The sequence below is a fragment of the Hibiscus syriacus genome, unplaced genomic scaffold (assembly GCF_006381635.1).
Source record: "Hibiscus syriacus cultivar Baekdansim isolate YM2019G1 unplaced genomic scaffold, ASM638163v2 tig00113124_pilon, whole genome shotgun sequence".
NCBI lineage: Eukaryota > Viridiplantae > Streptophyta > Magnoliopsida > Malvales > Malvaceae > Hibiscus > Hibiscus syriacus.
Window position 1 is genome coordinate 632,007 of NW_024063444.1, and position 72,089 is coordinate 704,095.

Below are 72,089 nucleotides of genomic sequence, written 5' to 3' on the forward strand. Positions count from 1 at the left end.
GAAACCGTTTCTACTACCCGAGGATGCACGAGGGTAGACCTTTCCACGACGTTGACAAAGACGTTCACCGACACAGCACCATCGTCTCCTGACTCGTGGACGGAGAGTAGGTGCTTCCGGTTCATCCTCAGCTGCACCAGTAGGACCTTCCCAGCAGCCACTGCAGCCATATATGATGCCGCCATCGCCTTTCCATTACCAGATGCCGCCGCCGCCGCCTTCACCTGGTTTTATGACCCCGCCACTGCCACTGTCACAGATGACCCCTCCTGGAGGCTATTATGGGTCTATGTTTGTATATTCGACTTGAGGTTCATATGTTGGATATTTGGCAGGTTCATCCTCATCACCCATGGCCGTAGCATAGACACCTCATGTACAATTTTCACACTCAGCGATGTCTGGGTTTCCCAGTTTTCTCATGCCAGTGGGATAGTCAGTCATACACCTCCAGGGTCCTTATTCTATGGAGGTGCTTCATCGTCATCAGCTCCTCATCAACCTGATGTACTTGCTCAGGACGACGACGATGACGATGCCGACGACGACGATGGTGACGATGACGATGACGATGATGATGACAGCGAGGAGTCAGAACCAGTGATACGAAGAAATCCTCCTCGAGACCGACAGCCACCGCCATGCGGAACACATTCGCGACGCAGGCATCGATAGATTTTTTTTATTATATTTGTATTTACTTTATTTTGTTTAATTGTAATTTTTTATTATTTCTCATTTAATACTTACTTTATTTTGTTAAATTTGTTAGATTGTTTTTTAATATATTTTAGTTAATTTTGTTTATTACCATTTAATATCAGTTATTGTAATTTGGTTATCATTTACCATTTAATTCTTATTGTAAGTTTGTTGTATTTAAATATCAAATTGTTATTAGTTTGATAAAATTTAATAATAGTGTTCATTTTTTTAATCTTCATCAGCGATTATCGAATCACATTAACTTGAAGTAAATGCAAATTAAAATACAAGAATTATTATTTGATAAACAAATACATCATTTCCTCATCAATTGTTACTTGATGACAACAGAAGTGGACATGTTTTTCTAGTGTGTCATGGGTTTCTACAATGGCCACATCTTCTGTCTTGTCTAGATCTTTCTCGAATATCCATATCGCAATGAATTCGATTGGATTTTGGACGACCACGCTCCCTCAATAAACTCAGATTTGGTACAATCGGAAGCCAATCTTGAACCTCATCAGGGTCTTTGTCATTACCTATGGGGGGAAACTCAAATTAGTATACCTTAAAAACTTCATATAGTAGGTATACGGGATCCACAAAATGGTTATAGTCTTGACGTGTATGCGAACAAGATGCTATCGCATGAGAGCATGGATACTTGAGAGCTTGAAAACCCCGCAGTCGCACGCTCTGTCCCTTAGATTTACTCTTAACGACACAGCTTCAATCCCTTGAAGAGGTCAGGGTAACTCTGTGACACGAAACATTTCATGCCTTCTAGAGAAGCTTGTTACAGACATTCCATTTGATGCAGCAATTTTTTTTGTAGATCTGCAACTAATCTAGGGTGATAGACATGATCGCCTTGCATCTAGGTTTGAGCTTGTCCCCCGAGCTTCGCAAAAAGCGCCCCTAAACGAAAATATATAGTTTTTACCAAAGCCGCTACAGGTAAGTGACGTGCACCCTTTAAGGTTGAATTAATTGCCTCAGCCAAGTTGGTCGTCATGTGTCCATATCGATATCCACCATCATATGCGCTCGTCCACATTTCTTTATCGATGAGCTGATGTAATCGTATCATTCATCGTTCTTCGCCCGCAAATCTTGAAGCATTGATTCTAACGTTCGAGGAAGTAGTTTGTAACTAGTTCAAAAAATGTATAACTTACTAACTTGCTTTCTTTACAAAATTAAAATGATAAAAAAATGTATAACTTACTAACTTGCTTTCACTTACCCATGCGCACAATTAATTGACGCTCATCATTCTTCTTGTACCTTTTATGATAGTTCGTAGCAATGTGTCGGAGACAATACCTATGTTGGAAAAAGGGTGGTTGTCACATTGGACCCAAAGACTCCATTGCTACTTTGATCCCAGCTCCGCGATCTGAAATGACACAAATTTTTTCCCTCGTGATAACATGTGCACGTAAATTTCAGAGAAAAAAAGCCCAAGAATCTGTATCTTCTCCTTCGACAAGAGCAAAAGCAACTGGAAGAATGTTGCGATTGTCATCTTGGACAACTGCCAATAATAAAACTTGCTTGTATTTTCCATACAAGAAAGTCCCGTCGATCTGGACCACAAGCTTGCAATATTTGGCAGCATTAACGCACTGTGGGTAACTCCAAAAAACCCGGTAGAATTGGCATCGATCACGAAGAACTTGATCATTATGGTATGCATAGGAGGTTTCGAAGTCCACAATTATCCCAGGATTCAACGTCCGCACCAGCCTAAACCAACCTGGAAGTTCGTTGTAAGATGCATCACATTCGCCATGAAGTTTGACAATGGCATTTTGTTTTGCCAACCAAGCTTTTTTATAGGAGACGGTGTACCCATACTGTGATTGTATAGCTGAAATCAACACTACAACAGCTATATGAGAGCTTGCTTTTACCATGGGCATGAAGGCTTGGCATATCACTTCAGAGTCCAAGTTCGGATGATCTTGGTTGACCCCTCCAGCACAACATGTGTGAGGACCTTTGTATACTGTTAGTTCCCATATGTTGTTTTTCCTCTTCATTTTCGATACGCGAACCATCCAATTGCATCCGTTTTCGCGTCGAGCACAGTAGCATACATATTTTTCGGTGGTCGATCGGTTGACTCTGGACTGAACAGAATTACGGATATTGTAATTTTTGATAACCATCATCGCTTCTTCTTTGCTTGAAAACTCCATGCCTAAAGATAACTCACCATTATTTATTGATGAGTAATATCCATAGTCACCAAGATGAGGCATATCCGCAAATTCTGGCCCGTACATTACACCATAATCAGCTTCATACATGTGTGCAGGAGGGTCAATTTGTGCCACATTTCCTGGAACTTCATCATCATCAGAGTTGAATTGCGGTGATTCTGGGTGAATGAATAGTCCAGTCTCAGCATCATACGCACCAGGCTCACGAAGCGGTTCTTCTGGTGGAGATGATGGTTCCTCCATGCTCTCCACATTTAGGTCGAAGAGCCTACTACTTGCACGCCTTCCCCTTGAACTGGAAGGCATATCGACATTGAGATCGAAAAAGCTCACAGTCGAATGCCTCCCCCTTGAGCTTAAAGCCATCGTGTCAAATGGAAACTGCACATATGATTACGTCGATAGCATCTCCATATGGTCAAAGAAATTTGCAGATGAATGTCTCCCCATTATGACATTAAAATCATTACACATTATTGTAGTCGGGCTGTCAACTTGATCAACTTGTTCAGCCATCCCATAGTGTGAGCTTAAAGATTGACCCCGAACAGCACGCACTTGAACAAAATATGCATACATCTCAATAGCGACGTCTGAAGAATTACTTTGAGCTTCAACCACCATTTGAACATCATCATTGTTCGAAAGTTCGATCGCTGTATAAGTTAATGGAAACAATGATGTTAGAAATCTGTACTGCAATGACGACATTCTTCTGTTACTTCCAACATAAATCTTCCTCGAAATCTTCGTTATTAGCTCCTCAAGAGTTATGTTTCTCTTGAATGATATTTTAACACGCTCATTTGATACGAAAACAACGCCGGTTTCATCTTCTCGAATTTCACCATCATAGTAAACAATAGCTGAAAGTCACGCCATTCTTTGAGTTTAAAAGTGCGGTAATATTATATCTGCAAAAAAATAACTTAAACAAACCTGATTAAATAAATTATATATGAACGAAAATATAACACAATAAATTTTTTACACATCAACGTAAATAATTTAAATAATATAATTTTATATTATTACCTGCACCGCAAAACTATTTCGACGTATGCTCCCGCTTTTCAATTTTACAAACATAAAAATTAATTAAAAATAATTAGTATAATATTTTTTCAACTAATGATAATAAACAATAAGTATAATTAAAAAATTATAACAAAATTATCTTATAACGAAAAATCGCACGAACTTCTAAATCAAATTTGAGAAGATTGCGAGAATTATTACTCGTTGACGGAATTGTTGTATTAATTTATAAGAGATGAGAGATGTGAGGAGATGTGAGCCGAAGGAGTGTATTTATAAGCATATAAGGCGCGGTACCTGCACCGCGCTATATGTAATTATTCAGATAAAAGATATAGCGTGGATCAAGGACCGCGTTAAATATAATTTCGGCGTATAGCGCGGCCCCTGATCCGCGCTATACCCCTACATGGCGTATAGCGCGGATCAGGAGGCGTTATACCCACGTGGCGCCAAATCAGCATATAACGCGGTACAGGGGGCGCGTTTTTCTGCTAAGGGTGTTAAATCGGAAAATATAGTCTGACCGGTGTTAGATCAATAATAATACCGATCACCGATGATATACCGGAAAAATAGCCGTATAAATGTCCAAAACTTACCCTACGACATGACGTAGAATAGCTTAATTAATTATCAACCAAACGCTATATATATATATATATAGAGAGAGAGAGAGAGAGAGAACTCAAATAATTTAAAAATTATTGCTATTGTATTAATTCGTTAATTATCGACAATGGCACAATGCTATGTATAAAAAAGTTAAATTTTTTAAGAAAAAATGAATTTTAAAATATATAAATAGTTAAGTGGTCATTTTATAATCTTTAATAATCGAAGTTTAACAAAATAATGTTTTATAATTATGAGATCAATTTTTAACCGGATCACATATTAGAGAGGAAATCTGATTTTGGTTTGGTTATTAAAGTCTGCTTGTTTTTGTTTCCAGTGTTTCGTCTCGATTAATTTGGACCGACTCGGATCGTACATTTGGTTTTGGTGAATGAATCTTTCAGTAGAAATTTTTTTCAAATATAAAGATTCGGACCTGAGACATTACTTAAGTGATATCAAGCTGTTTACCACTTGAATCAATCTCGTTGATAGAGTTTGCTTGTTTCAGTTTGATTTCAGTCCTAGTTTTTTCAATTTCTTGAAGTTGTTATTTGTGGCACGAGTTGGGTTTGAATTTGTTAAGCCTATTAAGCATTGAAGAGTGCGTTACCTTAGTTGGGCTCTGGGTATTTAAAGCCTTAGACAGTGTATACCTAACTAGTTGGAGTAAGTATTAGTTTTTTTTTTAAAAATCTTAAATTTGACATTAATGTTTATATGGTATGTATGTAATCAATAATTAATTTATATTATAAAAATATACTACCCTTATAATTATTTTATATTATTTCAAAATAAATAAATAAAATGATAAAAATGGAAATATCAAATAACCCTAGAGTTAAGTGTTAGTACTTACAAATTAGGGCAATAAAAACGAGACGAGACAAATAAAAGTTATTCAAGTTTAATTTGGTAAAAGTTTTTGTTAATACTTGAATCGAAGAACTCAACTAGAATTTGAACGTGACTTGAGTTCTTAAAGAGTCAAAGTGAATTACTTGATACTCGACTCGAAAAGCTCGCGAGCAACTCGAAAAATAATACACTAAAATTTAAAAAAAATTTAACCAAATTATTAATAATATTGATATTTATGCTTTATTATTTTTAAAAACATAATATAAGTGTAAGGTTCAGGTTCATGTTCAATTAAGTGTCTATCTTGAAATTAATTTTTTTAATTATTTATCTAATTTATTGATCATCTCTATTCAGCTCATCGATGGGGGATTCTTATTTGTTGAAACCGACGATAATTGTTGAAAAGCCCAAGTTCAATTGCTCAAAATTGCTTTATCTCAGTAATTATGATCGACATCGGTTCAGTTTATATTTTTAGAAAATTCGATTTGTTTACGATAATTTGGTTTGATTTTAAGTTTTCAGACTAAATTAAATTTTCACTTTTTTAAAATTTATTTTGACGAAATGATCCATAAAATTTCAAAATCTTTTTTTATACTTATTTCAGAGTTTTGTTCATCGATTTTTATTTGAGAAATAAATCAGACGTTACAATAACAACAAAATCGTCTTTCACTTGGTATAAAATTTGAATCAAATCATCGCATGTTATGATAATAGGAGATGTTTGTTATGATATCAAAATCGTAACCAACTAATAACTTTGACAAATTCGAGAAAAGCTACTGATAATTTTAGTGTCTTCCAGAGAAGAAACATGAAAATAAAAAAAATCAATCCATAAATCTTAATCGACATTATTCAAAAAACATATTATATAATTGTTAGATTTGTCTAGAAATTAAGTTGACAAGTTGGAAATTTCATATTAGTTGGTGGCCAATTTATTGGAAATTTCATCTTGGTTGGTGGCCAAACTTTGAACATGTGAATTTCATATTTGGTGGCTAACTTGTACACATTGGAAAATTCTTTGGTAAGTGGCCAAACTTTGAACATATTGTTCTTAAAACTCAACTATAAATAGGCCTAAGTATTTCCATTAGAAATCATCCCAAAAACAAGTTCTCTCTTCCTCTTGTATTCTTCATTCTCCTACTTTGGGAATTCTAAAGAATTCAATTTGTTGTAATATTGACGATATAGTGAAGTTATCATCCGGTGTGGTGCCCGAGGAGTAGACGATATTCTCGTCGAACCTCGTAAATTTGGTGTGTTCTCTCCTTTATTGTTTTTATTCGGTTCTTTTTCATTGTGTTTCAATATTCAATAGTTTGACAGGTTTATCCGCTGTGCAACATTTGGTGGTTTTAATCTTGACATTTTATGTCAATTTTAAAACTACATTCGTGTGGGAAATAACCCGTTTTCCCCAACAATTGGCATCAGAGCTTCGGTTGAGGTTATCCTGGTGGTTCCGTTGTTGAAAAGATACAGTTCGTGATATTGAATATTTTTCGTTAGAATTAAAATGCCAAAATATGGATCAGTTGAGACATCAAGCTCTTCATCTGGACCGGTGAGGAGGGTGATGTCAAATGCAAATTTCTCGGTGCAGTTGTTTGATGGATCCGGTCATTTTGGCATGTGGCAAGGCGATGTGTTAGACGCTTTATTCCAACAAGGTCTAGACATCGCCATTGAGGAAGAAAAGCCCGAATATATGGAGGAGAAAGAATGAGGAACAATCAATCGTTTGGCGTGCAGCACGATTCGAACTTGTCTTTCCAGGGAGCAGAAGTATGGCTACAAGAACGAGACTTCTGCAAATAAGATGTGGAAAGTTTTAGAGGAAAAATTCCTGAAGAAAAGCTCTCAGAATCGTCATCACATGAAGAAAAGATTGTTCAGATTTGATTATCAACCAGGCACCAGTATGAATGAACACATCACTGCATTCAATGAGCTAGTGGAAGACTTATTGGGCATGGATAAAACCTTCAAAGATGAAGATTTGGATTTGATGTTGTTGTCATCTCTTCCAGATGAATTTGAGCACCTTGAGACAACGTTACTTCATGGTAAGGATAATGATACCCTTAAAGATATAACTGCTGCTTTGTATAGTTATGAACTCAGGAAGAAAACCAAGAAGGAGAGCAAGTACGAAGCAGCGGAGGCCATGGTGGCAAGAGGTCACTCAAAAAGTCAAAAGCCAAAGTGGAGAGGGAGATCAAAGTCGAAGTCCAGACTGAGAAAAGATGAATGTGTCTTTTTTCATGAGAAAGGCCATTTGAAGAAAGATTGTCCGAAGCTGAAGAAGAAAGGAAAAGCTGCTCCAGATACATGTGTTGCAGAGCATGATTCACATGACTCTGACATATCATTGGTTGCTTCATCAAGAACATTCAATTCCGATGAGTGGATATTAGATTCAGATTGCACCTATCATATGTCCCCTAATCGGGAGTGGTTATCCAATTTAGTGGAACTAAATGCAGGAGTTGTTTATATGGGCAATGACAATGCCTGTAAAACTGTTGGGATAGGTTCAATTCGATTGAAGAATCAAGATGGATAAACCAGAATTCTGACAGATGTCTGATACGTGCCCAGTTTGAAGAAAAATCTCATCTCGTTGGGAGCCTTGGAATCCAAAGGCTCAGTAGTCACTATGAGAGATGGAGTTTTAAAAGTCACATATGGCGCACTTGTGATGATGAAGGGCATTAGGAAAAATAATTTGTATTACTACCAAGGTAGTACAATTATTGGAGCAGTTGCAGCAGCTTCCGGAGGTGATGATTTGGACGTAACCCAGTTGTGGCATATGCAGTTGGGACATTGCTGGAGAGAAATCCTTGCAAATTCTGGCAAAGAAAGGATTGTTGAAAGGTGTAAAGGCTTGCAAATTGAACTTTTGCGAGCATTGTGTTATAGGAAAGCAGAAGAGAGTGAAGTTTGGCACCATTATACATAATACAAAAGGTATTGTAGATTATATTCACTCAGATGTATGGGGTCTTTCAAAGACATCGTCTTTGGGAGGAAACCATTATTTTGTAACTTTTGTAGATGACTTTTCCAGAAGAGTTTGGGTGTATCCGATGAAGTCTAAAGATGAAGTGCTTCAAATTTTCCTGAAATGGAAAAATATGATCGAGAACCAAACTGGTAGAAAGATCAAATGTCTTAGGACGGACAATGGAGGGGAATATAAAAGTGACCGATTCTTTGACGTTTGCCATGAGTATGGTATTGTTCGACACTTCACTGTTAGACATACACCACAACAGAATGGGGTGACAGAGCGTATGAATCGAACACTATTAGAGAAAGTTCGATGTATGTTGTCTAATGCTGGGTTAGGCAAGATATTTTAGGCTGAGGCTGTGACATATGCTGGCCATCTCATCAATCGTCTACCGTCATCAGCGATAGGAGGAAAAACATCATTGGAGGTATGGTCTGGAAAACCTGCTACTGATTATGATTCCTTACATGTATTTGGATCCACTGCTTATTATCATGTGAAGGAATCCAAGCTTGATCCGAGAGCAAAGAAGGCTCTCTTTATGGGAATCACCCATGGAGTGAAGCGATTCCGCCTTTGGTGTTTAGACACCAAGAAGATAATTTGTAGCAGAGATGTTACCTATGATGAATCTGCCCTAGTAAAGAAGGTAACAAGTGAAGCTGTCCAGAGAAGTAGTACTCCGCAGCAGGTGGAGCATACTCCAAAACATGTGGAGTTTTAGCAGACGATGATCCCAGAAGTTGATGCAGCTGATTCTTCAACTCCAATAGAAGAATCAGAAAATGAAGATGTTCAAACCCAAGAAACATTGGAGACACCAGAACCACTTGCAGTTACAAGGCCAATGAGAGAAATTCGTAGACTTGCTCGATTTGTTGATATGGTGGCCTATGCTCTTCCAGTTGTTGATGATGATATCCCTATCACTTACCAAGAAACAATACAAAGCTTGGAAATTGATAAGTGGAAAAGTTCCATGGATGAAGAAATGCAATCTCTCCAAAAGAATAACACTTAGTAACTGGCACAATTACCGAAAGGTAAAAGAGCCATTGGATGCAAGTGGGTATTTGTAAAGAAAGATGGATCTCATAGCAAGAAAGATGTTCGCTACAAGGCACGGTTGGTAGCTAAAGGCTACGCTCAAAAGGAGGGAATCGACTATAATGAAGTATTTTCCCCTGTTGTGAAGCATTTCTCCATTAGAATATTGTTGGCCATGATAGCACAGTTGGATTTGGAGCTAGCTCAACTTGATGTAAAGGCGGTTTTCTTGCACGGTGATTTAGAAGAGGAGATCTATATGACTCAGCCAGAAGGATACAAAGATGGTGGTTGTGAGAAATGGGTTTGTAAGCTGAACAAATCGCTATATGGATTGAAGTAATCTCCGAGGCAGTGGTACAAGCGATTTGATAGCTTTATGAGGAGGCAAAAGTATACAAGAAGCAAATATGATCATTGTGTGTATTTGCAAAAGCTCAAAGATGGATCTTTCATTTATCTTCTCTTGTACATTGATGATATGTTGATCGCTTCGAAGAGTCAAATTGAGATAGACAAATTAAAGGCTCAGTTGAATCAAGAGTTTGAGATGAAAGATCTAGGTGAGGCCAAGAAGATTCTTGGTATGGAGATAAGCAGAGATAGACAGAGAGTGAAGCTTTGTTTAACACAGAAGTAGTATATGTTTTGGCATGAATGAAAATACCAAACATGTAAGTATCCCATTGGCTTCTCATTTGAAACTTAGTTCTCAATTATCTCCTAAAACTAACGAAGAACGAGTGTATATGGCAAAAGTTCCATATGCTAATGCAGTTGGGAGCTTGATGTATGCAATGGTGTGCACACGTCCTGACATTTCACAAGCAGTTAGAGTTGTGAGCAGGTACATGCATGATCTTGGAGAATGACATTGGCAAGCTGTGAAATGAATTCTACGGTATCTCCAACAAACCGTGGATGTTGGTTTATTTTTTGAACAGGATGAAACACTTTGTCAGTGTGTGGTTGGATATGTTGATTCCTATTATGCTGGTGATTTGGATAAGCGTCGATCAACTACTGGTATTTGTTTACTCTTGCTAAAGCCCAATAAGTTGGAAGTCTACATTGCAATCTACGGTGGCCTTGTCTACTACAGAGGCATAATATATGGCAGTTTCAAAGGCTGTAAAGGAAGCAATTTGGCTTAACGGGTTGATGGAAGACTTGGGAGTTGTTCAAAGTCACATTAGTCTTTATTGTGGCAGTCAGAGCTCTATTCACTTAACGAAAAATCAAGTCTACCATTCAAGGACTAAGCATATCGACGTGAGGTATCACTTTGTGCAGGAGATCTTTGAAGAAGGAAAGATTCTACTTCAGAAAATTACGACATCAGAAAATCATGCAGATATGATGACCAAGGTGGTAACAGTAATCAAGTTAAATCATTGCTTGAACTTGATTAACATCCTGAAAGTATGAACACCTTCGGGTGTGTGGCGCTTGTGAGCGCAATTAGAGGCACTACAAATTTTAGGAGTTGAAGAAGTTGAGTAGGCTTGGTAATTTCAAGCCAAGGTGGAGATTTGTTAGATTTGTCTAGAAATTAAGTTGACAAGTTGGAAATTTCATCTTGGTTGATGGCCAACTTATTGGAAATTTTATCTTGGTTGGTGGCCAAACTTTGAACATGTGAATTTCATATTTGGTGGCTAACTTGTACACATTGGAAAATTATTTGGTAGGTGGCAAAACTTTGAACATATTGTTCTTAAAACTCAACTATAAATAGGCCTAAGTATTTCCATTAGAAATCATCTCAAAAAAAAGTTCTCTCTTCCTCTTGTATTCTTCATTCCCACTTTGGGAATTCTAAAGAATTCCATTTGTTGTAATATTGGCGATATAGTGAAGTTATCGTCCGATGTGGTGCCCGAGGAGTAGATGATATTCTCGTCGAACCTCGTAAATTTGGTGTGTTCTATCCTTTATTGTTTTTATTCGGTTCTTTTCCATTGTGTTTCAATATTCAATAGTTTGACAGGTTTATCCGTTGTGCAACCTTTGGTGGTTTTAATCTTGACATTTTAGGTCAATTTTAAAACTACGTTCGTGTGAGAAATAACTCGTTTTCCCCAACAATAATATCTTAACACAAATAAAAATCGAGTGAGATTGCAACAATATATATGTATTTTTTTAGTAAGATAGAATTCACTGATTTTATTAAAATTATAAAATTATCTAAATTATAATGAAAATTTACAATTACAGTCGTAAACTAAATGTATGATAAGTATATTTTTCTATAATTATTAATACAAAAAACTAACCATCGAAAAGCACATAAAAGATCATACAAAGAAAAATGTTAAAAAAATACTAAAACAAGGTAATTATCTCTATTAAATCAATTACAAATGAATATATATGAAATAAAAAAATTAATTCTAATTACTCAATAAAAAGATTAAAAAATTATATCTTAATAATTAAAAAGTTTAACATCTAATCGATATGAAATATTCTTTTTATTGGCCTCTTTAAATACTTAAATAAATGTTTTAAATTTACTTCAATTAAGTGATAAAAGTTAAAGTATCCACATGCTTGGTGTCACGATTCATGTTTACGTATATTTTGCAACACTTACTATGTGATTATATCTTTTTCAACAAATCAATTATTATTCAAAAAACTAAAATATTAAACTTATTAAATAGTTTCAATGATAACAAATATAATTCTTCCTAATTTTTTTAAATTCGAACAATTATACCTATGAAATATATATACATTATTAATATATTAAAAAAATCATCACCTAATATACTCATCACACAACGAGTTACTCAAAATCTAAATTAAGTTATATCTTTACCGTTATTGTAAATTCTATTTTAAAAAAAATAATTTTAAATTATTTTTGAATATTTTTACATTATTTCCCTAAAAGGCCTATCACAACGTCCATATCCCCGTTGTGAGATTTGATGATGTGAAAAATCCAAACCGCACGACAGGACACAGGATTTGGTGGAACAAAGTGTCAATTTTGTAGGTAGAAAGGAAGGGCAATTCAGTCGTTTCATCTCTTTCCATCTCATTGAATTTGAAATGATATTAGTACGGAGTAGACTGTCTGTCTTGAAGGACAAATACAGCAATTTTTAGGCATCGGGTAATGGAATGTTTTTGTCCCGCTCTGCAATTTTATCTTTTAATTAATTCCTTAGGCCTTACTTTGTTTTCTTATTCCAGTCAGCACCCTCTTACATTTCATGTTTTCTTGTTTCTGTCACAAAGTTTATTATTTATAAAATTTTCCATAAAAAAATTAAGTTTCAGTCACAAAGTTTATTTGAAAAACAAAAATATTTAAATAAATCAATTCAATTACCTCAAAATTAATTTTTTATTCAAGTTAGATTTTACTCACCTCCTTTTATATGCATCGACTTTTTTTAAAAATTGTTTAGAGTGAACATGATGAAATAATAATTTAAATATTAAAGTGGGTCGGAAAAAAATAAGTACTAACGAAGGACAATACATATAATTCAAGGGTTAAATCTACAACAAAGACAAATAAATTTGTAAATGTAGATGTGATATAATTTGATGAAATTTTTTAAAATAAAACTCATTAATATAAGGTAAAAAAAATGATAAAAATAAGTTGAAGTTGAAAATTTTATCAAGAGTGTAACTTTGTAGGTAAACAATTTTCAGTTATAATTTAACATATTATAAATTTATATAATTTTTTTAATTTGAACATGATAATATTTTAAGTTGAAAATCATATCAAATTAACCTTAAGAGTTTGTTTATTTGGCTGTAATTGGTTTTCTGGAAAATGAATTACTGAAATTTGAATTTTGAAAAATGAATTATATTTCTGGAAAACGTTTTCCGGAAAATGTTTTTCGTAAAATGAATTATATTTTTCTGAAAAATATTTGGAAAACGTTTACGATGTTTAGAAGATGTTGTTTAAACATTTTTTCCACTAGTTGATGAGTTTTTTCAAAATTATTTATTACAAATATTAAATACAATAAATAATATTATTTATCATAAAGCTTAATATTATTATTTTTAAAATATTAAAATAATTTATTTATTATTAAATATAATTTTATAATTTTATTAATAAAAATATTAATATTGATATATTTTATTGAAATAAAAATATTATAAATTATATTATTTATTTATTAAAGTAATAGTATTATATTATATTTTAAAAATATTAATTAGTATATTTTAAATATATTTATTAAAATATTATTAGATTATTATATTAATATTAAATAATATTATTCATTATTAAATATATAAATAATTTATTATATATTATTAAAATAAAAATATAATAACTTATATTATTATAATATAATTGATTATTTTATTATAATATTAAAAAAATAATATTATATTATTAGAAATATTAATAAATATATTTTAAATATTTTAATAATTAATATTTTGATTAAAATGATATTAAAATATTTTATTAATATTAAATTCATAAAATAAAATTATTTTGAGTATTTATTCTTTGAATTGAAAAATTCAGAAAATGACTTACGGAAAATCAGACCGTAATTCATTTTTCCAGAAAACAAAAAGGAAATTCTGTTGATCATAAAAATGTTTTACATTGACCAATTAGTTTTCCTCCAACTAAACACTGAAAAACATTTTTCGAAAAAAGAATTACTTAAAACAAACACGAAAAAATATTTTCTAAAAAACGAATTACGTGAAATAAACACTAAATTTCGAAGAAAACTAATTCTGTAATTCATTTTACGACAAAACCCTAAATTAAATTATGATATACAAAACTGACCTATAATTGAAAACTATTATTAAGTCGAGGCACGATGTGCAAATTCCAAGAAAACAAAGCACTAAAGAGTAAAGTATCTTTGCGTGCGCGCCAGTTAGAGAAGAAGACAACAGTAAACTCACTGAGTCTGACACAGTTTGAAGAAAGGCGAGAGGAAGGAGACTCTCCAAGCTCAAACAAAATCGGCATTTGTCTAAAAGTCGGTGGCAAGCTAGGGTTCCGAAGGAGAAACTAAAAATGGAGAAAGGAGGGGAAGAGCATGAGTATTCATATTCGTATTACAGGAGACAAGAAAGCATTGCATTGGTAGTCATTATAGTGCTTGCTTCAGTGGCTGTTGCTTCGCTTTTAGTGGCTTTTAGTTACTATTGTTATATTCGTAACAAGGTCCTCTCTAAGCGCTCCAAATCTCAATCTACTAGTAAGTGTTTCTTTTCTCGCTGATCCCATGGCTGCATAATATGTTTTCTATATTTGATTCATCTTGTTCAGTTTCTTATGATATGGTAAGTTGATTTTACGTTTTTGACAATAGTTTTATTTTAAAGTGCTTTTGACAATAGTTATTTTGGGTGTCTGGGTACCTGAGATTATGATAGTCTGAAGTAAGGGAAAAAGGATTTAAATTGCGTTTGGGTCGCATTTTCGGATGCGTCATGTTTATTGCGATTGCGCAATAGAGTGTGCGATTGTGGGTATTGCTATTGTGAAATAACAGTTTCGACTATACGATTACTGCTATATGACAGCCACAATTCTGGTAGCGAACTTATAAAATTTTAGTGGTGAACTTATAAAATTTTAGGGACAAAAACATATTATCAATAGAAAATATCTAAAATATATAAGAATTTGAAATTTTCTAGGATCCTGAATAAGTAACCATCAAAAGAGTTAAAATTGTTGCTTTAATTGTTGCCTTTTATGTAACTTTTGGGCTTTTGTCACTGAAGGACTTGATTCTAAGGACAAAGCTTGCAATGCCGATCTTGAAGTCGCTATGGATGACGGGCTTCACGTCTTTACTTTTAAGCAGTTACATTCAGCTACTGGTGGTTTCAGCAAGTCTAATGTGGTTGGCCATGGTGGATTCGGGTCTGTATACAGGGGAGTGCTTGGTAATGGCAGGAAAGTTGCTGTCAAGTTAATGGATCAGGAAGGAAAGCAGGGGGAAGAAGAATTTGAAATGGAGGTCCACTATGAATATCATTCTTATTTCTCTTTTCCAAGATTCTGATCTGTATTTCAAATGTGCCATGCACATGCTAACCAATCATCGATACATGATTCTGTTTACCTCATTCTTTACATTTCTGCTGGAAAAAAATGTATAATAAGAGTTGACAAAGATGTGATCTCCTTTGCATTAACTTTCCTTTTACTTCTGGTTTAGTTTAGATTAGGGATGTAATTTTTGGGGTGAGTTTATATTTGACTGAATGATCCTACCTGATTGTAGGTGGAGCTTCTGAGACGGCTACGTTCTCCATATTTGCTGGCTTTGATTGGTTATTGCTCAGATAGTAGTCGTAAATTGCTTGTTTACGAGTTTATGGCGAATGGTGGTCTGCAGGAACATCTGTATCCCATTAGTGGTAAGTAAGCAGTAACCTTTGCTTAATAAAATTTTGATGTGCATAAGCTGTAATTGAGCTTTTTTATTCGAACCAAAACTTATCATCTAGAATATTGAACCAGGGATTGATGTAGGAGAACGGTATTCATAGCAACTGATTTACTGGTTTCATGCTGCAGGTTCTAACAATATAAACTTAAAACTGGACTGGGAAACCCGGTTGAGAATAGCTCTGGAAGCTGCTAAGGGATTGGAATATCTACATGAACATGTTAGCCCTCCTGTGATTCACAGAGATCTTAAGAGCAGTAACATCCTTTTGGACAAAAAATTTCATGCCAAAGTTTCTGATTTTGGATTAGCCAAGCTTGGACCAGACAAAGCTGGTGGACATGTTTCAACTCGAGTATTGGGCACCCAGGGATATGTTGCTCCTGAGTATGAAATAACAAACAATTGCTAAGTTAATACTTACACAGTTTTGTTATCAAATTATAACTGCCCCATTTGACGTTGCGTTTGGTTGCCACGATGTGCAGATATGCTTTAACTGGACATCTAACTACGAAATCGGATGTGTATAGTTATGGTGTTGTTCTTTTGGAGTTGCTTACAGGCCGAGTACCGGTTGATTTGAAGAGACCTCCTGGGGAAGCTGTTCTTGTATCATGGGTGAGTTTCATTTCCTTTTTTCTTGATCTAAATCCTGTTCAAACTCGTAATTGTTTCATCTTTTTTCTCTTCTAGTTATGTCTTTTACTAGTAAATCCTTGCATCTGTGTCGGTTGCTATTCTTCAAGTTTTTGTCTCCTGTTCGTGGTGCAGGCTTTACCACAGTTAACAGATAGGGAAAAGGCTGTCGGGATAATGGATCCGGCACTGGAAGGTCAATACTCGATGAAAGAAGTTATTCAGGTTGCAGCCATCAGTGCAATGTGTGTGCAACCAGAAGCTGACTATAGACCATTGATAGCAGATGTTGTGCAGTCACTGGTTCCACTGGTGAAAACTCACCGCTCAGCGGCCAAGGTCGGTATTAGCTGAAGCTTCCATTACTGCAAAGTTTCCTCAATCCATTCCGCCAAGTAGGTTTATCTAGAATAATCAAAACCAAAATGCCAATGCCCTTAGCTGAACTTAGAGTTGTAGCTCAGACAACTGCTCAGGGATGAAAAGGTCTAGATTGCTAGAATATTATTTGCCCATGTGGGTAGATAGCCCCTACCAAAGATGTCTACTATTTGTTTGATCAACAATATTACTAATCAATTGAAGTTAAGAGGTAACAAGAACAATAATTTGCTGGGGTTGGTTAAGTAAATAGGAAACGATCATTGGAATATGAGATTTTCATCTATTCAGAATATGAAAATCACATAACAAATACACCACCAAAAGATAAAATGTGGAAACTATCATTCGTACGCCGATGAACCACTAGTACTTCAAGACCCCAATTTAACACGCAATGCATATAACATGAAAAGTACAAGTCCAATCTTGATATGCATGTATATCTTGATACGTAGAAAATATTTTTAACTCAAAAGTTATAAATGTTTGCATACCATAGCAGATCAAGATTTTAATAGATAAATATATTTTAAGGTAAATTATGTGTTTAGTATCTAAATTATTAATTTTGGTCCGTTTTAGTACATAAACTTTTATTTTTTTTCAAAATCATACCTAAAGTTTAGTTTTTATTTCATTTTAGTACACCAATTCAAAATTTAACATTATTTTTTTTAAAATTAAAAGTTTAATTATTAAAACGGACCAAAATTGATAGTTTATGTACTAAACACGTTAAGTTTTTAATAGTGGGGGTACTAAAATGAAATAATAACTAAACACTAGGTATGATTTTAAAAAAATTGAAAGTTTATGTATTAAAACGGAAAAAAATGATAGTTTAAATATTAAATGCGTAGTTTGCCTTATATTTTACTTTAATAGGATATTCAAACTTTAGAGGTGAATTTGACATTAAAAAAAGATAAATTATACATTTATTATCTAAACTTTCAGTTTTGATACGTTTTAATACTTAAACTTTTAATTTTTTCAAAATCATATATAATATTTAGTTTTTATTTCATTTTAGTGCTCCACTGTTAAAAATTTAATACGTTTAATACCTAAACTATCAATTGTTTTAGTACCTAAACTCTCAATTGTTTTCAAAACTTTACATTAAATTTTGATCAAGGGTATTAAAATGAAATAAAAATTAAATTTTAAGTATGGTTTTGATAAAATTAAAAGTTTAGTTATTAAAACGGATTAAAACTGATAATTTAGGTACTAAACTCGTAATTTACCCTTAAAAAATTACCAACATAAAAAAAAACACAAACCCGATGTGATTGAACCCGAAGCTATGGGTATCCTTCATGATTTTTTTTTTTTTTGAAATAAGGGTATCCTTCATGATTTGACCGTTTGATAACGGAGACGTTGAACATATGTTGAGATCGCTTCACAGTTCTTTCTCTTCTCCAGAGATCTCTCTCCGTCGCATTCTCATCTCAATATTTCGAATTTTCAGCTGCTAAAAAATGGCGGCTGTCGCCGTTCACCAGTTCGTTCAGTGCATCACTTGCCATGCTTGGAGTCCCGATCAATCCAGTACCTTCTAATGCTTTTTTTTTCTTTCTTTCTTTTGAATTTCGAAATTCCGTTCCGTCTCTTCATCTTTATGTTTTGTTTGGTTGCCGTGAACGTGTAGGACATAAAAAGAAAATAAATTCATTTTTTGCGTTTAAGATTGGTGTGATGTTATATTTGTCATGAAAATGTAAAATTGAACTACAAAATGAAATTAATGGTTCGATTTTACTGTTTCTTTACATTTTAGTTTCTCATCCTACATGGATCCCTTTTTTTTCTTTTGAAGCTTATATTAATACATGTTTTAGAACTAAAGATTTGGTCCTTATTATTCTAAATTGCTCTATATTATGTTTTCTGTGAATTATTTTTCTACATATTTAATTTGTGTTTTTCCTGCCTGCAGTGATAGCATTTTGCCCAAATAATAATGAGGTTCACATTTACAAATTGCTGCAAGACAAGTGGGAGAAACTTCATGTTCTTCAGAAGGTACTTTATTCAAAAAATTTCTTATAAACCACTAAGATATGATTTACTCCAATTATATATGCAGTATGTCTGAACTCATCTCTGGAAGTTCTTTGAAATTTCATTTTGTAATTATGTTACGTGGTACTTTTGTGACACCTCTTAAATTTCACATTGAATATGGCTAGAACCTAGGCTGAAACCACTTTTGGGTGAAGAAAAAAAATACTTTTTGAAAAGGAAAAGACAAGATGATATGCCGGTTCTTGTCTGAAATCTGAGTACTTCTTACTAAGTAAATAGAAGTACTGCTGCAGCATGGCAGACTGATTTAGATTTGGATTTCAACTTATGGTATGTTATCAGCCCACGTTTATACCACTTTTGCCTTTAACTGAAAGCGAAATATTCAGTGCATGAAAACCAGGATTAGGAACCCTAAATTGTATTGATATTCAATAATACTTTTGAATTCTTGACATATGCCTATGCTAGAATTGTTGGATATGCCTTGAACAAGTTAGTAGACAAGGAACACTAAGTTAAAATGGAAACACTTTAAACTAAAGCTTTCCTGTTGAGAACCATACTAAACCATGAGAAGCTCAACAGTCTAAAATCTTACAAAGAATCCACTCTCTTCATATTGAAGAAAATAAGCTTGTTCAGTCTTCTTTGTTCATTTGAAAGGAAATTCTATCTACCTTCATGTTTGGTTGCTGAATTTTCTTAGAAAATCAAAATTTATCTAGGTGTTGAAGTGACTACATTCATGAATAATGATTTATTTCTTTGTTAAGTTTTGCTTTTCTATGTTTTCTTTTTATCAGTGTGATGTTTCTTATGTCTTTCCACAGCATGATCAACTTGTTTCTGGGATAGACTGGAGCGGGACGTCAAACAGAATTGTTTCTGTATCTCATGATCGGAATTCGTGAGTAATTATCTTTTTTTAAAACACACACACAAACATGTGCAAATGAAAATTTTGGAGCTTGGACCATCCTCTTTCTCTTTCTGTGTGCCTTGACAAACACATGTAAACAGTGCCTACATGATCGTCGCGATTGTCTTTTTTTTTTTCATTTCTCTATAGCACTGTTATTGTGTTCTTTGTCTTCTGAGATTTGTGATCCCATTTGAAGATTTGTTTGGAACCAAGAAGGACCAGAGTGGGTACCAACTCTTGTCATTCTTAGGCTCAATCGTGCTGCACTTTGTGTTCAGTGGAGCCCCAAAGGTACATAAACATAATTTCGCCTGACATTATTGGGTATTCTTCACTTCTTTGTACTGTGCAATAAATTACCTTAATACACAGATTGGAACTTTCTTGGGTCTATTTATTCGGGTTTTTTTCTTCTTTCCCACAGTTACTAATAACAAAGCATGGCACCGTTGTTCTACAATTTGGCACATGCATATTACTTCAGGATTCACTGTTCTAGCAGCTTATTCACTGATGATTCTGCTTAAGCTTATAAAATAAAATAACATTTTTTTATAGAAAAAATAAAATAACATTTGACTTATGGAAATATAAATTATGTTGTGGACTAGGACTTCAGAATATCAGCTGGATTATTTGATAAGAAAAAAATTCCTTACGAAGTCAACAGCACTTGTTTTTGTGCTCCTATTTTGATAATTCTTATATGTCCATGTTCTTATGACGTTGAGGTCTGTTTTAGGAATACCACTGGCAACTGTAGATCCTTTCCATCTGCGGGTGAATTCCAAACATCGTGACGATCTCTTTTCTGCTCATTTTTTTTATCTACAATTGATGCTATATTCTCGTCTGCTTTGCTGTTTGTAGGTGGGTAAGCAAAGTAATCAGGAAAAAACATAATTCCTCTGTCACAGGTGTTTCTTGGCATCCTAATAATGTGCGTGTTTCCCACTTCACTGCATTTTGGATAAGTTTTTTTTTTTACAATTCTTAGTGTAGTTATATGGTCGCCTTTTTATTTAACTTTATTCTATGATGTGGAAAGTTGTCTTATGATAGGATTCATCCATCTTCATGTATTAGGGGGTATAGTTTGACTGTATTACATTGAGAAAAAAGAATTAAGGGAGTAGAATTTAGAAAAGTTAAAGATGTTTGTGTAGAAAGCAGCTGAGATACGCATTTAGTAAATAATAGTTTAGGAAGAAAAGAAACCTAGTAGGACTCTAGTGTGTAACACACATCTTATTTTAACAGGTTGTGTTTTTCTTGTTCTGAATAAGAAAATTAAGAGAAAACCTCTTTTTCCTTGAAATCTCACAGTTTGACATGAGCACATTAGCTTAATTTTCAATGGTTAAAAAGCCCCATCTCAATTCCCAAAACTATCTCTTTCTAGCAGATTAATAAATCTCGGTTAATTATGTATGTGTACATGTTTTCTTATATATTTATAAGTAGGATACTCTACATCAGACTATAGCTATAAATGGGTGAGCATAAACATATTTTGGGGAAACCTTTTAAGTGAAAAATGGACATGCTAGTTGTCATATTTTGAGAGTTGTGTTTGTCTTCACCTGCAGAACATCATAGCGTCATACCTATTCCATTTGGAAAATTTGCTTTAGATGCTTTTGAATTCATCTCTTATATTCTGTTTCATTAACTGGTATATGATGTATATTTTGGAAGAGAACAGCAAGTCTTATTGTCCATTTTGAAATTCTTTTTGGTACAGATTCTACTTGCTACAACATCCACAGATGGTAAATGCCGAGTATTTTCTACATTTATCAAAGGTGTTGATACAAGGTATGTCAAACACTGTTGTCTGGAGGCTAGCATTATTACTGTTTGGGGCACATTGGCATAATTTTTCCTTTTTAAATTTCCCAGGGAATCAAAAACAGGCTCTTCTTCAGATCCAAAGTTTGGAGAGGTACCATTCATGCCCCCACTTTAGCAGTAAATATTTAATGGTTGCATTTGATATGGAGGAAAAAAGTGGTGTTGCGACTTTTATTTATTAATCGTATATTTCCATGTCCACTGTTGTTGTAAACTCTACCAATAATTTAACCTAATAAAATCTTGAAAGATGAATATGGGTAATAGGCTAGAATTTTTCTTATTTCCATGTTAGTGATGCACCAAATTGAAAAATGTGCAATTAACTGCTGATTGCCGAAAGGGAAAATCATCTTTAATCAGTTGAGCCTCAGTGATTAGGAGGCGCAATTCCATGTGCAATCTATTTGTTTTTTTTTTTCATGTATCGACCTTGAAACTGGATAGCACTTATTGATGAATGATCTGAATTTTACATTTTTTCAGTTTTATAATATACTGGTTTACAGAATGACAAGGTAATTTCCTAGGAAAGCAGCCTTATTTTATGGTTTTCAATTGTCAAAATTCCAATTCCAATTAGAAAGGAAACATTATGCCAGTACAGCCATATAGATTTTTTTTTTTGGTTTTAATTCTGTATGCTCTAGTGGGCCTTCTCTTTACCCAGGGAATGATATTTTTATAAACCTTGTAATAATGGAAAATGTTGCAAAACATTCATCTAGTGACCAAGTGAATCTTGGTAAAGTCTGTATGATGTCAAAATTTTCATTAGTAGCAACAAATATAATCTTAAATTATGCTATACAGCCACACATTGTTGTATCCTAAGGTGCCTCTTGTTTTAAAAATTGTAGTTTTTATAAAGACTATCGGAACACTGATATCCTGAAAAGGCTGAACAAGTTGGAATTGCAATTTGTTTTCATTTGATGGGTTAATTGACATGTTGAAGTTAATTCTTAATAATTTCCATTGCGTCAAAAGTAGTAGAGGCATGGAAGGATAACTTCTATATTTTGTTTAATCAATTGGTCCAAGTGTTTAACATAAAGGAAGAATGCTGAATTGTTTTTCTTTTTATGTATGCGAGTTTCTTGAAATGTGGAATTGAATCATTTAATTACCCAAATTGTTCATGCCTCAGATGGACCCATGAATATTTATATTGACTACTTTATATTTGCTTAATTGACTTGCTAAATTCTTATTTATTCCTTTACTTTAGTTGATCTCAGGGTTCTGCAGTTTCATTAACCTTTTTTCAATGCAAAGAAGAACTAACATTTTCTTTTTCTTCCTCGACACTTACTCAACAGCAAATACTTCAGCTTGATCTGTCATCGTCATGGGCATTTGGGGTGAACTGGTCACCAAGTGGAAATACTTTGGCTTATGTAGGTAAGAAATATTTCTATCTAATTTTCATTTCCAAAGATAAAGTTAGTAGCATGGTATTAACTTAGAGAACCATGTTTCTCCCCTTATCCTCTTAAACAACCAATTTTGCATTTTGACTTGGTTAATTGTTTGTTTAGTTTCTAGTTTAGGGAAATTTTGTTGGGAAGTAATCCAAATTTACATTTAATTTTTGGTTGGTCAATAGAAGCCATTGCATGAAACCTCTAAACTACGTTGGTTGTGCCTAAATTTTAATACTTCATCAATCACCCCCAGCTACCTTTTTAGGGGAACATTTGTTTTGTGTCTTAGAGCTGCTTGTAAAAGTTTCCTTAACCTCTATTTATCTATTTACAGGTCATAATTCTATGATTTACTTTGTTGATGATGTTGGTCCTTCTCCATTGGCCCAGAATGTTGCAGTCCGTTATTTGCCACTTCGTGATGTGGGTCAGCGTTCACTCTAGTTAACTGCTTTTGTTTCCCTCTATTTTGGGCTTAATCATAAACATTATTTCTAATCTTGATTTTAATGTAATATCATAAATTTCCATCAGGTCCTCTTTGTTTCTGAGAAAATGGTCATAGGTGTGGGATTTGATTGCAATCCAATGGTTTTTGCAGCAGATAAATCAGGATTATGGTATATAAGATTCATTGTCATTGTAATTTTCTACTTGCTTCATTATATCAATAAGGTTTTTGGTCTTGTTTTCTAGGAGCTTTATCAGATTCTTAGGTGAAAGGAAAGAATCTTCATCAGGTCCAAAATCTGGTTCTCAGGTATTTGTATCATAAGACTATTAGCCATTCTGATTCTGTAAGTGCGGCTTTTATGGGCTCTTTTTGGGTAGTAAGCTCAGCAGGTTGTCTACTCACTTGAGTGAATCGTGCAATGCTTGATACGGAATAAAAATATCTTTTGACAGACAGCATTTCTTGAAGTCTGCATGAATTAATATCATTTGAACACTATTTACCACTGCATTTACGTCTGTCACAATTTTTATATCCAGCCATGTCTTTTAGTTATTCCTCAATCCCCAATATAGCTGTTTTCATTCTTATTTTTTTCAGAACTGTTGTTTCTTGGCACTGAAAATAAGAAAAGAAGCTCACTGCAAGTACCATTTTGTCATAATGGTGCCTTATCCTCCCAAGAATGTGGGGAAAAGTTTTAAGCCTTGGATTGGAGCCAAATCATTTTAAATTTACCTTTTCATTTCCTTCAGTCATGGAAGGAAGGGAAGGGTGTTACAGAAGTTGTGGAAAATGATGGCGAAAATGGTTGGGTGGTTTTGTAATAGTTAGGGAAAGCATGGAGAGACGTTTGGATTCCATTATTTGAAACATTTTTATAGCTTTATGAGAATGGAGGTGTCAATTGTTTATAGATTTCATTTCTGTCTGAAACTCACTGGTAATTTAACGGTCCTTATGAATAATGTTGGGTTGAACTTTGCATTTTGTCATTTCTTTCCAGATTTCTGAAGCATTTGGCAAGTTATACGGTCAATCAAGGCAAGGATTGAGCAATGATACGGTTGAACCTTCTAAGATTCAAGGAGCTGCTCATGACAACTGCATCAAGTAGTTCTCTGCCCATTTTGTTGTTATTGAATATGATATGGTTTTTCTCTGAAAGAATCCTAGGCTGCTTATTTGACCACTTAGTTCTGAATATAGAGTGGATAATTGTTGCAAAGAAGTTCCTTTCCCCCCCCCCCTAAAGAATAAAGCTTAATGTTGTACATTTTATCTTGTTAAAACTGCAGTTGTATTGAACTCCTAAAACAAAAAGGTCCGAAAACAAAGCGCTTCAGCACGTCAGGTGAGTTTCGCTGCTTTTTCTATTTAGAAACTGCTAACTTTCAGGACTAGAATCAATCTCAGTTGAGGGGTTTTGGACTCGCATTTCTCATTATTCCGCTATTCGAATATTTCAGGAATGGACGGAAAAGTGGTAATTTGGGATCTGGACAACCAGCATGATCTTAGGGAGTATCTGTAAGAAGTGCTTGGTGATTTTTTTCCTTCTTTTTCACTTTTGGTCAGGTAACAGAATGACAATAATAGTGAAGCGTGTGGTATATATATACATATATATATATATGTGTGTGATTCTGTAATCTTGGAGAAAATGAAACTTATAATACATTATTAGGTTTATTTTTATGTTTGATTTAGTGCAGCGGAATATTAGCTGAGAGCTCTAATGCATATTATGTTCGTGCTTTTCTACAATTTTTGTTTGTGGACTGTATTCCAATTACTACAAATCCATGTCCAAGAATCTACACTTTACAGTACCAAAAGAAAAACAAAAACTTAACTTTTTACAACTTTCCATTATTTTAACCTTCTAAATTTCTTTCCATTTCACCAATCCCAAACTCATTTTGGTCTCTCTAAGATCGCAAATTAGTGAATCATATTCTTTAACATTTTAGCAATGGTTCAAAAGTAGACAAGAAGAAGAAAGGCTTTCATAAGCAGTAAAAAAGAACCTTGATTTCATAATTTAATGTACTGGTAATATTTCCAGGCATGAATACAACAACAGAATCTCATAATTATAATTGCATGGCCACGGGCCATTCAAAAATCAATCTTGACCCATGTTTAATACTGCTCACAACCTATACCATATCATAATTGAATGCCATATCATATACTGTATCTCAACCGACAACATATCCAGAACAAGCACTATGAATTGTGTGTTCTTCAGACATAATTTTATCATAATATACGGCTGTCATTTCTTGGTTCCGAACTGGCCTCCGGTGTAAGTCTGTCCAAAGGACCAACTGGAAGGAGCAACGTTGAAAGAAACAACACTGTGACCATTACTGGTTGTGACGATGAAAGAGAGGCTCTGACCATTAAGGTAAGAATTGCTTTGCCAGTTCTGGCCCCAGTTCCTGGACATTTTTTGCCATCTGGTCTTTGAACCTTTAATGGCCACCGAATGTACATCACCTGCACCTCCAACGTTGGTGATCAGCACCAAATTGAAGTAAGAATGTCCATTAATTGTGAACCTTATACCCCCACTTCTCCTACACTTCAACCTGAGAAAAATAAACAAAAGAAATATTTTAAATTGCAAGGGTGTCGGTGGAAACAGGAAAATGGGTTTTCGAAATATATTTTGTTTTCGGGTAAATTATATTTTTCATCACTTAATTATCTTTTCACTCTTATTTTGGTCATATAAATTTAATATTTTTTAGTTTAATGAGTAAACTTTCAAATTATTCATGCTTTGGTCATTCCCTGATGTCATGCATTATTTTAATATTATTTTTATTATGGTATTATATACTTTGTCAACATTTGATGCCAAATATATTTTCAAATAAAATATTTTCAAACGCCAAATCATATCCCAAAATACAAACTCTAGTACATACACATTGGTGGGATGTTAGGGTTTGGAAGTTACTATTTTAGAGTTTAGGGGTTGCAATTTGGAATTTGGGTGATGCGATTTGAGGCTTGAGTAGTGTGATTTAGAGTTTGTAATTAACGGTCTAAATAATGTGATTTAGGATATGGATGCAATTTAGAGTTTAGGGATTAAAATTTAAGATTTTTAGATGTTATTTAGGGTTGAGGTTTGAAAATTAGGGTTTAAAGTTTAGGTATATGGTTTGAGATTTGATTTGGGATTTGGTTTTTTTTTATATTTTAATTCTGTGGTAGAGATAATAATAGAATATGACACATCATTAAACAAATTAATAAAATAAGTCAGAGTGATTAAAATAGAAGTAGTTTGAAAGTCTAGTTATTAAATTGAAAAGTTTTAATTTTTAGTGACTAAAATAGGAGTAAGAAGATAGTTGAGTGATGAGTAGGTGTAGTTTACCCTTTTTTATGTAACTTACAGGGACAATACCAGCTCTACATTGGGCAATGTGTTCGAAAATAGGTTGCAAGAGGTCGAAGTGGTGATTATGAGGGTCACACTAGCCTCCCGGAGGGCAGAAGTTAGTGGTGGTGACGACAATGGAGCCGAGCAGGCACCATTGAGGGTCAGTCACACACTTGAGCTCATAGCATGCACCATAACTCAACCCATTGTCGAACAAGGCAGTGCTCAAGGCTGTCGTGTTAATACCATAACCTTGGCTAATTAGGTTCCCGTATCCACAAGCTCTCCACCTACAGCAGATACTAAGAATCAATAAGAAGAAATGTATATGTATATCAGGGCCGACTCTGGGATTTTTTTTTGGCCCGGGGCGAAATAAAAGAAATGAGCCCCTATTTATGTTCTTTATTTATTTGCCCGGGATGAAATAAAAGAAATGGACCCCTATTTATTTCTTTATTTAGCGACAAGTAAGTGTTGTTTGTCTGAATCAATTGTTTAACGGAGCATTGTTACTGCAAAATCTTGTAGTTCTAAATTAATAGGCACTATGGAAAATATTATGGGCCCTGGGCAGGCACCCGACCCTAATGTGTATGTGTATGCGCATACACATACGCATACGCATATGCATATATATACGCATACGCATACTATTGTATATGTATATGTATATGTATATGTATATGTATATGTATGTTACGGAATACGTCTATCAGATAGAGCAAAATCGCAATTGATAATTTGAAAAAATAAAAATGAAGATAAATAAGACATAAATTTTACGTGAAAAACCTCTAAATAATATAGGGTAAAAACCACAAGCAACGATAGAAGAATTTCACTATGAGAAAATATGAATTATAACTTCTCTCGATCTACTAAGGAGAAAACAATGACAATTCTCTCTTAATAAAAATGAGAAAACAACTCCCAAGAAAACTCTCTAAATTCTCTAGTATTGGGAGAAAGTTAGAATGATTTGGGATGGTTTTAAACCTAAATGGGTTATGGTATTTATAGTTGAAGCTTAAGGACTAATCTTATAAATACCCTAAAATATAGGGACTAAATGTGCATTTTTACCATCCATGAATTTCAACAATTTCTGTCAATTTTCAACAATGCTTTTGGTGGCCAAGTTGGGCACCGAATTCACTAGATGTAATTGTTGACTTTCAACAATCTCCCACTTGAAGATTTGATTGGAACAATCATATCTTCATACCATTCTTTCTACCTCGTACCATCATGTTGCTTACGTCTCTGACAGGACACAAGAGGATCGACACCAAATAAATTTATCGGCATTGATCGCATTCGTCATGAAATCTACTATGTTGTTTTTGGTATGGATCTTTTGCATATCTACCGTCCCTTCTTCCACCTTTTCATGAATGAAATGGTACTGAACTCGTATGTGCTTTGTCCTTGAATGAAATGATGGATTCCTTGCTAGATGCAAGGCGCTTTGAATGGCACAAAACAGAGAGATATACTCTTGATTGTGCCCAAGCTCTTCCAATATCTTTAACCAAATTGATTCTTTACTGGCTTGTGTAGCTGTTACATATTCTCTCTGTTGTGGATGTACCCACAACTGACTGCAATTTTGAAACCCAACTTACAGCTCCACCAGTAACTTTGAACACATATCCTGTAGTAGATTTGATTTTATCCAAATCCCCTACACAGTCAGAATCGAGATACCCATTGATAAGTAAGTTTGATCATTCGTAACATAATGCAATATTTGAGGTCCCCTTGATGTATCTCAAGATCCTCTTTACTGTATTCCAATGCTCTTTGTCTGGATTCGCCATGTACCGACTAACCACTCCCACTGCTTGTGCAATGTGTGGTCTTGTGCATATCATATCGAACATTAAACTTCCCACTGCCGATGCATACGATACTCGAGACATCTCCATCATATCTTGTTCACTGCTATGACTCATACTGGAGGATAATTTGAAGTTAATAGGAAGATGGGTTGAAATTGGTTTACAATCTTGCATGTTGAATCGTGACAAGATCTTCTTTAAGTAATTCTTTTGTGAAAACCAAATCTTCATATTACTTCTATCTCGGTGAATTTGCATCCCTAGAATCTTGTTTACTGATCCCAAGTCCTTCATTTCAAATTCCCTAGCCAATTGTGCCTTCAATTCTTCAATATGATCTTTGTTGGGTCCTACAACCAACATGTCATCCACATACAACAACAATATAACAAAATCGTTATCACCAAACCTCTTGAAATAAGCACAAGGGTATGCATTAAGTCTGTTGTATCCAAGACACATAATAAAGGAATCAAATCTCTTATACCAACACCTCAACGTCTACTTTAGACCGTACATAAATTTTTTCAACCTGCAAACCAAGTTCTTCTTTTCTTTTTCTTCAAAACCTTCAGGCTGGAGCATATAAATCTCTTCTTCAAGATTTCCATGAAGAAAAGCTTTTTTTAACATCTAGCTGCTCTAGATGTAAATTCAATGTAGCACACATTGCCAAGACTACTCAAACTGTTGTTAGTCGAACCACAGGAAAAAAGATTTCATTGAAATCAATACCTTCTTTTTGAGCATATCCTTTGACCACCAGTCTTGCACGATACCTCTCCACTTGATCGTCACCATTTCACTTGATTTTATAGACCCATGTGTTACCAATTGGCTTCATTCCTTGTAGTAGTGGCACAAGGTCCCATGTATTATTTTTATGAAGGGCTTCAGTTTCTTCTTGCATTGCCATCATCCACAGTGAAACATCTGAGCTGTTTATTACCTCCTGGTATGTTGATGGCTCATCGTTCTCTATTTAAAGGCAGTATACAATATTTTCTTCTATAACATAATTCGAGTGCCAATTGGGACATCTTCACACACGATCTGATTGACGAGTTGTTGGAGCTTCAGAACACTCTGGTTCTTGTTCATCATGTGCTGGTTTTGCTTCAGAAGAATCTCCTTGTTCAACCTCCTTTCCATATGTATCTGTGTAGTCTCTGACTTTTCAGCGTTATTATCTTTTTCTTTTCTTTGTAGTTTATCTTTTACAAAGATAACATCCCTGCTGATGATCACTTTACAGGCAGTGGGATCCCACAAGCGATACCCCTTTACTCCATCAGCATACCCCAAGAATTTGCATTTCCTGGATTTTTTTTGATCATATATCTCCTTAGCTGTCTTTTACTCCTCAATGCTTGACAATACTTCATCTCCTCAGGATGGCCATCATCTTCAATTTCTACAATGAGAAATTTCTCCCATTGAACTTTTCAATATCAAATTTCGTTGCCATAGCTTCTAATACGGATAGCTCCCACTATTTCACTATCGTGAATAGTTCTCTAGAACCTTCAAAGAATAGGTAATACATTCTTACTTTCTTATGTTAGAGGATTCACCTTTTGGTGGCAACCACAAAGACAATAAGTAGATATTACACACTCAAATCTAGCTCTGATGCCAATTGTTGCGGAATACAGCTATCAGATAGAGCAAAATCGCAACTGATCATTTGAGAAAATAATAATAAAGATAAAGAAGACACAAATTTTATGTGGAAAACTCCTAAATAATATAGGGTAAAAACCACGGGCAACAGTAGAAGAATTTCACTATGAGAAAATAGGAATTACAACTTCTCTCGATCTAACAAGGAGAAAACAATAACATTTCTCTCTTGATAAAAAGGAGAAAACAACTCTCAAGAAAACTCTCTAAATTCTCTAGTATTGGGAGAAAACTAGAATGATTTGGGATGATTTTGAAGCTAAATGAGTTAGAGTATTTATAGTTGAAGCTAAATGAGTTAGAGTATTTATAGTTGAAGCTTAAGGACTACTCTTGTACATATCCTAAAGTACAGGAACTAAATGTGCATTTTTATCATCCATGAATTTCAACAATTTCTGCCAATTTTCAACAATGCTTTCGGTGGCCAAGTTGGGCACCGAATTCACTAGCTGTAATTGTTGACTTTCAACAATGTATATGTATATGTATATGATGATTTTGGATTGTGAGAAGTACCCATTGTGCCAGAAGCATCACCACCTCCATAGAAAGTGGCATGAGCGTTGATCCATGGTCCAAGGGTTCCATGAAAAAAGTTGAGTGAGAGTAATACAGCTACAAGAAAGTATCCCCAATGCCCCATCGTCCTGAATACGAAAAACATACTACATGAACAAATATATATATATATATATTTAACTTAAAGTTTATCACTAATGGAGCAGTGGAAGAGGAACCTTGAGAAAAAGTTTTTGTGGAACAGAAGAGGGTGTTTGAACTCATAAATAGAGTGCAACAGTAATGTCTTTAATGTAAAATTTTCAGTTTTGCAGAACTTACTCAATTTAACTTGCGGTCGTTGTTTAGTGTCAACTTCACAAGTGACTGAACACAACTTGAGGACATTGGGACCAAGCAACAGCGATAGTGGTTTTGCAAGGCTCGAACCGCGTGGGTTTGTTGTGGGACAAGCAGCCGCGAATCCTTATGTGGGATCTAAGTGAATATGGCTCACATTTTATGCTAACAATATTGGGTGAAATGATGCCGGAGACCAGACCAGAACTGGCTTCATGTAAGAGTGAAAAAAATTAATTCCTGTGAACATCTATTTGGGGCCAATAATGGTGAAATATGAACTTTTATTTGATCTCGGGAAGAAGAAATTCAATTCTGGCTCAATAAGCAAGCAAAGGACGCTTCTTTTCCAAGTCATTTTACCATAACTACACAAAGGTCAAATAATCCTTTTTCCCCCCATTTTGCATAGGGTTTTTTTAGTGTCCTGTTAGCATAAACATGACCAAATTTATATGGTCTAACATTAATATCTAATTGAATTCAATGAGCGGTCTATGATAAAAGGAAATATTGTTCTTTTTAGAGATTTTGAATTCGAGCAACAAAATCTACAAGGTGTGTGTATTGTCAATAACTAAAAATGATTATAAACATATATTATCTTATAATCACATCCTATTTTATTCAAAATAAAAACATTAATATCAAATTATGTCACGTAATTAATTTTTTTAAAAGTTGAAATTCATAATATATATTTGAAAAATTAATTACAAGAGTTGATTTAAATTAAGTAATGCAGGTTAAATCCAGTTGCTTGGAATATTGTTACTAAGCATAGTCATGGAAAGGAACTCGGTGACAAAGGTTAATTGCAAGATCCAGGCTGTCGGAACTCGACTGGGTAATTGGAAAAAAGCGCGTAGAACAAAGGAAGAAAAAGAAGAAAAGACTCTCTAGTCAAGGATTGAGCAACTCGAAGCAGACCGGATCACAGAAGATTTCATGGAAAAGCTGATCCAAATCAAAGGGGAACTCAAAGAGCTTATTGACAAAGATGAAACTTACTGGAGGCAGAATCTAGAGTGACTTGGCTCAAGGAGGGAGATATGAATACCTCTTTCTTCCATACCAGAGCTAATGAGAGAAAGAAGAAGAATTGGATTGCAGAACTAAAAGATGTTAACAGAAAATGGGTTGACAAACCACATGAAGGTTTTGATGTTGCCACCAATTTCTTCTCATTTCTTCGCTCTTCTAGGATGGAACCTTCAGAAGCAATCCTTGAAGCCATTTATAGATGTGTTACTACATAGGATAATTCCATGTTTTGTCGAGAGTTCACTGCCAAGGAGGTCCTTTAAGCTTTCTCTCAAATCAATCCTAATAAAGCCCCAGGTATTGATGTTATTTCTGGCTCTTTCTATAAAACTTTTTGGGATTTTGTTGGTCATGATCTTGTGAGTCTTTGTCTTGATCTTTTGAATGGGCGTGCTAATTTTGATGAAGTTAATCGAACGATTATTGTTCTCATCCCTAAGATTAATAACTCTGATTCTATAAAAAAAAACTTCAGACCAATTAGCCTCTGCTTTTACAAAGTTGTGTCTAAAGTAATTGTGAACAGTCTTAAGTTTGTTATTTCTAAATGTATAACCCTGAATCAATGTGCTTTTGTTTCTGGGAGAAAAATCACTGATAACTTCCTGGTAGCTCATGAACTCATTCATTACCTTAAAATTTCTAAGAACAGTCCTAACAAAGGGACAACCCTTAAATTAGACATGGAAAAAGCTTATGACAAGGTGAAATGAAACTTTCTCCTGAGGGTCATGGATCAGATGGGCTTTAATTAGGGCTTTGGCTCTTTGATTAGGAGATTTATTTGTTCTATCTCTTATCAAATTAGGATTAACGGGCAATTGCCAGACTGCATCACTCTGGAAAGAGGATTCCGACTAGGAGATCCCCTTTCCCCGTATCTATTCCTTTTTTGTGCGCAGGGTTTGTCTGTACTTCTTCCTGATGCACAATAGAAAGGGCTTATCAAATAGTTGAGAAATAGTGTGTGTGGCCCCACAATTACTCATCTTCTTTACATCGACGACAACCTGCTATTCTTCAAGAACTCTATGACGGAAGCTCAATAGGTGAAGGACATTCTCAATACTTATGAGCAATCCTCTGGACAAAAGGTCAATTACGACAAGTTCAGCATATACTTTAGTATCAATACTCATTTAGATCACCGAAGAAGCATAGACAAGTTTTTGGTGTGGTCGAAAGGATGAACTGGGATCATATATTGACCTCTCGCTCACAGTAGGAAAAAGAAAAGTTTCTTCAAGAACTCTATGACGGAAGCTCAATAGGTGAAGGACATTCTCAATACTTATGAGCAATCCTCTGGACAAAAGGTCAATTACGACAAGTTCAGCATATACTTTAGTATCAATACTCATTTAGATCACCGAAGAAGCATTAGACAAGTTTTTGGTGTGGTCGAAAAGGATGAACTGGGATCATATATTGACCTCTCGCTCACAGTAGGAAAAAGAAAAGTATTTACTTTAAGTTTTATTAAGGATAAAACGATTAAAAGAATTCAAGGCTGGACCAATAATCTCTTTTCATTTGGGGTAGAGAGTTCTTCCTCAAATCAGTTGCCCAAGCTCTTCCCCCCGTATGCCATGTCAAGCTATCTTCTTCTAGAAAGCATTATTGAGGACATTACTGCACATATTAGATCTTTCTGGTGGTCAGGAAAGCACAATGCGAGGGGATGAGCTATGGTCGCGTGGGAAAAAGTTTGCAGAGCAAAGCGTCAAGGGGGCCTGGGTTTCAGAGATCTTAAGATGTTTAATCTCGCACTACTTGGTAATCAAATACATAGATTTATCCAGTCTCACAACTCCCAGACGTTTAAAGTTTTCAAAGCAAAGTATTTTCCTAATTTATCCTTTATAGCCAAATTAGGGGATAGGGCCTCATACTCTTGGAATAGTCTCTTCAAAGCAAAAGTAAAACTTGAAAGATGGTTTCTTTTGGAGGATCAGGTTTGAGGGAGAGGCCAGAATGTTCCTTGATATGTGGGGGGATGCATCCCCGATCATGTGGTCATGTTTTTATCGGGATAATGAGGATTCTTCTTTTAAATGCGTTGACTTTATGCTCTCAAATGCTCCTTGATGGGATGAAGCAAAGATTCAGCAAGTGCTCACCCCCAAAGATGCTAACAGAGTTCTTGGAACTCTTATTGCCCCCAACTAAGAATATATATTGATATAGAGTCATTATAACACCGAGTGCTACTCAGTGAAGTTAGGATACAACTGGCTTCTTCTTTAGAAAAATCTCTCCACTAATCAGGGAAAGATATGGAAAACGCTCAGGAAACTGTCTACCTTGTCCAAAATAAAGATTTTCGGGCGAAGAGTGTGTCATGAGGCAATCCCTACAGGGGAAAAATGAAGAAGGGGCTTGTCTGAGGGGATAAACCCTTTATGTGGTAGTGAACTGGAAACAACGATTCATGCTCTCGAGGACTGCACTAAGACTCGTACTATCCTCCAAATCTCAGGGCTTAAATCTTTAATCATTGATTGACAAGGGAACTCTTATAAGGATTGTCTAAAATAGGCAGCTTCTCAGATGGACATGGATGGACTCTCCAGGCTCTTGGTGCTTCTATGGAAGGTGTGGAACCAAAAGAACAAATGGCTGCAAGATGATAGAGAATTGGTGGCCGTCGCTTGGGGGTTATGCGCAGAATTCGTTGAAGCCTGTTCATGTAGAAGATTCATCACTCCCCATCAAGGTTTGTTTAAGTCGCCCGTTTGAAGTCGCCCAAAGCCAAATTCTGTATAGATTAATGTCGATGGGAATTTTAACATTAAAAAGCCACAGCTGTAATAAGTGTCGTTGTCAAAGATCACAACGAGATGGTACTTGGAGTATGTTCTGCCAAATTGACCCACCCTTCACGGCTGAATCGACAGAAGTAGTAGCTTTTACACAAGTGCTTAAGTTCACAATTGAGAACGCTTGGATGGACGCAATATGTCAGCCATATATTTTTTTAAACAATTCCTTATTTGAAAACATTTTAATTTACTTTAAAATAAAACATACATTTAATAAGATAAACCATCAAAAAGAGAGGTTCAACTTTTCACCGTTTACAGAAGTTTAATTCAAAAGATTTTCAAAGCATTTCTTTCTCTAAACCTATTACATGCCGACTAAAATACATCAAAAGTAGACATTTAAGTCGTATTGTTACTTACCAGGTGATTCCAGCTTGGATGTCTATTGATCTCCTTACTTAGCGGGTATTCTACCTACACATGAAATAAACACAAGTTAAGCATTACTTAGTGAGACATACTTAATCATAAGTGAAATTCTAAACTCAATTTATTTAATTATAATTCACGTTTCAAGATATTCTTTCAATTCAATAAACACTCTAGGGTTTACATTTGTAGTGCTAATACTGTCATTTCTTAACCATTTATATCATCTATGTGGTTTGCATACCCATTACCAATATAAAGATCAATTTCCTTATTATGTAGTTCTTATGTTTATACACACATTTCCCATATGGAAATTCATACATTTAGTATGAATCTCTTAACGATTTGCACACAAAAGTGCCCAATAAGGAAATTCATACACTTAGTATGAATTTCTTAACATTTTTACATACGAAGTGCCCAATATGGAAATTCATACACTTAGTATGAATTTCTTAACAATTTGCACACGAAGTGCTCAATACGAAAATTCATACACTTAGTATGAATTTCTTAACAATTTGCACACGAAGTGCCTAATACGAAAATTCATACACTTAGTATGAATTTCTTAACATTTTGCACACGAAGTGCCCAATACGGAAATTCATACACTCAATATGAATTTCTTAACATTTTGCACACGAAGTGCCTAATACGTAAATTCATACATTTAGTATGAATTTCTTAACAATTTGCACACGAAGTGCTCAATACGGAAATTCATACACTTAATATGAATTTCTTAACATTTTTGCACACTTAGTGTCATTTGGTAATAACCATACATACATTAATAATTTCTACAACTATGCCTATTGTAGCATGTACGTACATAATTAAATGCACCCACCTGGCTCGCCTTGCTTAGATATCCAAAATGAAAAGATGATTACTCCGGAACTTGGCCCTTGTCTTTTGCCTTACTCGACTCGGGAGCTTGATTTTGATATATCCCATATTCATTAAATACATGCATAATATCAATTATTAGTATATTTCCTAACAATTATACTTAAAAATTAATCAAAAGTACTTATTAACCTTTCTACCAATATCAGCCTATCTTAAAATTTATGGCTCTTCAGTATCGATACACCTACCATGGTATCGATACTACTATACTATGGTACCGATACCCCCTTCCGGTATCGATACCAATTTTAGATTCGATGTTACATGGTTTTGATACCCTTACCATGGTATCGATACTACCATACTATGATACCGATACCCTCCTATGGTATCAATACCATTTTTGCATTATGTTTCCAAATAATTTCAAAATGGTATCGATACCTTCCATTCGGTATCAATACTCCCCCTTTGGTATCGATACCGATTGAATCAATATCGATACTACTTAATTAATTCATCTCATTTTAGCCTATAATATTGTACTGTTCTATCAGTACCGATACTCATACCCAGATTTTCCAGTTTTCAGCCCGATACATACCCAAATTTGGCCAATTTTCCTCTCATTTACCCCTAACAATACTATGTAACTCTTCTCTACTTAACCATACTAACTTTCCTTCATTTAGATACTTAAAACATCTAGTATCCATCAATAGCATTTGATTCTAAGAATCACACCAAAAATTCTAACTTGTTTTTACACTCATCCAATGCTTCTAATCTTTCATTTACCTCTTTGACAAGTCAAAACTACTAATAATCATCAATAAATATCAATATACTAACATATCATTATAAAACCCATTTTCTAAAATCTCTTTTATTTCCCTTATCTCATTGTTTTAATCTCATCTAAACCTTCCTTAAGCTTCCATAATATACAAGGCTTCAATAACCAACCAAAAATTAAGGAATAAACTAGTAAATTAAAAACTCACCTTTGAGCTATGGAGAAGCTTTGTTACGGGGAAAGAGGAAGAAAAAGGAAGAAGACTTTGTGTAACCTAATTCCCCTTTCCCCTTTTATTTAATACCAAATCATTCTTAAAGAGAGGGTCAACGTTGTAACATAAGCAGGGCTAGTGGGAGCCATGTCTTCCAAAATTAAAAAAAATTATAATTTAGATCCTTTAAATTTTCAAAAAATTTAATTTGGTTTCTCCAAAATTTTTAAAAATTCAGACTAAACTTTCAAATTTTTTACTGTTCTTAATTAAATCCCCTCCATAATCTTAAAAAATTTCTTATTAAGCTTCTCAAAATTTAAAAAATTTTAGTTACACCCTAATATTTTAGGGGAAAATATAAATTAAACACCTCAAAATTTTTTAAAATTTTAATTTAAACTTCCAAATATTTTAAAGTTTTATGTTGTCTCCAAATTTTATCATCAAGATCCGCCACTAAGAGGTCACTCATGTATTAATTAGCATTTGTGAGATGGGGGACAATATCGATTTGAAAACCTAGCAAATCACAATGTGGGTTCAAACAGGTCTAGGGTTTGGTTTAGATACAAAGGACCATAATTCTTCAACTAAGTAACTGAAAAATAAAATTACCGTGTATGAAAATTAGGAGGGAATCTACCCTGAGTTCATGTTGGGTGAATTGGGAAACGGTAGTGTAAGCGATGGATAATGACAATGCCGCTTAAACAATTGACAATGATGCGTGGCAGCACAAGAGAAGAGGGACATGGATGGAAGTACACACGCATATGCATGTGCCCATTCATTTCTGTCGCCCTAGGCATGTGGGAAGCCAATCATGACCACATACTTCATTTCAATATTAATGACTTCAAGTCCCTCACAACTCTGTCACCGTCAACAAAATTTAGGCTACCATATTAACAATAATTATCCATCTCCAAAATTATATGAATAATATTTTTTATTGTTTAGGACAATAACACATAATCTATTATTTAAGAAAACAAAACTTATTTCACATTCATTCAAAAAAGTGTATAACGTGATATTAGAAAATGTTATTTTTCTAGAGATCTTAGATTCGAGCAACAACTACAGGATGTATGTGTGTTGTCAATTGATTAAAAAATTCTGAACGAATACTACATTGTAACCGTCTCATTATATCTTTTAGAAAGTGCATTTAAAAATGATACATTTTTACTTACACGGAAAGAAGTTTGATCATAATTTTCAATATCAAAGTTGTTGGTTTTTTAGTTGTTAAAGAAATATTTTGAACTTTGATCAAACTCATATCATTACGTCAGTTAAAAGAAATTTTGGATACTATCTTTAATTATCGTATTGACATGTATTGACATAATCTGAAAGTTAAGTGATAATTTTGAAAAAATATTAAAAAAAATGTCTGATAGTGATAAAAATAAAATAAAAATTTGAATTTAGTGATGATTTAAAAAATTAAGTGATCAAAATGAAACTGTTGAAATTGTTGAATGGCCAAATATGTAATTTACTCTATTTTTTTAATGAAATTAAAGGAAAATAAGATAACAAATTAAACTTTAAGAAATAAAAGATATTAAAAAAATACTATAAAGGAAAATTCAATTGGCTATACATGTTTAAGTAGCAGTATGCATTTAAGCCTATCAAACTTTTAGATATGAAAGTGAGACTGTTTTTTTTTTTGTTGGCAAAATACCCCGGATTTATTATTTTAGGTTTTAGGGTAGTCAATTTTTATTTTGAGAAATATGAAAAAAAGTTACGGTTGACTTGAAACTCGTCACTTTGAGGTGACAAATTTCGTTAGATATTGTTTTTTAATGGTTCCACGATGAGTGAGCCCTAGGTGGGCCGTTATTATAATGTCTTTAATACGACTATTCACTTTGAGGTGACTAGTCTATTGAAAACTTTTTTTTTAATTTTCAAAAAAAAATTATAATTTTTAAATTTAAAAAAATAGAGGAACACGACGAGTTCCTTCAATTTTTTTTAAAAAATAGCCATTTTGTACCCATTGGTTAACGGGTAATATGAGCAACGGTCACTTGAAACTCGTCACCTCAAGGTGACGAGTTCGGCCGAATATTTAAATCCACTAGCTGTTTATAGTCGTTGAGGCTAAGGATATAAATAGGGGTTAGGGGTTTTGGTTTTCCACTAAATCCTAAATCCAAAAAAATTGCAAAAAAAAACATACATTCTGTGAAAATCTTGAAAATGGCTACATGAGAAGAAATGTTGCGCCTAAATAACGTCCATATTTTGACGACCAGACTCCCTCTGAAAGAATAACAAAGTATTCGTAACCGCTAGATGACATATAGAGAGCCGCATCAACGGATGCTGATATATCTGTAGCAATCTGATCTATTTCCAGCTATATATGTATGTGGCTTCAAGCTGTACCCGACATTGATTGAGGCTCTGATTGAACGTTGGCAGCCCGATAAGCACACGTTCCATTTCCCGAGTGGTGAAATGATGATTACTTTGGAAAACGTCGTTTACCAACTCGATGATTCTATGAATGGAGCTCCATTGGTGAGATAAAACATTTAAGACCCCATGACGTTGGTCTATCAAGTTTTGAGAAGGATGCCACAATTCGACGTCATCGAGGGCTATCAGGTAAGAATTATGTGGTTGGAGTCTGAATTCCAAGTAACGAATGACTCTACTGATGACGAGGTTATTTTTTGTGTCTCAAGCTTATCTTCACCAACTGATCGGAAGGGTATTATTACCGGATAAATACGGTAATTTGGCGCACACTCAGTATCAGTGAATTTTGGAAGACTTCGCTGAATGTCGCAATACCAGTTGGGGCATGACAATGTTAGCCTTTCTGTTCCGAGAGCTTTGTAAGGTTGCAATTGTGCAACAGGGTTGAAAAGCCGATGTACCAGATTGTCTAATACTACTGCAATTCTGGGGGTACCGGTTCCCGTTTTATGCATCAATTACCACAACCTCGGTCGATTTTCCTCTGGCTGCAAGGTAATTTTTTTTAACTTTTTTAATTTGATTAATTTAATTATTTTTATAATATTTTTAAAATTTTAAATATTTTAGATAGCGTCATAAAATAACCAAGACGAAGTTGTCGGGTGTCAATGCACGAGATATATGGATGAAGATCGACATCGCCGGTCGATATGCGATATACATTTGTTTATAATATTATTTTTTAGAAATTTTTTAACTTTATATATACTAACTTTGATATTTAATATTTACAGTTTTCTTAGCTTTCGTATGTTGATGACGAGATGAGCCAGTTGTTGTCAGCGTGGTTTTTGAGGTTGTTATAACATTTTATGATTGTTGAGTGGCACACCACTGATAGAGTAATGCGATAATTTACGTCGGATCAGCTGATTCCTACGCAAATCGTTGAAATGGACGCGCTCCATATCATTCATACGAGTGGGAAACATACCAAAAATCGGTCTGTGAAACACGCTTACTACATCGAGCTATGAAATCAACGTCAACTATCGGTCCCCCCGCGTTATGACATTACACTACTAGACCTAGATTTCGACAGCGTTACGACATTACACTACTAGACCTAGATTTCGATCATTCGCCATATCTCCAAAATTACGAAGCAAATGGAAAACCATATTTCATGACACCGCAAGATAGGGGAAAATGGGCACAACATCAGGCCACATGCGAGAAGTCCAAGTCCAAGTCCAAGAAGAAATCATCATCGTCTTTTTCTTCCGCTTCAGCATATGCAGCTGAAGATTACTATTATGCATCCCAAGCTAGTTTCGTTTCTATACTTCATATAATACTTCAACCAAGACTGGACCGACTTGGGTTGGAGGTTTATGGGATGCACCACAATACACTTAAGCATATTCGACAAGACATGTGGTTGCGGGTGAGTGGGATCATATCATATATGGTCAACAAAGTAGTAGCCAAGTCGAATCAGTTACGAAAATGATGGTGTCAAATACCATAAACCCATTATTTTGAAAGTGAATATCAGAGTGTGTTAAGTACACCTCCTCGGCAATACGACAACGAAGATGACGATCAAGGCCTACGACCTGGGCGTACTCGACGAGGTCCGCAGCATTATCATTTGACATCTCTTGGCATCTTTAAGAACTTAGAAAATATAGATTAATTTATTTTGTAATTTTTTTGTAAACAATTTATTTTTTGATTATTTATTTACTTTGTATTTTTTAAAATATAAATAAATAAATTTATTTTTCTTTTAATTTTAATTTTTTAAAATTTTATTATGCCGAACTCGTCACCTTGAGGTGAGGAGTTCCAAGTGACTGTTGTCAATATGCCCGTTGGCTAACGACTACAAAATGACTAGTTTTTTTTTAATTTGAGGTGACGAGTTCCTCCAATTTTTTTAAATTTGAAAATTATAATTTTTTATAATTTTAAAAAAATAATTTTTAATAGACTCGTCACATCGAGATTACAAATCACATTAAAGACATTAAAATAATGACCCATCTGGGACTCACTCACTAGGGACTATTAAAAAACAACATCTAGAGGAACTCGACACCTCGAGATGACGATTTTAACATTCACGGTAGCTTTTGTCATATTTTTCAAAATAAATACTGAACTATCCTAAAACCCAAAATAATTAACCCACATGGAGTATTGGGCCAAAAAAACCGAGTGAGACTAGGTGTGTAAATAAATATGAAACTTGGTTAGTTGGGCTTAGCCCGTATCATAGTTTTGTTACATTATATCCATTTTTGAATCTCGCATTTTTATTCAAATCTTTTTATATTTTGAACAATTTTTTAATTGGAACGGACATTTAAATGTCTACTCCGGACCCAAGTCTTTTATCAATTTTTTTCTCCTCAAAACTTTTAAGAATTGAATATTATGTAAATAAATTTTATATATAAATTATATATATAAATTTTATAAATCTAGTATACTATTAATTTTTTTATAATATCTTATCTGAATTAGACAAACAATAGATCAAACACAAACAATTATAGTAAGAATAATTATATAAAATCATGTAAAAACCCTCCTAACATTTTTCCCTTACTATTACTTTCCTACGAGGTTGAAGCTTTAAATGTGAGTCGTGAGTTAATTAAGATGCCGGTAAACTTAGTCTGTAAAGTGTTTTTGGCGAATTAGCTTTGGGAGATGTCTAATATAAATTATATAGATAGAGTACATGTTTGATCCCTATTTGCTCCATGTTTCTTGCTGAAGGCTAGTTCTTTCAGACTAGGTTGATGCAGAAATATTAGGTCAAAATATTTAGGTTTATAGGGATATTAAATGCAAATACGTGTTTGATATAAATAATTGTTTCATACTTTAAGAAACTATGTAATATATATATATATATATATATATATATATATATGAAATATTCTAAGAATAAAAAAATTAAGTCATGATTAAATAATTGCACAATATTAGAAAATATATATTTTTACAATGTTTATTGATGAACATTTTACAGATTCACATTTTTAATAAATTAAAAGAATGTTTAAAAAATAATATTACATATAATAAATTAAACAAGCAATATCATAATATTTTATTACTTCATCATATCAATCTGTTTTTTTTAATACTAATTGTTCAGCCTTGGTTATTATTATTTTGGGGTAAAAATATATTGATTGCTTAAAATGGTAGAGTAATGGAAAAATAATAAGTCTTTGGGTCATTGAATTGATCCAACTACTCATTGAGCTGTAATTAAAGGTAGTAGTAGTGATTTGGGCAGCTCCTTTTCAACTTATGTGAATGCAATTAATTCTAGTCTAAGGTAGTTCTAACCAGGGACGGATCTCCCTTAGGGGAAGGGGGTATGGACACTGTTAAAATTTATATATTCGAAATAATTTTGTTTAATAGTATTTTGATTAATGTAAAAATAAATATTTAAATTAAAAAAAATATTTATTAAATATTTAATCAAGTAGAGGTCGAACTAAATAATCATAAGTATGTGTTCTCAAATTTGTTGTCTAATTACAATTTAAGTCATTGTAAGTTTAAATATTAGACAAATTAGAAGTTGTCTTTTGAGTTTTGATTTTTTTGAATTTAGGGTGAATAAGGTAATATATGTACAAAGACTTTCAACTATTTGATAATGAACGATCATATCCCTACATATGTGCTTGAACTCGGGACCTCAAAGATAACAACAATCCCTTAATCACTAAGGTCGCTTGGTTCATGCTGAATTTCGAGTTTAAATACCTAAAAAGTCTTTATAATTTCTTAAATAGTATAATATTTCGGCCCATGCCAATATTTAATTCTAGCTCCATCCCTGGTTCTAACAACTCATCCACAATCTCAATGCTTGGACTATCAATGAGTAACGAACAGATCAGTAGTAATAACATTAACGACTGAAAAGATAACTATGATATTATAAAAATTTTACATGAGGACCAAATAATAATGAATAACGATGAACACAGATGAGAGTAAAGATCACTGTAAATCTTATTATCGGTGTAGTTATAGTGTTTTTCTCCGAAAAGATAATGCCTCCAAATCTCTAAGACAAATATCACTACAACAGGCTCTAAATCATGGGTATGGGATTTATGCTCATGTGGCTTAAGCTACCTTTTATGCATATGTGATTACCTTCTATTCTTTGATAAAAACATATTTGACGTCATTTAATGATGTATCATTAAACAACACATAATCTTTTCTAGATTCGGACTGAGTCAACACTAGTGACTTATCGAAATTCTATTATCTCTAATCCTTTCATTCATTTGAACTATTTTTCGTAACAATTTGGTCATATGAGCCACAATGATCGAGAATTTCTTGACAAACTGCCTATAATATCAATCAAGATCAAGAAAGTTATGAACCTTGAAAATATTTCATGATGATTTTCACTTAATCACTGTTTGAATCGTCTACGGGTATACACGAATATTTTCCATAAATTTATTTATTTTAATGTTGACAGTAGTTCTCATCCGAGTGACGTTTATTATATATACGTTATTATATATATATATATATATATAATTATAAATATTATTATTTACAAAGCCCGAAGACCCGGTTACAAAGCAAGGCACACATGCCCAAGTTACAATTTCATGCCCGATTATAATCAATCCGAGCATGATTCAGACTCAAGCCCAACATATCTGATCCAGACTCAAGCCCAACATATCTGATCCAGCCCCAGTAACCGAGTCAGGCCCAATTCCAGCAAGCCTATCTGATCCAGCCCCAGTAACCGAGTCAGGCCCAATTCCAGCAAGCCTATGCGAGAAACCCATCAGCAGCTAAGGTTTCCACCAGCCGTTCCAGCACCGCCAGCAGCTTAAACGCACGATCAAAGGCATATCCAAGGGCCAGAAGCGAACCAACAAAACCCTAGGGTGCTCATTGCAACCCTAAGGTCTATTCCGGCCACCGCCTCTCGATGCTCTAACCAGTGCATGCCACGACCTCATCGCCTCTCCAGAATCCAACAGAAGGATCTAGAAGACGATTACAGACCGCACAACGCATCAAGCTATGGTGAGTCACCACCATAGGTCCGGTGACTCACCGGATTTCCTCATCATTACAGAGGATCTCCAGGGGCTATATAAACCCCCATCACCTGCAAAGAGACAACAATGAAAGCAAGCAAGGGCAACCAAAGAGAGAAACACAGAGACAGAAAGAGCCATAAACAACCAGTAGTGAAAGCAAGAAAAGAAAGTAGAAGAAAACTTACCCTTGTCGAAGCCTAGAAGTTTTCGGAAAAGCTATTTTACCGAAGGTAAAATCCAAGATCTAGTCTGATTGGTTGGTTTTTAACAAAGAATAAGCTCAAATTCGGATAGAGGGTGTCTTGATCTATATTTTGGGTAGGTTTGGTGTTTTCTGGCCACCGTGAGTGATGGCCGACGGTGGTAGTTAACGACGACACTCGGCTGCCAGCCAGTGGCCGATCTTCCTCAGATGAGGAATTTAAAGAGAACCGAGAGGGTTCTCTCGGTTTAGAGAGAGAGGGAAACGAGAAAATGAAAGAGTTTACTCTCTTTGGGCCGAATTTGGCCTATTTATACCCCTTCCCATACGGTGTCGTTTTGGGAGAGGGGCTTCTGAGTAATTAGTGTGTAGTCAAACTATGTCCACAGTACCTCACCTTTTGTAAACATTCCACTTTGGTCCCGAAATCAGGTTTTTCGTATATTTTAATTTTGTTTTTATATTTTTAATATTTATATTTTAGTCACTATTATATATACATATATTTAGGTTAAATTATGCATTTAGTCCCTAAATATTAATAAGTTTATATTTTAATCCTGTATTAGTAATTAAGTTAAATTATATAATTATCATAATATTTTAATACTATTATGAATTAGGATATTTAATTTGATTATTTTATGTTTTAATCATTAAAATTAGTATGTATATAATTAATTATCATTACAATTTATACTTTAGCATTATTATTATGCATAACATATAATTTAATTTATATAATTATAATATAACATTATAGGACTAGTAATATTTATATTATTTAGTATTTATATTAAATTATTTGTAAATTAAAAGAAATTTTATCATTTACTGCAAATACACTAATTAATAAATATTGGTAACAATTTTGGGCGTTTTGGGGGTGCTAATCCTTCCCCATACGTAACCGACTCCCGAACTCATTTTTCTGGCAAGCAAAACCGAGTTGTATTATTTTAATATTATTCATAGGAATATTATTAGAATAATATGACTTTTGGTGACCAATCACACCGAATTAAAAGATTGGTGACGACTCTACAATTTGGTGTTTTATCTGATTCATGGATGATAAACACTTACTTTTTCGAGACTAATTACACTGTCTGGGGTGTACTATTTGTACTCTCCGTCGCCAAGGCAGAGAAACGTCTCGACAGCTTGGCGACTCCGCTGGGGAGTTTTAAAAAAAAAAGAGAATCAAACCACCAATTTATTAATTATTTGTCTTTGTAGTAAATAATAAATTTGTAATTATTTTGTTATAATTATTTTTATTATTTTACTAATTTTTTTATGTGTACAGATTTAGTTTGAGTCATTAGAATAGAATAATATGTTGTATATATTACTTTATTTCTTTTTATGATTTTCCTCACCCACTGTGCACTGCATTGATGACATAAGCTAAAACCCTGCTCTTATCCTGTTTACGTGAATGAGAAACTACTCCATCGTGTGGTTTTCACCTCCGTGTGGGATAAGGGACCATTCTTTGAGCTCACACCTTATGTTTCTCGTGTGGTTTTCACCTCCGTATGGACTTAAGGAAGCGTGTTTATTCGAATTTAACTTAATCCAAAAGTCTGTAATGGACTAGGATTGAGGGCTTGGCAGTCCAATGGGACACCAACAAAGGACAATTCGTTGACCCTTCTTACTCTAGAGCCAAGATCCAACATGTAATAAAGCCTAGAACTGGAGTCTAGGTGGAGCCTAACCTGATCGAGTAAGATTAAGTACACAAAGGAAAGGCACGTGGAGTCTTTCATTTTATTTAGTATTATTTTATTTTCTGAATAAATGCATGCGAACTAGAAATTATGCGGTTAGGTTATTTTTCCAAACAAAGCATGAAACTAGAAAGCATGAGGTTAGGATATGATTTTTTTTGTTACTAACCGGTTTTTGTATATATTCTAAAAATGTATATATTAATTATTTTGTTTGCATTTGCATAAACATAACATACCCAAGGGTGTTGATTCAAGAGTGATTATCAAAATCAAAGGCTTTTATTATGGACAAAGGGTTTCATGATCAAGTAAATTGTGAAGCAGCCAAATAAGGGTATCTTGAAGAAGCTTTTAAAATAATAGAGGGGTATGCACATAAAAATCCTGTTAGACTGGTACCAAAAGTTTTTGTGGTAAAAGTATCAATAGAAACAACCACAAGGGAGAGAATTTTTATGAAGCTCAAGCTCGTTTTTGGAAAGACGAAAACAAGAAACTGAGCATAGAGGTTGAAGACATACTTGATGATTTTCGAAAAGTCAATCAAACTTTTAAAGATGTTGGATTAGGAAATATCCCTGAAGAATGGATGACAGAAATCATTAAACTGAAGAGTGATGCTGGTTATTGGAAAAAGAAACATGAGGATCAAGTAAAGAAATTATCCTATGACTTTCAAATTGCTGAAGAAATATACAATGCAGCTATCACCAATTTGGAGAAGTGTCAAGCTGAAAACCAGATATTGAAGAAGGATGTAGACAACATGGAAACTTCATATCTGATCCATCAATGTGAGATTAATGCTGAATTAAAATCCACTAGAGCTCAGAACCACACATTGATGAAAATGGTGGATGAATATGGAGATTTGGTACAAGAACTTCTCGAACATAAAGGTTCTCTGATAAAAGAAAAGGAGCAACATTGTCTATAAATTCAGGAAATGGCAGTTAAGATTCAAGAAAAAGAAGATGACATGAAGAAAGATGCTGCTCAAGAAAGCAAGGTAGCCCGCAAGCAGATGGACTTAGCTGGTTTTACAAGGGAGCTGAAGCAGAATGACAAATCAAATTCTGAGTATGAATGGAAATTAAATTGGCTTTTTAAGGAAATAAAGAAATTAGGAGGGAAAGCTATCCCTTATATGTAATGATCCTGTGGATGTATTGAAAAAAACCTTTTTGTGTTCAATGGAAGTTGTTTTAAAGATAATTACTCTTGAATTACACATTTCATACATTTACATTCATATATATATTCATGTTTTGTATAGCATGATAACATGTGCTAATCATGAAAGCATGAGAGTAATCAGTGAAAGATTTTGGAAGAAGGAGTTATAAAAGTCAGGGGCATGTCTTAAAAAAGATTAAAAGCAATGAATGGAATATTAGCTTGAGTTGGAAGGATTTAGAGAATTCAAGAACAACTTGTGGAAATCCAACAAGAAATGCTTGAAGAAACAAGAAGGTTCTAAGATGAATATAGGGAACATATGTCTAAGATGATGGGTATGATGGTTAGGGGTGTGCAAAATTACCCGACCCGCCGACCCGGATATAAAAAAACCAGGTAATTCTCTAAAAAAATTACCCGGCCGGGTCGGGTACCCAGCCCGATATTTCCCAAGTAGGGCCCGGGTCACAAAATCTAGTTTTTCTGGGTACCCGGTTACCCGAGTACCCGGTTAGTTTTTATTTATTTTTAATTTTTTTATATATAATTATATAAAATATAATGAATTATTATATTTTGTATTTTGAACTTTTAAATTTTATGTTCGGATATTAGAGTATGTAATTCGAAGTTTCGAACATTTAAATTTGTATATATATATTTTTAAATTAATAATTTGAAAATAAAAAATAAAAAATCAGGTATCGGGTACCCGCAAAATCCGGGTACCCGATTACCGGGTACCCGTAACATCCGGGTCGGGACACGGACCGAGAAATCGTCGACCCGGAAGTTCCGGGTACCCGGAAATTGGGTACTCGGATTTGCACACCCCTAATGATGGTTACTCTGCTATATGGGGAAAATGTTAGAAGACCCTATTGAGCGTGAAAAGATGAAAGCCTCAGGAAAAAGTCTGGATTTCAATGACATGATGACAAATAACCAAGAACCTATTTTTGAATATAGAAATCCAACTCATTTTCACGAATCAGGAAATATGATAGATAACATGGACATTGAAGCTGGTTCAAAGAAGAGAAACATGGAACAAGTTCCATTGAAAATGGATAAAAATGGAAAAAAAGAAAAAATGATGGCACATATCTTTCCAATTCTATTTTTGTATTCAAAGTTGTTACCCTTTCTCTTTGAAAGTGGTCTTGTGACACCCATCCCTCCTAGTAGTTATTTGCATCCAAATTGGAAAAATATCAAGAATTTATGCAATTATCACTCTGGAGATTTTGGTTATTCTACTGAAAATTGCATAATGTTGAAATTAAAAGTCCAAGACCTTATGGCAGAAGGGTTGTTATGTTTTGAAAAATGAAAACCTAAGTTCCTCAGAAACTCAAAGCTGATTAAAAAGGAGAAAATTTTAATTTGTAATCTCTCTCAAGACAATAGACAAAAGTCAGACATTCAAAACAAACATTTTCAAGAAGGCTATAGTAAAGAAACGATCATATCAAGAGAATCTCTACCCTGTTTTCCTTCAATCTCATACAGTAAGTTATTTGCCAAATTACACAAAGCCCATCTTATTGCTCCATGTTTGGCTAAACCTTTGATACCTATTTACCCAAGATGGTATAATAAAAAGGTCTTTTGTGAGTATCATGTTGGAATCCGAGGACATTCCATTCAAAATTGTGGCAACTTCAAACGACGAGTTCAAGATCTTATGACTCATGAAATTATAGAAGCAGATTCCAACAATCAATCCATTGTGATCAAATATTTGGGAGTTAACCCCAAGAATGAATTTGAAAGTGTAAAAAAATGAAGGACCGGGCAAAGCCGAGAAAGATGAAGTATGCATGGAAGATTTAACTCTCGATACTTCTTTTAAGCTAAAGATGACGCAAAAATGAGAGATGAAAAAGCAAAAGGAAAGGTAATTTGAGACTGGACTACAGGTTTAAAAAGAAATAAGGTAGATACAACCTTGGAGATACCCATATCAGATATTCTAAAGTCAAGAAATGCAGGGGGAAATTTAAAGAGAAAAGAGAATGCTACTCCAATCACAACTGCAATGAGCATTCAAAATCAGGATACAACTATTGTCACCGAAGAGATTGATACCGAAATTTAAACTGAGCCCAATTGCCAGTTAGAAAAGATGATGATAGAATTCAATAAGGAAATAACTTAGGAGAAAGTAGAGATTTGTGTACCTAAAAGCTCATCCAAATAAGCTATCCAAGAAATGATCAAGAAATGGGGTACAAATATCGACAAAGATCCTGGTCTGATTATATACCCAACATTCAAGGAATAATGGGCCGGTGGAAGTTGTTATCTACTACTATTGTACTACATGTTTTTGTTCATTTCTCCGTCTTTTGAAATAAAATGTGTTGTTTTTAAGGTTATGAGCATTGTCAATTTTGCAATCTTGAAATTCCTTGAGTATCATTAGATTGAAAGCTCTTTACAATTAGAGTTATACATCTTTGGCAAAGTATCAAGAATGAATACCAGAAAAAAAGGACCCTGACCTTACCTCAGAAGAAATGCATCCTAAATACTACATTTCCGCAAATATGAGAGAACCTTCTCCAATGTAAGGAATTAGACAAAAGGTTTGGTATTGATATTTAGAAGCATACAACTTAGGGCATCTTTTGTGACATTGCAAAGCTAGCTAGATTACTTTTCTATTGATGAGATTCGATGATGAAACTTTGACAAATCTAGTCTAAAGTTAGATGTTGGGAATTAAAGTTTGGTAATGAGATTTTCTGAATTCCACCAAACACATAGATTATAACAGGTTCTCTGTAAAAAGTAAAAGTCATATAAGTATAAAAGCTGTCCCTCTAGAGCAATTGATTAGTATCGCTGGCTTTATGGATAAGTTTCAATTAGCCCAATGATGGCTAATTTCAATAAAGCTGAATTCAGCTAGCCAAAATGCAAAAGAAAAAGTTGTTCTAAAAAATGAAATAATACCTGTTATAGTTTACTTCACACGTGCACACAAAAATTTCATTATTAGATCGATATTTTCACACTACTTTGAATAGAATCAAAGATTTCATATAATTGAAATGGAGGTACTCCAGAAGGTCTAGTAAACTGTTATACTAGATTCTGTCATTTTGTATTCATCCGATTAAAGATACCAAGTCAAGAAAGTGAGGCATGTGACAATGTTCATAAGAGAGTGAGAGAAGAGTGACATTTTTACTAAGATGTAACCATAGAAATAGGGAAGCCAACCTGAAATTAACCTCTCAATCTTGATACTTGTGAAAGAACTATAACTCTGAAATAGTAAAAGTTGTTGATTTTTTTTATATTCTTTGAACTCATGCTTATGATTTGATTATATTGTGAACCTGTAAGAGGCAATATTTTACAAAATTCTTTCATTCATTGAAAAGAAATAAGGAAAAACATTTTTTAAACAAGATAGTTTCAAATGAGAAATGATCCTGAAGCAAATTGACGAGCAAGGCCAGAATGATGAAGCATTTCACATTCTTGAAAGCAAATGACCCGAAAAACCAAAGTTTGGGGAAATGGACTTATAATATTCCATGTATGACAACCCGCCAAGCATATATCTTTGACATTTCTATAAGAAGAATTGGTCACTTCTCAACATAAAGAGAATTCCTCAAGTTGTTGGAATGAGAACAGTCAAGATCAAGAGATTTGGCACAAATAGAGCCATGAGTACCCACGATGAGACAGTATCAAAATTGGATCACAAGGGAGTTATGAGATTCAGATCAAATGGACATTAAAGAGTGAACCTTACAACTTGAAATATTGGAGCATTTTTGAAGGCTCACACCAACAAGAAGCAAATGTTGGGGCATGCTGAAAGCCCTTATCATGGAAAAATCATTGATTTGAGCAAATATTTCCTATGAAGGAGAAAGGTATGAAGAATGAAAATGGCAAAATAATGACAGTAGACATCACTGTTTTGCCCACCATGTGATTACATTATCCCCACCAGAGCTACAGGAAAGGATGAATGTGTTGTCAAATGTTTTACGAACCAGTAATCATTACGAACCAGTAATCATGGTGCTGAACCAATGTTGCGATCATGCAGTTGATCATAAGATGAAGTTTTTCCTCAATTCCAAGGTTAGAAATTAGAAATGATGAAGGTTTCTCTCCACAAAAGATGTTGGAACTTTAACAACAAGAAATTAGTGGAGCCAACTAAGATTGAACGATTGGTTGTTGTTAAGTATCTTGATATAATAGAGTTTGAAAAAGAACCTTGTTCGAGATTTGATTAGATGTGGAGACATGAAAGGAATTAGGATAAATCCTTCTTATGATGTGTTTCAAGAGTCAAATCAGAATAGACGTGGTTAATATCTTGATTAAATCTCTTATGAGTTTGGCATAGTCATATATACATTCTGCAAGGATGATATATTCTCTTTTCAAAGATAGAAAGTTTGATTGGATTTCTACACAAGTTCAGATAATGACAGTTGGTACTATCAAGAGAAATGGGGCAACAAGGTCATAATTCCAAGTATGGCAAGAGTCTCATAAATGAAACAGCTCTTCTGGAGGCAAAGAAGATACAAATATACAAGATGATTCTTTGGAAATGCAAGTTTGAAAGCATAAGTTGATACATTAATTGTCGGAACTGTCTTTCAAGTGGGTCCGAAATTGGGCTTCGACTTAGGAAAGTGGATTCGGAGTAGCCACCGATAATTTATTTAAAAGTAAATAGGTTGATCTGATACCTTATCTTACCTGATCTGAGTCTTACCAAAGATGTGTCGGATTCAGGAGTTGGTTACAGTCAAGGAAGGGTTAACACCCTTGAACTGGCCTTTCGGTACTATGTAATTTCCAGTTGTCTTTAATTAAGAAAATTGTAACTCAAATTAAAAGATAAAATAATGATCTAAAATTACTTACCTCTGATCGATTTGAAAATGTACCCTTAAAAGTCAAAAGATGTGTTAGATAGAGAAAAAATGAAGATAAATAATAAAGGAAGTAAAGAACAAATGAAATAAAATAAAATAAAATAACGAAAAATACGAAAAGGGAAAACAAAAGAAAAAAAATAATAAAATAAATAAATAATGAAGGAAAAATAATAAAAACAATATAACAACTACATAAAAATACTAAGATAATGCAAATTAATAAATAAATAAACAAGAAAAAAAGAAATATATATATAAAAAAGTAAAAATAGAAAAATAATAATAATAACAATAATAACAATAAGGAAAAAAAGTAATATAATATAAATAAAGAGAAAATAAAAAAATAGAAATATAGAAAATATAATTAAATATGTATATATATACTATAATGATAAAATATATAATAGTAGTTAAACGTAATATATATAAGAAATAAGAAAAAATAAATAAATGAAAAATTAAAAACTAAAACACAAATTGAATCGGGGGCTAAATCAAAAGAAAATCAAAGTCAGAGGCCAATTCGAAAACACATTCGGGATCAAAATTAAATATTTCAAAATCAGGGGGACTGAACTGCGATTTTCCCATTTGTTCTTCAAAAATATGTGGGTTGCGTATAATATGGGTCGGGTCATCGGGTCTAATGGGCTTAATATATAAGCCAAAATTTTTGAAAAAATTTAATTTCCTCTCTTCTCTCAAACAAAAACGCCACTCCCCTCTTATTTTTCTCTCAACTGTTCTTTAAACCGAAGAACACGATGAGCAACCCAGAATTTAGCCACCCTAGCTCTGCCTCGTCGCCGCCGCCGCCGCCGCCGTTGACCGGCGCCGGCCAACGTCATCGGCGACAATATTTTATTTTTAAAAGGTTTCGAAAGCCTCATAGATCTAGTTTTCAAAAATCAAAATATTTTTAAAAAAGGAGTGAGCCTCGGGAGAAGATCTAGATTCGAAAATCATGAAAAATACCCCCCGTTCATCGGCTTTTTGAAGCTAAATGCAAAAAATCAAAACGACAAAGCCACATGCAAGGAGCCAAAATAGTGAATCAAGGTAAAAGATACCTTTTATTCCTTTTTTGCTTCGAATGTTACACGATTCGATTGCTTTGCTTTTCCTACTTTGCTTGTGCTTTCGTGCGTAAATCGTATAAAACCCTTGTGTTGCAAAATGTTTTGATTACACTTATTTATAGTCTAAAAATACTAGTCCTAGTTCCAACTTTTTAGCATTTTATTTGGACTAAATCACTGCTTGGTTGGTTGTGAGTGAATCCCTCTGAGTCACGTCGTTGATGGTTGTTTGATATTGAGGAGTTCACGGTGCCGAGAAAATCGGCCAAGGGAAGCGTGGAGCGTGTGGACTCTTTGAGGCTTGCGGCGTTGCTGGTGAGAGATTGAGAGGTTATGGTTCATAAGAACCCTAATCCATACTGGTTCGGCTGCATATGATGTTGGGTAATTGGGTCACTTGTATTTTATTTACATCTGGGCCTAATTTGTTTGCCTACAATGTGTAATAAAATAATTAATATAATATATAATATGTTTAATACACTATATATTATAAAAAGGTGCGTTACATGGGACGAAAATATTGTGTCTACAACTGTCCCTCTTTGCTCATTATCGTGTAATGAAAATAGAGCAAAGATTAAAGACACAAACTTCGTCCAATGTAATGACTGATCTGTTAATTCGAAATGAATCACAAAAAATGGCTCCCTCGTCGTGAGGTCGAGTTGGATTGGAAAATTCTGAGCATGAAATTCTACGTCGTGAAGTTGAAATCGAACGCAGAGCTTTGACCAATAGCTCCTAGATCGTTTTCTGGCTCAAGATACTTCATCGTGAAGGTGAAACCTGTCCTGAAGACTTTGGTGTTGTTGTATCATAGATGACTCCTTCATCGTGGAGTTGGGTCAATCTGTTGGTGTACGATACACTTCGTTGTGAAGTTGGAATCGTATATGGCCCATTCGTCATGAAGTTGAGCCTTGGAGTTGGATATCCTTCGTCGTGAAGTTGAAATCCAATAAGTTGTATTACTCCGAGTCCAATATCCTCCGCCGTGAAATTGAAATTGGCTCTAGAACTGGGAAATTGTTTGTTGACAGCCAGCTGCCCCTTCACTATGAAGTTGAGCTTGTGTTGTCTCGAGTCCAATATCATTCGATCGATGTGAAGTTGAAATTGACTCTGAATGAAGCTGAAAAGTTATTTGTTGACAATCAGTCGCCCCTTCGTTGTGAAGTTGAGCTTGTGTTGTCTTGAGTCCAATATCATTCACTGTGAAGTTGAAATTGGCTCTGAAACTGGGAAGTCACTTCTTTGTGAAGTTGAGCCTCAAATTGCACGATATCCCCCATCATGAAGTTAAAATTGTAGATGTGTGGGTATGATATCCTCCGTCGTGGAGTTGAAATCGCGGATGGCCCCCTTCGTCCCATGACTTGAATATCCTTCATCGTGAAGTTGAAATCCAAGTATTGTATATTGCGGGTGGACACGGTTCCTTTCGTCATGAAGTTAAAACTGTGGATGACCCATTCATTGTAAAGTTTGGCTTCGAGTTAGATATCCTTTGTCGTGAAGTTGAAATCTATTCTCGAGCAAATTGTGTTGTTTTGAGTCCAATATCATTCGCTGCGAAGTTGAAATTGACTCTAGATAAAACCTGCAAAGATATGCATATATGTGATGTTATGGATGCAATGCTCTTAGGTATGCCTAAAATGCATATGCAACATATGTTATTCTGGCTCTAGAGAGAAATCTCGATCTCCGGTTGCCTGTAGTGTTGACTCTTGATTTTGGAATCTAGTAGTTCTGATTCCCGATCTTGAATTCTTCAAATGTGTAAATATGATGTTCTTTGTTTCTTGATTTGGGAAATGATTTCCCGACCATCTCAAGTATGTGCCTGAGCCTTGATCGGCTTCCGGGTACCTGTACTTTTCAATGAATCTTTGTACAGTAATAAGCGATTATCTTTTGCATAAGTAAATAAATCATTAAGTTTAAGTTCAATTCAAGATGCCCAAAAGGAATTGATTTAGAGAAAAGATTGTCTTTATTCATAAGGGGAAAAAAGAACAAATAATACATGACAAACATTTTGGAAAATGAATACATGATGAAGTGTGTATGAATGTCTTAGATCTCGATAATGTGGGCACTTCTAAGATGAAAAGCCATTACGTGACTTTGAACACAACCTTTGCCAAGGGATCTTCCAAAATGCGACAACGTTCTGGAGAGTGCAACCTTTCTCCGACTCGTTGAGTTTGTAGAATATTCAGATGTCGGGATGTTTCCATTGTTAAATATCCAAATCGCCTTATCGGGTTTTCAACTTAGACCCATCATTGGTTGCAAGACTCCCTTTGCGGGTTCCCACCTTATTTTTATTTTCTCTTTTTTCTTTTGTTCTTTTTGTTCTTTTTTTCTTTTTCTTTTTTTTAATTTAGGGCGCCCTTTCGGGTTTTCACCCTAAACATTTTTCTCCTTTTTTTTTCTTTTTCTTCTTCAACTTATGACACCCTTTCGGGTTTTCATCCTAGGCGAAGTATTTCTTTACTGCATCTGAACTGATGGGATGTGGCAGTTCAGGTCTGTCCATTTCAGCCAGGACAAGGGCTCTTCCGGAAAAGGCCTTTTTCACAACATAAGGCCATTCCCAATTTGGTGTCCATTTTCCTCGGAAGTCTTTCTGGACTGGCCAAATTCTCTTTAGCACCAGATCTCCTTCACAGAATATTCTCGGGTGCACTTTTTTGTCATGTGCTTGGATCATTAGTTTCTGATAGATTTGACCATGATGAAAGGCTTTTAGTCTCTTTTCATCTATCAGATTCAGTTGATCGTATCTGGATTGCACCCACTTTGCATCATCCAATTTGACTTCTGTTAAGACCCGGAGTGACGAAATCTCTACTTCAATGGGTAGCACTGCTTCCATTAGCACTGCTTCCATTAGCACTGCTTCTATTCCATAAGCTAGTGAAAATGGAGTCACCCCAGGCGAGATTCGTACCGAGGTTCGGTAAGCGAACAAAGCAAAAAGCAACTTCTCATGCCAGTCTTTATAAGTTTCAGTTGTTTTCTCCACTATCTTCTTCATATTTTTGTTTACTACTTCTACTGCTCCGTTCATCTTTGGTCTGTAAGTAGTAGAATTATGATGATTTATGTTGAACTGTTCACAAGCAGCATTCATCATCTTTTTATTCACATTCGTAGCATTATCAGTAATGATCCTTTCAAGTAGACCATACCGACATATGATCTCTTTCTTCAGAAACTTACAAATAGTGGATTGAGTGACATTGGCATATGATGCAGCCTCTACCCATTTAGTGAAATAATCAATTTCTACGAGAATGAAACGGTGACCATTCGAAGTCTTCGGATGGATTTGCCCAAAAAATATACATGCCCCACACAGAAAAAGACCATGGTGATGTCATTACATGGAGTGGGTGGGGTGGAACATTGATTTTATCTTCGTAAATTTGACATTTATGACATTTTCTAGCATAGTTGATGCAATCACTTTCCAGTGTGGACCAAAAATATCTGCATCTCATGATCTGCCTCGACATCATATATCAATTTGCATGTGCCCCATAAACTCCGTCATGTACTTCTTCCATTATCATTTTTGCCTCTTCAGCATCGACGCACCTTAAGAGGACTTGATTATGGCTTCTCTTGTATAAGACCTCCCCGTCAAGGACGTATCCAGCTGCCATCCTTCTAATGGTTCTTTTATCAGTTTCAGTGGCTTCCTCTGGATAACTTCGATGCTTGATATACTGCAAAATTTCGTAGTACCAAGGTTTAGTGCCATTCACTTATTCAATTTGGTAGAAATGATACGGGTACTCATACGACTGCATACCAATTGGCATCATTTCAGACTCCCCGCCAGCCTTGAATGCGACTACCAAGGAAGCTAAAGTGTCAGCCATTTGATTTTCTTCTCTTGGCACATAGTGGAAGGTGACTTCATCGAATTCTTCGAGCAGATCCAATATTAGCTTATGGTATTCCATCAGCTTTGTATCCTTGGTTTCCCATTCTCCACAGAGCTGATAGATTACTAATGCCGAATCTCCGTATATCCGCAAGTCCTTTATGTTTTACCTCAGTGTAGCCCATATTCCCAAGACACAAGCTTCGTATTCTGCCATATTATTGGTGCAATTGAAGTTTAGTCTGCTGGTAAATGGGTAGTGTTTCCCTTCTGAAGAGATCATGATTGCCCCGATGCCATGTCCTAATGCATTTGATGCCCCTATCGAAATACATTCTCCAGGAACTGTCTGTTGAAGTATTTGTTTATTCTAAAGATATAGCCATCAAGTCTTCGTCTGGGAAATAAAAGTTCAATGACTCATAATTCTCATCGGATCTACTTGTCATGAACTCCGATATGGCACTTCCTTTTATTGTTTTCTGTCTCACGTACTCGATGTCAAATTCAGACAAAAGCATCTGTCATCGGGCTAACCTTCTAGATAGAGCATGTACATCCATCATGTACTTTAAAGGGACTAACTTGGAGATTAGCCAAGTGGTATGATACAACATATATTTTCGGAGTCTTTTTGTAGCCCATACTAGAGCACAACAAACCTTCTCGATAGGAGGATATCTGACCTCGCAATCGGTGAACTTCTTACTCAGATAGTAGATGGCTCTTTCATTTCTTCCAGCTTCTTCATGTTGACCCAGGACACACCCCATTGAGTTCTAGAATATGGAGAGATACAAGAACAAAGGTTTTTATGGGATAGGGGACATCAGGATAGGAGTGCGAGACAAATACTCCTTTATTTTTTCTAATGCAATCTGGCAGTTTTCATCCCAAGCTCCAGAGTTATTCTTTTAGAGAAGACGGAAGATTGGACCACACTTATCGGTTAACTGAGATATGAACCGTGCTATGTAATTCAATCTACCCAGAAAACCTCGAACCTCCTTCTGTGTTCGTAGGGGAGGCAGATTTTGGATAGCTTTGACTTTATTAGGATCAACCTCGATGTCTTTCCTGCTGACCACGAATCCTAATAACTTCCCATATATTACCCCAAATGTGCACTTGTTAGGGTTCAATCGTAGCTGGAACTTTCTCAATCTCTAGAAGAGTTTTCTCAAGTTCTCGACATGTTAATTCTCGGTTTGTGCCTTGATAATCATGTCGTTGATAACTCCGTAAAAAGACTATTTTTTAAGGCCTTTTCAACTTAAGTTATTGTTTGTTTAAGGGTATATATAGGTCATTTTAGATGTATGTAGCTGTATATAATTGCATTTGTGGTGGTTGTGTTATTTTATTTTATTAAGGTGCTATATGAGGAGGAATGTGTGGTTTTTAGTGATGTGCAGAAAATAACAAGCAAAATAGGCGAGCTGGAAAGTAATGTCGCGGAATCACACGTTACTGAAGCAGATTGAAATGCCTCGGAATTTCTGGCGTTGAAAACGACAAAAATATACAGTTGTGCATGGACAGCTGGCTCTGCACGTGAAATGATGGCTATAACAGCCTACTAGGGGACTACTGACTCCTGGAGGATAAGGTTCATGCGCAACATGTGATTCTAGGGGTATGAGGGGTTTTTTGCATCCAACAATATCCCAACAATCTCATCATTACCCCTAGATATTTTTATTATATAGTACGCTTCACAAGAGAGAGTGTGTGTGGAAGAAAGGAGACGCATATTGTAGCAGAAAAATCATATTGTTTCCCTTTTCCTTTCTTCTTCCTTGGGTTTTCCTCCATTGATAAAGCTTCAAGGAGTGGCGAGCTAGGCGCCGAGAGGAGCTAGTGAGCTAAGGCGGTTTGTGGTAGCCGAGGAGACCTCCGGTGGCGCGCGTCGAAGGCTCTTTCTCACTTCCCTTTGCTGTTATTTTATTTATTTTATTTGTGGGTTGTTGGAACGAATATTTTATGAATTTTTCTATGGATATTTCGAACCCCACCATGAACTAACTTATTTGGTGGTGGTTGGTTTAATGGATGTTTTAACTTTATTTTAATGGTATATTTAAGTTTATTTTGGTTCTTTATTTGCTTTGCTTATGAATGCTTCACCATCTAGGCTTGTAAGAGGCATGGAAATGTCCATTTCTTATATGAAGGTTAGGTGTTCGAAATAATCCTAAGCTAAAAATACTTGTAAGTATTCGGAAGAAATGCAAGGCAAGATCCTCATAAACAATGGGTTATAGTATTTTCAAGGGGTTTTGAACCGGCCTAGGAATATTATAACCTAATCTCTTAGATCTCGGAAGAGACTAGGATAGGATTTCAATGACTAAAAAGGGTGTCTTTATCAATAGGGTAGGTTGTCCAACATCGTTGAGTGAGAGCAGATGCCTTGGCATCCTATTTTGTTAGGTTCATGTGAGAACATTTTAGGAAAGCCCTGTCGAGTAAGTAAAGACCAGATAGCTTAAATCTATATGAGAGATCAGTTTAACATTCTTAGATCAATCCCTACAATTCATTCTATTGAAAGCTTGTCACGTGAGGATTATCTTCTTTTTATTTTATTTATCTTTTATTTATTATTTTTACTATTTTTCATTGCCTTGACATTTCATCATTTCCAACATTGAATATTTGTTCTTGCCACTGCATTTCCATTTGCTACACCATCAATCCACATTCACCGGCATACACATATCCATTGCCGTGACATTTGTATATATCAAGACTAACTATACTTAGATAGAATAGTGCATAAACTTTACTCAATATCCTCCCAATCCCTGTGGAGACGATACTCACTCATCACTTTATTACTTGAGCGATTGTGTATACTTGCACATTATTTGGTATATTTTATAGTACTCACAACACGCGAACAAGTTTTTGGCGCCGTTGCCGGGGATTGGCAATTGATGATGTTGAGTTTAGTTGTTGCACTGTTTTATTTATTTTCTTTGTACATAGTTACTTGTTTTTGTGTTTACCTTTTTCAGGTGTTACGTTGTCGCATGACACGTAAAAGACCCAAAGAACCATTATTTCATATAGAACCTGAGGCTCATGTTGTTCAAAATCAAGTGAAGGATCCTGCAGTTCTAAATGCCATGACAATTCCAAATGCTAGGAATGCTGCTCGACCACAAACTATTAGAGATTACTTAGCTCCCACCTTGGATGACCTAAAACCTGCTATTATAGCTCCCAAGATTCAGGCAACCCAATTCGAGCTCAAACCGGTTATGTTCGACATGTTGGACTTGATTGGAAAGTTTGGTGGTGCTCCTAATGAGGATGCAAGGCAACATGTTCGAGAATATTTAGAGGTCTGTGACTCCTTTCGACAAGAAGGTGTGTAAAAGATGTGCTGAAATTGAAGTTATTTCCATATTCTTTGAAAGATGATGCCAGGGCATGGCTCAATGGATTACCTTCTGGCTCTATAAGGTCTTGGGCTGAATTGTGCAAAAAAATTTTGCTACGGCATAATCCACCGAATATGAACAACCATCTTAGGAATGCCATAGCATATTTTCACCAAGTTGATGACGATTCAATGCATGAGTGTTGGGACCGCTACAAAGAATTGCTTCGCAAATGTACCAACCATGGATTCCACGACTGGACTCAAGTCGTGATGTTCTACAATGGAGCCAATGCACCCACGAGGATGATGTTAGATGCCTGGACAAATGGCACTTTACTTGACAAATCACCTGAAGAGGCTTTTAGCATTCTTGATCGAATTGCTAACCACGATTACCTATTTCCCTCTTCAAGGTTTAAAACTAGAAGGAAGGCATCTGGGACATTCAAGTTGGAAGTTGAAGATTCAGTGTCAGCCCAACTCTCTACCATCACCAATATGTTGAAGAATTTGCAAAATTCTAAGGAGGTGAAAGAAGTGAAGGTTGATAGCTTGGCATGTCTGTTATGCCAAGGCAATCATCATGAATGTGAATGCCCGAACAATCAAAAGTCCATCAACTATGTGAGAAGCTTCAATGGATGGAGTCAGCATCCCAATTTCTCATGGAAAAATCAAGGAGCTTGTAATGTCAGTCATCTCACTCAGCAGCAGTATATGGATGATCCCCCAGCCTTGCGAACGAATATGCCATAGCATACTTTTAAGGGGACAACATCTTCACTTAATATAAGTTCTCTAGAGGCCACTATGCAAGACTTTATGGAAACTACAAAGGCTCTATTATAAGATCATGATGCATCTATTAAGAGTCAAGAAGAATTATTACAACGCCAAGGGACATTGTTGCAAAGTCATAATTTGTCTTTGAGGGCTTTGGAAATGCAAGTGGGTCATATTGCCACGGCATTACAAGAATACCAACCAGACAGATTGCCTAGTGATACTGAAGTCACTAAGGCTACAGGCAGTGAGCAATTTAATACATTCACCTTAGGGAGTGGCACCAGATTTACAAAGATGCTAAGTTTGGGGGGAAAACACTCGAAGAACCCAACTATGAGATTATGCATAAAGAATCTCAATTTCAAGAGGACTCACATTCGCTGGAGAACAACGTTGAAGGTTCAATGAGTAAACCCAATGATGGCATGCAAAATAATGCCACAGAAAAAGAAAAACCCCCACTAGCAGAAGTTGATGACCAAAGGGAAGCTGCAGAATTATGCCACGATAATTTTGTAGGCACTTGTGAGTACTTGAAGCTCGATGAAGAAGACAAAGATGAGCTTAAGGATATTTCAAAAGAGGTGGGTCAATCTAGCTTACTCATAGCTAGACCAGGTACGAAATCTGAACCTGTGGATTTCATTGAATTTACTCAACCCCAATTAGTTGCCCATTTTTCTAGGCTAGAAATTGTTAAAGCACTAAGGAATAAAATGGAGAAACAATTCCCTGATGAGAAATTATTATTTGCCACGGCATTGTCGTGGTACGCTGACATTGTCAATTTTCTCGTTAGTGGTGTTTTGCTTCCGTACTTGAATAGCCAGGGCAAGAATAGATTGATGCAGGATGATGACCCCTACTTCTTGAACGACTTTGCTACCCAAGCAATTAAAAGATGCCACTGCAACGGGGATAGAAAAGAGAGGACTACTGCAAAGGTCCTACAAATCGGGTTCTATCGACTTACACTGAAGGTGGCGCTGTTATATATGTGGAGCATTTTGTTCTATACTGGTGCTCCAATCGAACGCGACAAAAATGCCATGACAATTCATAATGTTTTGGAGTTTGCATCCCTTGAACCCTTTTTAATTTATGTTTTAGAAGTTTTGTTTTATCGTGAGTGTTTGTTTGTTTTTCTTTGTTTTATTTCTTTATTTTTAATATTAGTTCTTTTTAGGATGAAGGGTGTTATGGAGGATGAATATGATGAAATCTCACGAGGGAACTTCATAGGCTGCTGCAAAGCAATATGCCACGACAAAGCTAGATGTAATTGAGGCTCTAACAAGACGCAGTCGTTGCACCTGTTCACAAGGAGATGCTCCCACATTGGGCTTATAATCTTCTGGTCATCCTGGACAAGATCTTGCCATCATTTGAGGATGCCATGACATTTGTAAATGTCACTCAGCAAGACAGTACACCCAAGCCAGAGGATCCTAACCCAGTCAGCATGGACTAGATGACGTATGAAGTCATCTGTTGGGCGTATGGAGACCTCAACATCTAAGAACACTGAAGACCCTAACACACCACCTACTAAACCCAATTCTGATCCTGACGAAAGCCTCACATCACTGAGGAAGTGCACCAGACGCAATACTACTAGCACTACCAGCGCGACTCCGCCACCATCTTAGGAAGACAAGGTACCTTGTATGGCATTGCATCACATCGCATAGCCTGTAGTCTAGTTTTAACTTAGTTTTTATTCAACATTGAGGACAATGCTTCTCTCAAGTTTGGGGGAGTTAGTTTTCTTTGTAGAACATGTGCATGATAATATTAACATAATGTTATGCCATGGCATCAGTAAATGGTAGGACAGTTATATGAAATGTTTTGATGATACCTGATGAAGATGAACTTTTTAGGCTAGAAATTGAATGTAAATGACTATTGAGAATGATAGAACTGACTCTAGGGCTTGATGCTTTGTGAATTATTCTTACATGATTTGTATGTTTTCTATACTTAAAGAACTTATGAAATTTTTATGAAAGAACTCTAGTTAGCCTTGGAATTAAAATATGGTATTATGCTTAAATGATAAATCACTGTTTAAGAACTCCCTTATCTCAGAATTTTGTTTAATCGTGAATAAATGCTTCGGCATAGCTGTAGAGGGACACTCCTCTTTGCCGTGGCATTACCTGGAACTCTCTTTAATAAATGGCAGCCACACGCATACGATTGAATGAAAGTAGTCACGGGATGACTCTGCCTAACTAGCTTGGGGGTGGAAGGTATGCTCCATTTCACCTAGAGTGTGGGATGGTAGGTGTGATGAGCTGACTCCTTTCGTAGCAGCGTAAAAAAGTGAAAAAGTGAAAAAAAAATGTGTACTAAATGAAAAGGGAGTATTAATATGCTTAATGAATGAGTAAATGTCGTGGCGAAACTAGGGAACTCAATTAGAAATTGCCTAAATTCGTTAAGTGTAGATTATATACAATCACGCACACACACAACCATAAAGAATCTTGACCTAGGGAAAAGTACTTGAATTCTTGATATGTCTAGCATGTTGAAGCCAATTATTCTGAGGGTTGAAATTCAATTATTGTCTTGTTGTCCTATTGTTGAAATTGCCATGACATTTTGATTGTGTTAATTGTTATCCATTGCTTGAGGACAAGCAATAGCTTAAGTTTGGGGGTGTGATAACTCCGTAAAAAGACTATTTTTTAAGGCCTTTTCAACTTAAGTTATTGTTTGTTTAAGGGTACATATAGGTCATTTTAGATGTATGTAGCTGTATATAATTGTATTTGTGGTGGTTGTGTTATTTTATTTTTATTAAGGTGCTATATGAGGAGGAAGGTGTGGTTTTTAGTGATGTGTAGAAAATAACAAGCAAAATAGGCGAGCTGGGAAGTAATGTCGCGGTATCACACGTTGCTGAAGCAGATTGAAATGCCTCGGCATTTCTGGCACAGAAAACGATAAAAATATACAGTTGTACGTGGACAGCTGGCTCTACACGTGAAATGATAGATGTAATAGCCTGTTAGGGGACCACTGACACCTGGAGGATAAGGTTCATGCACAACATGTGATTATAGGGGTATGAGGGGTATTTTGCACCCAACAATATCCCAACAACCTCATCATCACCCCTAGATATTTTTAATATATATTACACCTCACAAGAGAGAGTGTGTGTGGAAGAAAGGAGACACATATTGTAGCAGAAAAATCAGATTTTTTTCCCTTTTTCTTTCTTCTTCCTTGGGTTTTACTCCATTGATAAAGCTTCAAGGAGTGGCGAGCTAGGCGCCGAGAGGAGCTAGTGAGCTAAGGCGGTTCGTGGTGGCCGAGGAGACCTCCGGTGACGCGCGTCGAAGGCTCTTTCTCACTTCCCTTTGCTGTTATTTTATTTATTTTATTTGTGGGTTGTTGGAACGAATATTTTGTGGATTTTTCTATAGATATTTCGAACCCCACCATGAACTAACTTATTTGGTGGTGGTTGGTTTAATGGATGTTTTAACTTTATTTTAATGGTATATTTAAGTTTATTTTGGTTCTTTATTTGCTTTGCTTATGAATGCTTCACCATCTAGGCTTGTAAGAGGCATGGAAATGTCCATTTCTTAGATGAAGGTTAGGTGTTCGGAATAATCCTAAGCTAAAAATACTTGTAAGTATTCGGAAGAAACGCAAGGCAAGATCCTCATAAGCAATGGGTTATAGTATTTTCAAGGGGTTTTGAACCGGCCTAGGAATATTATAACCTAATCCCTTAGATCTCGGAAGAGACTAGGATAGGATTTCAACGACTAAAAAGGGTGTCTTTATCAATAGGGTAGGCTGTCCAACATCGTTGAGTGAGAGCAGATGCCTTGGCATCCTATTCTGTTAGGTTCATGTGAGAACATTTTAGGAAAGCCCTGTCGAGTAAGTAAAGACCAGATAGCTTAAATCTACATGAGAGATCAGTTTAGCATTCTTAGATCAATCCCTACCATTCATTCCATTGAAAGCTTGTCACGTGAGGATTATCTTCTTTTTATTTTATTTATCTTTTATTTATTGTTTTTACTATTTTTCATTGCCTTGACATTTCATCATTTCCAACATTGAATATATGTTCTTGTTACTGCATTTCCATTTGCTACACCATCAATCCACATTCACCATCATACACATATCCATTGTCGTGACATTTGTATATATCAAGACTAACTATACTTAGATAGAATAGTGCATAAACTTTACTCAATATCCTTCTAATCCCTGTGGAGACGATACTCACTCATCACTTTATTACTTGAGCGATTGTGTATACTTGCACATTATTTGCGTATATTTTATAGTACTCACAACACGCAAACAGTTGTCAACATAAACCTTAATTTTTTGTGCATCATATCGTGGAACAAGGTCACCATAGCTCTCTGATATGTTGCCCCAGTATTCTTCAGTCTGAAGGGCATCACCTTGTAGCAGAAAGTTCCCCACATTGTGACGAACGTGGTATTCTCCATGTCTTCAAGATGTATTTTGATCTGGTTATATCCAAAAAATCTATCCATGACTGAAACGAATGCGTTCCCGGTTGTATTGTCTATCAAAATGTCAATGTGAGGCAGAGGAAAGTTGTCTTTAGGGCTCACCTTGTTAAGGTCCCGGTAATCGACGCACATGCGAACCTTTCTCGTCTTTCTTCGGAACTGGCACTATGTTGGCCACCCACTCTGGATACTTGGCCACTTGAAGGAAACCGACATCGAATTGCTTCTTGGCTTTTTCTTTAATTTTAAGAAGCATCTCAGGTCCATCCTTCTCAGTTTCTATTGCACAGGGTTTGCACTCTGGCTTAATTGACAGCTTATGAACTACCATATCTGTGTTAGTCCCAGTATGTCTTGATACGACTAGGCGAACACATCTCTGTACTCCTGAAGTAAGACTATCAGGTTTTTTCTTGCTTCAGTCGAGAGAGTTGTGCTGATTTTAACCTCATTTCTGTCATCTTCAGTGCGTAGATTCAAGATTTTGATCGTCTCCTCATGTGGTAGTATTTGCTTCTCTTCTCTTTCTACCATTCTCAATAATTCAGTAGGTAAGTTGGTCTCCTTTTCATTGTCGCATTTGTCAAATTCTCCAAGACAAATGACCGATTCAAAATCCATCTCATAATCAGAATCATCAGTGTCTATATTATCGTCATCTAGGGACCTGAAGGAAGAGAGAAATGTGTATGTGTGAGAGGAAAATATCCCACATGGAACAATCAAGAATTAAATACAAAAAAATAGAAATAAAGTACTGAAATGAAGAATATAGATAATGAATTCAAAAAGAAATAAAAGAAAATTTGTTTATCATGGAAAGAGAAAAAATACATCTTTTATTGAAATTAAACAAAACGTTTATTCACCCTTACAAAAGATCACCTATTGCCCCAGGTACAGGAAAATAGGGATAGTTCGAATATTACTCTGAAAGATTCTTGTAAACCACAGGTAATTCTTCCATCGACCAGCTTCTAGGCACTAACCCAGGTGGCAGAGGGCATATCCCATATCTATCTTTGTTGTCAAAATCTTCTGTGGTCACAACATTAATGCTCAGATCTTCCAGAGCCACTTTTAAATCGGATGTGGTGGTTTCAAACATATAACCACCTGACTTGAATGTGTGGTAAAGAGGCAGGAATGTCATGGGCTTCCATTGAAGTTGACATCCAATTAACCTGACTAGTCTTCTTTCTCAGTTCTTCTGGACTTCCTTTCTCTTTTCATGGTAACTGGGCTGAAAGTCGAGCCCAAACTGGTCTAATTTTGAAATAGGAAGGATTGGACTAATCCTTCCTTGTAGCTACTTCCCAAACCCCTTTTCGATTTTAGCACCTCACCCCAGGGTTTGTTTAATCTCTATCTTTGTGCACTTGGAGAGTCGGGGTCTTGGAATCTTCTTTTCTTCTGCCACAAATGTGGCATTCACAAACTCCAAGGAGCGGAATAAACATTCTACCGCTTCCTCGTCTACTTCAATGTATGGGGCCTCCATGGTCACACTTGCCACGATATCTTCCTCGACATTGATAATTACTAAGGCCTCGTCAATAACAAATTTAACTTTTTGGTACAGTATGGACAGTACTTCACCTGCTTGATGAATCCATGGCCTCCCCAAAAGACAATTGTAAGAAGGCATGATATCCATCACTAGGAACTCGATATCATAGATGGCAGGTCCGATGGTCAACGACACCTCGATCTTGCCAATAACCTCTCTTTTGGTCCCATCAAATGCTCGGACCACATTCTGGCATACTCTTATATGTGAGGTATCTAATGGAAGCCTTTTCAATGTAACCAAAGGTATCATATTCAGGGATGAGCCGTTGTCGATTAAGAAGACACTTGGTAAAGCGTGCCCTTACAGTAGGTAGTAATGTGTAACGCCTTTGTTCGGCCTCTTCCTCCAGATGGAATCTCATCATCTGAGAATGAGATAAGATTATCAGCTTGAATATTATTTACTAGTCGATTCATCTTGTTGACTGGTATATTTTGTGGCACGAACGTTTGATTTAGGACTTTCAACAGTTTCTCCCAATGGGCCTCTGAGTTTAGCAATATTACCAACATTGAGGTGCGCGTTGGCAAGTTGTGGAGTTGTTCTATAACACTGTACTCGCTATGCTTCAGGAATTTGAGGAATTATTTAGCTTCTTCCTCCTTTATAGGTTCGTTTATAGCCAGCACATCTTCTTTGAAAGGCTCAAGTAGTGTTTGGCCCACTTTGCTATCACATTATTTGGAAGCACTCACTTGGCATTCGTACTTCCATGGCACTTACCGATTGTCCTTGTACTGGAAAGGCCGAGGTGCTGTGATTACCACCTTGGCTGGTGTTGTTGATGTCATTATTACCTTAGGGGTAATTATCAAAGGACTACCCCTACCGAGTCTTTTGTCTGATAATTCTCCGGTAGCGCAAACATCTACTTTCGGGGAATCCTGAATTTCTTCGTAAAATTCCAACTTTTTCTGGTCCATCATGAGTTGGACTAACGATCTAAATTCTAGGCACTCTTGCACTTCATGCCCCTCTTCGTTGTGGTAACAGCAATGGTTACCATCTTCAATCCTTGTTGCATGTGACTAGGGTAAAAGAAGCCCCGCCTTTACTATTTGGCTCCAGACCCAAGCCAAAGGAGCTTTAACTTCCGAAACATAGGTTTTGATACTCTTGCCGCTCTCGATGGTGACTGCATCGATTCTAGTCTCCAGATGATTAGGCAAGGGATTATGGGCGACATTTGGTGTTCCGGAGTTGAAAGTGATCCAATTTTTGTTCCGCATTCGTTGTACAAGCCTCTTTAATGTGAGACAATTTTCGATTGAATGCCCCTGAACACTGTCATGATATTCGCAGTGAATGTTATCGTCAAACCATCTCGGGTAAGGGGGCTTTATTGGATCCATAGGGTAAGGCGACATTGCGTGAGTGTCAAAGAGTTATTGATATAACTCTTTATATGTCATGGGAATGGGATCGAACTGCTCTCTTTCCCTTTCTTTCCTTGGTTCTCTCTGAGCTTGGTTAGAAGTACCAGATGGTACAACTACAGTTATTTTTGAACTTGAGACCGTAACACCTTTGTTGGCGCTGTAGGTGTTTACATTAATGATCTCTCGCTCTTTGTTCTTCATGGGAGGCTTCTTACTGGAGTCCCCTCCCTCAATTTTTCCTTATTTTATAGCTAGCTCGACCATCTCACCAGCCATAACTAGATCTGAAAAACTTCCCGACGTGATTATCACCAGGTGCCCGAAGTAAGGTGTCTTTAGGGTTTGTACAAATAACTTCATGGTTTCCTTTTCATCCAAATATGGATGAACTTGCACAGATAAATCCCTCCATCTCTGTGCGTACTATCAGAAACTCTCATTATGCTTCTTCTCTGGGCTTTGTAGCATAACCCGGTCTGGTCTCATATCATTGATATTCTTGTACTGTTCTAAGAAAGATTTGGCTAAGTCTTTCCACGTCTTGATATGAGTTCGGATGAGCTGGTTGTACCACCAGATAGCTGAACCGAATAGGTTTTCCTGGAAACAATGGATCAGGAGTTTGTCATTTCCCCCATATCCTGTCATCTTCCGACAGAACATAGTGATATGGGTTGAAGGGCAGCTGTTCCCGTCGAACTTCTCGAACTCTAGGACTTTGAACTTTGGTGGAAGCACTAAATCTGGAACCAGGCTCAGCTCCATTGCGTCCACTTCATAATAATCATGGGCCCCTTGGATCATCTTCATCTGATCCTCTAGCATTGTGATATTTTCTTCCATCTTCCTTACCTTATCCTCCTCATTGAAATCCGAGATAGAACAGTCGTTCTGATGACTTTCAGGGTTGGCTATAAAAGTTTGTATATTTACAACCGATACAGCTTTTCCTTTGGTGACAGATGAGTCACCTTGTAATTCGGTAAGATCCTAGATAAGACAATCACTTGTGGGGTTAGTGGTATGGCTACCCCCTCTCTGACGTACCTACTCCGGGTGCACTTGCTTGCTGTTGTAAACCAGATAACTTAGCCACGATCTGGTCGACTAAGGACTCCTGGCTTTTCGTTATGGAATCCAAGGTATTTTTACTGTTTTGGGCCATTTTTTCCTCCAATTCTTTCTGCAGTTTTGCCATGTTTTCCTCAATCTTCTCGATTCTGGCTTCCATTTGCCTTTTTTTTGCTCGACTATTGTACGGATGATGCATATCTAATGCTTACGGTGGTAAACTTGGCGTTTGTTCTTTCTCTTTATGAGACATGCTCTGTTAGTTAATATGAATGTAACATCATGGAAAATATAAAAAAATAAACATGAAATATAAAATGCAACACATGCAATGCAGGATGTATGCAATTTAGAGGCATTGATCCAGAAAAGTATCCATTATTATAAATAATTGTCGACATCGTTTTTCGCCCGGGTGGGGAAAGACCGATACCGACTCGGGGGTTTTCTCTTTGAAAATCATTTCAAAATGTGAGGAGTCGCCACCAATCATTTAAGGCGAGATTAGAACATCGTAAAAACCGAGTGATTTTAATAAAACATTTTATTTTAATAAAATACCGAGTTTTGGGGTCTACGAAAATCCAGAAATCAGGTTCGGGAGTCAGTTACGCGTGGGGAAGGATTAGCACCCCCACAAGCGCCCAAAAATTGGTACCTAGTTGATTACCCTTTATTTAAAATTAGAAATTTTGAGTTCAATCTTTATTTAATTTGAAAATCATTACGGATGCAAAGTTGAAAAGGATATTCGTTTATTGAGACTGATAGCATTCGCCCCCGAGCGTAAATGCGGGAGATCAACTATTGTGTCTAATAATCGAACATTGCCTCATTTTAAAAAAAACATGATGTGGTTTTGAAAAGGATGTTGGCTTATCTAGGGAATTACCAGTAGTCACCTCCTGAGCACGATCGCGGAGGATATACTATTAACTCCTCAATAAGTGAACAATGCCTTAAGTTTTAAAAAACAATGCAATCAAGCAAAATTTTATTTAATCCTAATTATACTATAAATAAATTAAGACTTTTTTTTCTAACCTACGGAGTCAAATTATGAAAATTAAGGAACTTAGGGGCTCAAATCTAAAAATATAGGCTCTAATATTAATCCTAAATGAAACATATTTAATCCAACACTAATCACTATATACTAATATATTT

At 35.3% G+C, this 72,089-nt stretch overlaps 2 protein-coding genes, 1 long non-coding RNA gene and 1 pseudogene across 3 annotated transcripts; 2 read left to right on the forward strand and 2 right to left on the reverse strand.

Annotated features, from left to right (window-relative positions):
• Positions 1-14,447: 14,447 nt before the first annotated feature.
• On the forward strand, positions 14,448-17,078 carry LOC120185588 (probable serine/threonine-protein kinase PBL7). The gene is made up of 6 exons (XM_039189764.1): positions 14,448-14,768; positions 15,301-15,539; positions 15,807-15,942; positions 16,103-16,361; positions 16,463-16,595; positions 16,749-17,078. Exons 1-6 carry the CDS (start codon positions 14,585-14,587, stop codon positions 16,965-16,967), a joined length of 1,170 nt encoding a protein of 389 aa, XP_039045695.1. The 5' UTR covers positions 14,448-14,584; the 3' UTR covers positions 16,968-17,078.
• Positions 17,079-18,359: 1,281 nt separating this feature from the next.
• Positions 18,360-25,455, forward strand: LOC120185701 (actin-related protein 2/3 complex subunit 1A-like). The gene is made up of 14 exons (XM_039189854.1): positions 18,360-18,554; positions 18,943-19,028; positions 19,865-19,941; positions 20,153-20,247; positions 20,811-20,896; positions 21,701-21,774; positions 21,859-21,901; positions 23,133-23,214; positions 23,572-23,660; positions 23,772-23,857; positions 23,934-23,997; positions 24,698-24,804; positions 24,990-25,045; positions 25,161-25,455. The coding sequence occupies exons 1-14, from the start codon at positions 18,485-18,487 to the stop codon at positions 25,223-25,225; spliced, it is 1,080 nt and encodes a 359-aa protein (XP_039045785.1). The 5' UTR covers positions 18,360-18,484; the 3' UTR covers positions 25,226-25,455.
• Positions 25,456-25,752: 297 nt separating this feature from the next.
• Positions 25,753-31,267, reverse strand: LOC120185702 (annotated as a pseudogene).
• Positions 31,268-35,001: 3,734 nt separating this feature from the next.
• Positions 35,002-36,600, reverse strand: LOC120185620. The gene is made up of 3 exons (XR_005522140.1): positions 36,577-36,600; positions 35,712-35,765; positions 35,002-35,284 (listed from the first exon to the last, which is right to left on the reverse strand). It is a non-coding gene; the product is annotated as an uncharacterized LOC120185620 (long non-coding RNA).
• Positions 36,601-72,089: the final 35,489 nt, after the last annotated feature.

Excerpts from the sequence above, each read along its gene's own strand:
- LOC120185588 (XM_039189764.1), top strand. The coding sequence starts at position 14,585 with ATGGAGAAAGGAGGGGAAGAGCATGAGTATTCATATTCGTATTACAGG. Across the intron at positions 16,362-16,462 it reads CAGGGATATGTTGCTCCTGA|ATATGCTTTAACTGGACATC; the intron begins GTATGAAATAAC and ends CACGATGTGCAG. Across the intron at positions 16,596-16,748 it reads AAGCTGTTCTTGTATCATGG|GCTTTACCACAGTTAACAGA; the intron begins GTGAGTTTCATT and ends TTCGTGGTGCAG.
- LOC120185701 (XM_039189854.1), top strand. The coding sequence starts at position 18,485 with ATGGCGGCTGTCGCCGTTCACCAGTTCGTTCAGTGCATCACTTGCCAT. Across the intron at positions 19,942-20,152 it reads GTATCTCATGATCGGAATTC|ATTTGTTTGGAACCAAGAAG; the intron begins GTGAGTAATTAT and ends TCCCATTTGAAG. Across the intron at positions 23,858-23,933 it reads GCAGATAAATCAGGATTATG|GAGCTTTATCAGATTCTTAG; the intron begins GTATATAAGATT and ends CTTGTTTTCTAG.